At 46.4% G+C, this 72,089-nt stretch overlaps 2 protein-coding genes across 4 annotated transcripts in view; both read left to right on the top strand.

Moving 5' to 3' along the window:
* The window catches only part of LOC119371850 (ribonuclease 3), a 15,224-nt gene extending 4,047 nt beyond the window's left edge, over positions 1-11,177 (top strand). Inside the window, exons 2-7 of one of the 2 annotated variants that reach the window (XM_037642317.2) lie at positions 41-140; positions 1,108-1,149; positions 3,908-3,944; positions 6,692-6,968; positions 8,512-8,698; positions 9,515-11,177. In XM_037642317.2, the coding sequence (XP_037498245.1) occupies positions 108-140; positions 1,108-1,149; positions 3,908-3,944; positions 6,692-6,968; positions 8,512-8,698; positions 9,515-9,679 (741 nt within the window). In that variant the 5' untranslated portion in view covers positions 41-107 and the 3' untranslated portion in view covers positions 9,680-11,177. The remainder of the gene's footprint in view (positions 1-40; positions 141-1,107; positions 1,150-3,907; positions 3,945-6,691; positions 6,969-8,511; positions 8,699-9,514) is intronic. The other variant, XM_037642318.2, reaches the window with a different exon arrangement.
* A 9,186-nt stretch (positions 11,178-20,363) lies between these two features.
* LOC119371849 (uncharacterized) lies at positions 20,364-71,683 on the top strand. 2 transcript variants are annotated; one of them, XM_037642315.2, is made up of 9 exons: positions 20,364-20,724; positions 23,663-23,713; positions 33,078-33,234; positions 41,440-41,683; positions 43,486-43,573; positions 44,824-44,872; positions 50,691-50,892; positions 66,322-66,505; positions 71,308-71,683. In XM_037642315.2, the coding sequence occupies exons 1-9, from the start codon at positions 20,692-20,694 to the stop codon at positions 71,455-71,457; spliced, it is 1,158 nt and encodes a 385-aa protein (XP_037498243.1). In that variant the 5' UTR covers positions 20,364-20,691; the 3' UTR covers positions 71,458-71,683. The 2 variants fall into 2 exon arrangements, with proteins under 2 accessions (XP_037498243.1, XP_049275526.1); XM_049419569.1 differs by lacking the exon at positions 23,663-23,713 and having other exon boundaries at positions 20,366-20,724.
* The last annotated feature ends 406 nt before the right edge of the window (positions 71,684-72,089 follow it).

The following is a 72,089-nucleotide window of genomic DNA, read 5'->3' as shown; positions in this document are numbered from 1 at the left end:
AAGCGTCAATTATACAGGTTGTTCTCGCTGTATATTTTAGCAGTGATCTCTACAAGACTGACACTTCGGGATTTGTCGCGCTGTGCCCTTGAACCCATCGCGACGACATGATGGCGGTTTCCGGGAACCTGATCCTTGTGGTGAGTGCGATCCGGGGTGCTTCTTTCCTCTGAATTGCATAAAGCAGTTTGCCTTCTCGCATCGGCACGACCTGCGTAGCTGATGCGATGTGCTACGAATGCTCCGCGAACACTTCGACACGTGCGCGTGTGGTGCAGTAAAATGTGCATTTGTTATTTACCTCAACTCTTGTCAAAATACAGTTTAGACAAAGCGTGCTGGCAAGTTCGCGTTACTTCGCCTTAGCCGTATTGCAAGTCGGCGTGAGTTTCTTGACACGCCATGTTGTGCAACGCAATGTGAATGATTGGTGAAGGATACGTCTGTACGAGCATCCCATTATGAATTAGGGATGATTAACAGTCATTTCCTAACCGTAATGAATTAAAATGTACTTAGAAATACGAGGCCGTAACTTATACAAGGACTTAGGAACACAAGGACAAGCGCATGAATCATGAGACAAGAATGAGAAGTAGGAAATATGACAAGTATGAAACGCATGAGACAAGTATGAATCACAAACTCGCCCAATCAGCCATTTTGAAAATGTACGTTTATGTCGATTACTTCTCGCTACAAACAAACAGTTTTACTCAAACAAGGATATAGTTGTACCGTCTGGCAAACTTTCCTATAAATTTTCGGGTATTTTATTAATTGGTTCGTTCATTCCCATCTCTTCCACAGTTTTAGACGTCATTGTGCAAGCTTATTCACGCATATCACAAAAAAGAAAGAGACTGTGGCGTACGACACCTGCTGGCCGGTCGTTGTCTTTTCTTTCTCTTTCGGTGGTAATCTCCCAATTTCTCTGCTACTTCGTCGGGCGACTTTATTGAGCAGTGAACAAGTATTGTCGAAGTGTAAGCCGGTGGCGTCAGAGTACAATAGTTCTGTTCAAAATTTAACAAGGACGGTAGTGTGCATAGCGTTTCCATTGCTGCTGGCTGACTCGTCCCTGTAATCACTGGCCTTTCTGTGCAGGTGCTCTTCTTATTCACTTGTGGATTTGCTGCTGGACAGCAGGTGAGTTCCGCTTTCAACTCGTTGAGAATATGAGCCGTATAAAAAACCAACCTGGCCATTGCATTGAATGGATGCAATAATGTGTTTTGTTGTTTTTTAGCATTTTCCGTAGGCCCTTGCGTCCAGTTGTGTTGTGTTTGCAGACTCACACTCATGACAGGCATTATTCAGAGTTGCTCAGTAACTCTTGCTGTGTTGTAAGCTTTAACATCTCCGTCATTTCTTTTTTAATCCTAGCTACCGACTTTCACGTAACTCTTTGCATTTTGCATAATCATCACATCAAAGCATACTTGATATTGTCACGTGGTCGTGACGTCGACGAAGACAGCAGTCGTCGTTTGCAGGATGAAACTGTTTATTTGGCCGAACTTGTGGCCGGAAAATGAGAACTAGAACTACAGCAATACACGCTGTACAATGATAGCGGCGAACAGGGCGTCGTCCGTCGATCAACTGACAAGCGGTCAAGCACGTCGGCTTTTATACAGGCGCTATCGAACTTTCCAGCGATATCGCTGGTGGCGGCGTTATCTCTCGACAAAGCTGGAACATTCGCGTGCGGCGCGCAAGCTTAACAAAACGATCTACTACAATCGCGAAATTTCTCGAACACTGCTTCGCGGACAGCGTCGAGCGTTGGTAACCGTTCTTGCTGGTCAAATCCGGATACATCAAAATAAAAGAACAAGTGGGCGTGGCAATATCACCGCTTACAGGCACTAGCATCTCCTTAAACCCAGTTAATTAAATAATTTCTGAAGACACGTTGTTCGAAAGTTGCCTTTTAACTAATTTGTTGTCGCACACAGGCGTACAATATTTGCTCCTGTGTAAAATTAACAACAGAGTTATGGCGATCCAACGCATATGTTTGAGCATTGAGAATCTTTATTGAAATGGCTGGCTAAACGCTATCGAGCTTACGGTGATGCGGCCAAATGTGCAGCGGCAACGTTTCTGTGTGCCAATCAATTAATCAATCAATTTTTATTAGTCACGTCAAAAAGTTAATACATTGCAGATAAATTATCAGCGCCATATGATGAAACGAATCTGCAAAACCATTTGTTTTGTGGGCATGTGCTTTGTGGGTATGCACGTGCCCTCACCCTTTTTGGAACTTAATTCAGTCATATGGCGAAGACACACAGAAAAAATTGCCACTCGCGCACGCTAGTTAAAGATTTTGGGCGACCGTACTCACTTTCACGCGACGCAAGATGTAATATCAAGAGGTATTGGCGCTTAGTCGTAACAAAAGCAACCATTTCAATCTCATTACTTTTTTATCTTTAATCTTTATGTGCCGTCGCTCACGAGTTATACCGAAATGAGAACGTCAAACTAGGTGAATGTACAACGCAATAGGTCTACGCAGTTATGTCGTAAAGATGAAGGCAATGCGTCGTGCTTGTCGGAAATGTATGGTCAGGACGGAGCTGTGGCACAGATAGATGCTACACGTGTATAGTCACAATCAAGTATTAACTTTTTGAAAGACGATAGTCTTTCTTGGGGAACTTAAACGCAGAAATTTTGGTCTGTCTGTCTTTCTGTTTGTCTGTCTGTCACCCGATTCAGCCACCCGGCCTAAGTTTAACCACTTGCTTACCGCCCAGCCATCTTGAACTGGTACGGCTGTTCATACTTGTGAACATTGTCGATCAAAAAGCAAATATTACGCATATCTGAGGCGCAACATCAATACGTAACTATCAAGTGGTGTGTTCCTTTACTAGAAAATACGTAGAAAAGTAATTCTAAAGACCCTAATGTTTGTTAGGCTGTGCTGGAAATGCTAGTGTTTCTTAGGCTGCGCTGAAAACGCGACGCTATGAGGCAGATGCGGCGGTTCAACGTTGAGGAGGAGGTCTCGTATAGTACGACCGGCACAAGACTATCGTCTTTCGACGACATTTGCAGCGAAGCACGCAGATACGCGGCCAATTTTTTTTTCTCTCTCTCTTTCAGTGGCACACGTCGATTCTAGATTCTAGAGAGTTTGCCAAGAAAGGGCACACAAGTTGTAACACATAACGAACATCTAAACTTTAAAAAAAGTAAATGAAACAGTTCGCTTTGTCTGCGCTGTTTTGTCGAGGGATCGGTGCGCCTTAGAGATACCTATCAAACAACAATCAGGTCTCCATTTATTCTTCTGTTACGCAGAACTCAGTTGTGTTTAGTGACGACAGTTTGGCGGGTTGTCACACAACGGTTACCATAAGCTTGCTGGCTGGTATTTGCGTTAGGCCAGCTTATAACCTGTGCATATCAGCAAATATATCTGCCGAGATACCGCCCGACCCGCAACAGCGAACAGAAGTAACATGAAGCCTGGGAGGGTAGCTACAAAAAAGAAAAAAAAGTCGCTTCAAAATGAATCAAACGCACTAAACTTTGATGACTTATATGCGATCCTCTCAAGTTCAAACGTCAATAATGGCTTTTTGATGTGCATCTATATCTTGCTGAACAGCAAACAACTGTCGTTACATTTTCAGTATTCACTTGAGCGTGGTGAAGTATAAAGGCATTTTGAATAACTCGGTTGCCCCTTCACAATTGCGGCAACGAAAATGAAAACCAAAGAAAAGATAGTTTACTTTATAGTTTGCACATATATAAGCACCTGGCAGCTCTTAGAAGCTAAACATGTCATAGACAGATTTCTACAGAATAATATTCATTTGCGCAGATATGCCCAATTTTTTAAGCTTTGTGGTTGAGAAAATACTTTTTCTTTCACCTTCAGGGTGGCCGGAATGCAGCTGCTCCGTTTGCCATCGGTGGTGAGTCACGGTTTCGTTCGAAGTCAAAATCTTTTCTATATTTTTCGCCTCGGTTCACTTGTCGGTGCATTTTCCTTGATGCTGGGTTGTTTTGACGATTACACGAAAATGAGTTATTGGGTGCTATCGTGACTAAGACGTTCTGGCGGGCTTGTGTGCTCATAGGTTAGGTGTTATTAAACTGCTCGAAAAGACGAGGACACGAGTGAGGAACATAGAGAACACCACCTCACTCGTGTCCTCCTCCTTTCGCACGGTTTAATAACATCTAAGCAATGAATGTTATCGTTCTCCTTAAATCGCCTGCCACGTTCTTTACGGAGACCTTATGTCATTAGGTGTGTATGAAAAATAGTATCTGTACGTTTCATACGTCAGTAGTCGATGTAATTTTATTATATATGTACTTCATGCGTTTCACTGGGACATGCCCCCCCCCCCCCCCTTACAGGTCACGTTACGTTTTCCTCTATATAGGGTATCCTACTTCATTGAAACCTGATAATCGCTCAGTTAATTGGCGCCCTTTGGCTAGACTTGGCCCATAAGCCACTAAATCCTCCCATCATGAAGTATTGTGCAACTGGTCTAACTTGGAGCTCAACGATGGCAGAGCATTAAAAAAAAATGCTAGGCAAATGTCAAAACATACAAAGGCGTTTCTTTTGTGATCTTAGCCTCAAACGACGTTTCAGAAAAGCAATCTAGTTCTGCACAGATCAGCAGAGTAACTTAGGATCGGTTTCAAGGAGTATCACAAATATTTTATGTGAAAGAACTTTGCACTACTCAAGCACGGGCCCCTTGAACGCTGCTAAAAGAACGACTTGGTGATATGGCGGAGATAGTGCCCTTCGTTGAAACCTTGTTTCTGGCGATATGTCTTTGTTCGACCGCTCTTATTCATTCTATTCAAGCATCCATCTCCCTACGAACCTCCTGTCATGTTTGGACACCCTGATTCGAGCTAGCTATAGCGTAGCAAGAATCAGTCGATTGCAAAAGTCAACGGATCTCGCATGTATCTCTACTTGAACTCATCACATGCGACTTAATTCCCTCAACCTCAAAATAATTTTTTCGTTCAGTGGTTCCCTCCAGCTGCTATAACAAGAATTTTTGTTGATTAATGCTTTCAAACCACCGAGGCACCTCCACTAGAAAGTGCCTATCCGAAGGCGGTTTGGACACGGAGAAATCTAGAATTTATTATATATATATATATTTTTTAAATAAGACAGGGATGAGCAAAAAGAAAGATACAGACTTCAAGTCTGTCGGACAGGGCACATGTCTCTGGTGCAAACGTCCCAACGAGAGGACTTGTACTGATCCCCACAAGTGCTACACCAGTAGCGCTGACGAAGATAAGTACACTTTTTGAAACGCCTGGCTCCCAAAAACAGTCTTTGTTCCACCGCTGTCGATGGCATAGGTACGCGATTCCATATGACGATTCCAATTACTCCGTCAGCGAATATTAACATGCTACCGACAGTCCCCTATAAGCTTCCCATCTACTAAATTCTACAACTGCTAAGTCCACGTCCGGAAGGCTGCTTCTCGGTAGACGCTGATATTGAAGAGAAGGGTCGTCTCCTCCATAAATACACTGAAGTGAGATAATGTAATTCGCCGTTGTATAGACGATTGTCCACTCGAGAAATGGGCGCTGCCATCTTGGACCGTTCAACGAATGTTTTCTTAATTTTTGTGTGTCGTGACGTGAAGTTAACAAGGTTATCAAGCGTCGAATGCATCAACCCAGCCGTTTTCATGCATGTGCGTCTACCGTAGCACCAGGGGCGTAGGCAAAATTTTTTTTCGGGGGGGGGGGGGGGGGCATCTCCTTGATTTGCAGTGGGGGCCGGGCAGGCAGATGTGGTCAAGTGTCATTTTGGGCTCAGTATGCAATAGCAAAAAAAATTTCGGAGGGGGCACGGGCCCGGTGTGCCCCCCCCCCCCCCCTCCACCCCTGGCTACGCCATTGCGTAGCATGGTTGGTTTAGTTGTTCAAAAACGACGAAGTTGACAGCAAAATATGGCAGCGCCGAAACCTATCCTTAAATTGTCTCCAGGTGTAAAAAAAAAGAGATGGTCGGGCAGGGGCGTTCTGGCTAATGAGTCAATCGGATTAACTCTGCGGCTACACACGAGCGCGTCGTCACTACGTGCTGCCGTATTTTCCCACCCTTCCACTGATTTTGGGAAAGATTAAGCGCAGAACAGAATACCACAAAGCCGAAGAACACTAAGCGAAGAACAGACATTCGCAATGCCGACATACACGGGAGAGGCGCTAACATCCATCTATTTTTATTTGTATACCTGCGCCAGCAAATATCGAAACAGAGACACGCGCAGTGTGAGAAAATGCAACGTCACGGTCAAGTGACATCAAAACTTACAACAAAATGTATTCGCTGGCGCAGCCACAGTATAGACTGACGGAAGTTAGCGCCTGTCCTGTGTATGTCGGCATTGCGAATGTCTGCTTCCGAAGGAAAAAATTGTAGCGCAAAGCAACACACGGACAGACAGAGAGGACGGGACTGGCGCTATCTCTGTCTGTCCGTGTGCTGCTTTGCGCTACAATTTTTTCCTTCGGAAGTCATGAACCAACTAGCCCAACAAAACGTATTGCTAAGCCGAATGTCTGCTGTTCGCTTAACCTTTTCCAAAAGCCATGCTCCATCTCGACCAGTACCAAGTTTTGTTGAGCTATTTTCCACCCATTTTGGATACAGGGGGCAGCAACTCCGGGCCACAGGGATCCGCGGTCGGTGGCGCGGCTGGCATGGAGCACCTTCAGGTGGCGCCGGACCTGAAGCAGGCGCTGTCGCTGCGGGTGCCCCAGGACTTCTTGCGCGACCACCTGGGAGACTACCACTTCCAGAACACCAACATATTCCTCAAGGCCCTGCTGCACCCGACATTCAAGACGCGCGACCGCAAGGACCGCCACGACTCCTTCGAACCACTCGACTACATCGGATCCTTCGTCATGGACTACATCGTCTCCAAGTCAGTGTACAATATGCTAATCAGTTGCCTCACTGTTTCAGGGCGGCACACGGCATAAACAGCGGCCTAGGGGCGGTGGGGGATAATTGGCTTGTGTCTACCTGGCAAGATTACTGCGGTAGTAGTAATTAACCGCAATATGGATGAACAAGGCACAGCTGTTCTCTACTGGCTAGGCGTAACAACTGTCCAACGACATCGCGAGCCAACTGGAACATCTCCATTTCACCTTGATTGCACGAAACTCGGCATCCAACAGGCTTGTAAAAAATGTATCCCGTCAAAAATTTTCACAAATAAAACCAAGGAACCACGAGTTATTTCAGTCACGCAGGCTTTTTTTTTTTTCAGTGTCTGGCAGGCTTGGCAAAATATTAACCCGAATATGCGACTCATTTGCATAGACAAGTAACTATGCAGCGTGATCATGCTGCGCAGTAGTACTACTCGGGCGCATGATAATAAAGCAAATTTGCGCAGGTCACTTGTAAAGTAGAACAGACGCAAACATCCGCGCAGTTTTCACCATGCGGAGCACAATTAAGACATCAACTGAAAAAGAAAAAGACGAGGTGAGCGCTAAATGCCAACTGAACTTTTTGTTGCGTAGGAATTATATTTGTACCTCAGTGTCGCGCGATGAAACCTGCGCACAAGAACCCGTATCCTGCACTAAAACCTTTCTAGTCTTCATTATATGACCTAGCCCTAAAAGCCAGGAGTGATCCGCTACGTCACGCGTCCAGTATCTGAAAAGGTCACACACGTCTAACAGCAGCAGATGTCTTAATTTGATACAAGTGTCTTAGTTGGCTCTCTACTTGAGCGATCGCTACCAACTAGCGCTGCTTATTGTCCAAGTGAGCAGCTTTTCTGAAACTGGCTGTATGCGTAGTGATGGTGTTTTCTTCGCGTCTAGGAGGAGCAGGAGAGAGAGCGAAGGCAGGGGTGTTAACAAGTCTAGAAAAACAGGTATGCTACCCTACACTGAGGAATGGATATGGGAGTTTGAACGTTAGAGCTAGAAAAAAAGAGAGGGAGCATTCACTACAAAGTCACGCTCTTCAAATTCACAATATCGCCATTGGTTTATAACCGCCGGTGCAACTCGATTGTCTTCAAGAATATGAACAATGCTTTTGTCGACTTCATCCGTGATGACCACTCGGGACGACATTCGAAAGTGGTTAACTGCCGTCATCGGTCTGTGGTCTATGCGAGCTAGAGCAACTGTGAGTGAATTTCTCTGCGCATTGTAGCGAGTACCATAGCAGAAGATGCAATTAAGGTCCTCTCTACCACCACTGTAGTCCCAAAGGTGGTCGTCAGCCATTCCGATGCAAAAAAAAAATGACTTCTTCGTGAAAGCCACACTCATTCATAAACGGTAAAGCAGATTGGCCTCTTGTCGGTGAAGTCCAGTAGGTGTTCGAAGACGAAGTAAAGTTCGGGTAGCGGTGGTGCTGGTTGTTCAGTCTATACTTGCTGTATGCCAAGTGGAGAGAGTAGTTTCTTGTGCGATCATGTGTAAATCTACACGCAGGTACGTGCTGATTAATGCTCGCAACAAGTCCCAGCATCACATGGCTCAGGTGAAGGCGTCCGTGCTTCGCCAAGACTCGCTGGCCTACTTCGCCGTCAAGAACGACTTCCACAAGTACGTCTTCGTCGACCGGCCCGTCGAAAAGGCGTCGCTGAGGGAGTTTGCCGACGGTCTGCGTAATGTTCAGGTACGACACACCAACTCCGATCGAAACGAACTGAAAACATTGAAAGCACGATACAGTTGATATTTATATAGACATAGCTCAAAGTTTATGCGAACGTTCTACATGATAATAAACACAAATACTTTTCTTTCAATAAAGATTTGTAGGTTGCATATGGACTGCATAGAGACCTTACATTGCACACTTTGAATCTGCTGCCTCTGAGCCTATTCACTAACAAGCTCTTGGGAGCTTGTACCTACCATGGTAGCCTAATGGCTGAGATGTTGCGCTAAGCACGTTGGAGCGAGTTTTATTCTCAGTCGTGGTAGCTGCATTTCAATGGTGGCAAAATGCAGAAATTTACGTGTACTTAGATTCTGGTATGCGTTAAAGAACACCAGGCAGTCAAATTTGATCCGGAGTACCCAGTGTGGCATGCCTCATAAACATATCCTGCTTTTGACGCGTAAAACCAACGGGATCGTACGGTTGTCATTGAGGTGACCCAACCTTTTAAGCAATATATACCTTGTGTTTGGAGCATGATAGCCTCAGTTGTTTACGTGCCATTGAAACCATCAAACAAACAAACTGAATTCGTTCTAGTAGCTCTTCAAAAAAATGTATCATTCGACATAAACGTTTCAGCCTGGTAAAGTATCGCTGAACTCCACAAAATAAAACAAACTGTGAGCTGTATCGTCTGTCAACTTGCAGTTACTATCGGTGACAGCATCTGTTGCATGCTTTTAATATGTTTCAGGGTCGACATTCCAACTCAGTCGCAATATCTACGTTTTTCTTACAATATTCTTTGTTTTCTTTTATCCGCAGAACCTATCTGGTCTAAAGTTCGCGAAGAAGAAACGCAGCTTTGTCTACAAGTTCTTCAAGTCGGTCATGGGCGCCATCTTCGTCGACAGCGGCTACAACGTCCAGATGGTCGAGCCGATACTCCTCAAGATGATCAAGCGGGACATTGACCTCCTCCTCCTGTAGGTCAACGACCTTCTCCAGTGATCACTGAGCCCTCGTTAACTCACCGGGACTTTCCATGGACTTGCGTTCTTTTTTTATTACCTGAAGTGCCCCAGTCTGGACACAATGTATACTTTTCGTATGTTGTTCACACCACCTGGGGATTCGTGAAACGGTATCCCATGGAACCAACTGCTCAGGAGCACTGTTCAATTTAGTTCGCTGCATCGAGGAGCTCGAATCCCAAAGCTCCGAGGGCGTAATGTCAAAAGATGTTGCAAACGACTTGTCGGTACAAAAACGCAATGCGTTTGCTTTTTGGAAGGGAGGGCGTTTGGGCGTGTAGGTAGTTGATCGTGCTTCAGAAACCATAGCGCACTTAACGAACATATGCTCAGGATCTGTAATAAAACCCTAGTTGGAAGTAAGCGCTTGTCCGGTCTTCATCTTGTCTCGTGTTCCTTTCATGCGCTATGGTTTCTGAAGTTTGCTTTTAGCCCTGATTTATTGAATCACATAAGCGCTGAAGTCTGCTTATTAAGCCCATTTTAATGGGAGGGCGGGGGGTGGGGGGTGTTACTGAGGTGTTACTAGAGTGTTACGCTTAGCTACCAGATATACATTCAAACGCCTTTGTAACGAAAGTTTCTACAATGAAATGATGTGTATAACGAATGACTTCTTATATCGCAACTGTATTGGAAGCATCGCGGTGTGATACATTTACAACGAAGTGCAGTGTACAACGAAGTATTCTGGAGGTTCCGAGCACTTTGGTATAAATCACTTTGATAATAATACTCCACCGTAGCGCTGGATGCGAACTATTGAGCATCATCAGCACTGCCGATCTGCGGCTTCGAGTTATAGAACCCAGAGGTCTGAATACGAAAGTTGTTCCTTTCATTTACCAAAGTAACACGCGTACGTCGTCTTGTATTTTTAAAATACTCACATGGTGAACTGTCATGCACGGAGGTAACCTCGGCAGAATCTTACGAGGTGCCTGTCACGATATGAGGGGTGTAGTTTCGCTAACGATGACTATGTTTCAGCTCAAGCAGCAACTATCTCAATGGGACTGCAAGTGAAAGTGAAGGAGCTGTGGAAAGGGTCTGCGGAAGTCGGTTGTGGAGTGCGAACGGCAGGCATCAAACTATCTTAGGTGTTACGGCCGAAATTATTTTATCAACTCAACCTCATTACGCAGCTAGTTGAGAGATATGGTTGATATGTACCGTACTAAAAGTACACGGAAAAAAAAAGAGCCACTTTGTGTCCGGCGTACGCTGTTCACCCTTTATCCCGAGACTGCGGAAATATGGTGCATTCCCTTTCTTTGTATGTGAAGTGCGTTTTGTGAACGCAAGGCGGCGCGCCGTCAAGCTGCAGGCGTTTTGACGGTAGGAGCGCTACTGCATCGAGAAATGACACTTAATTTTTTTGGTTTTGTAATTTGCACTAGTTTCATCCTACAAGTGAAGTTTTCTTCTTGTATTAAATCGGTTCCTCGTTTTGTGTGCAAATCGGTTCTGCGTCGTATTTTAAGTTTAATACTAGCAAGGTGCTATGTGCCCGTGGTCAAACGTCACCGTCTTCGTGTCACTAACAAGTCACATCAAAAGAGGAAGGTAAGTGCACACACCCTTAGAGCCGTAGGCGTGCGCCGGGTTCTCCATTAGGGGGAGGGGGGGAGGGGCTAGTCTCACCGAAGCCCCTCCCCCAGTACCCCATTGGTTGCGTCGGCAAGAATACGAGCTCCGCAATGGATGCCAAAACGGAAATGAAGCGATGACATGCTTTTCGCAAAGGCCTGCCATTGGTACCCGGCTTTCCGGGGTAAAAGTGGGAGTCAACCAGTTTTTTGAATGCAACATCAAGGGTCCTTGATCGCCTTTATCGTCAAAAACCCTGCGCATTAAAGAAAGGTCTAACTGAGTCAATATATGGGGCAGAATTGGCGTCCCCCTTCAGATGATTCGCCCCCCCCCCTCCTCGTACGCACGCCTATGCGTAGACCAGTATAAAAGTGTAGATTGAAATCGCTCGCAAGACATCGCATCGACTGAGCACGCATGTCCTGCCACAACAACGTGCCCAGTGAGGCTAGACGTCAAGCAGAAAAGCTGTTTGTTTCTTGTCATGTCATGTTTGAGCCGACACGTTGTGAGTTGGCGTTTCTCTATGAAGGCGAACTTGTCGTTTCCTGCAATGCTGCTCACAAATACCCTAAAAAGCACGCTCGACTATTTCTCTAAACGAGCATACCACCTGTCTCACATGCTATTTTTCTTTCTTTTTTTTAGATAAACATGCTCGTAGTAATGGCATGAGGCCTACCAGCTGCCGCGTTTTGTAGTGATCGCGCTCTGCTGGGTTCAACGTGAGTCTTATCAATCAACGTTTGCGGCTGGTATATCTCACTGATGAAGTTGATGACGATAGATCTCAACGGCAACCACTGTTGTCGACTGTTAAGCTCTAAAGCCCCGTGATGGTATAAAGCTTCGAAAAGAGGCATCGCTGAGAAACTGTAGAACCTTTGATTTCCACAATTCGGACCATTCTGGCAGAAAAACGCTGGCAGGAAAAGTATTCATTGGTTTGAAAACAACCGTTTTTTTTTCCAAACGCGCTCTGTCCTAACTGCTTCTAGGATAGTCGATTATTTGGCTTGCAGTTCTTGGCTGCATTATCCACAACACTGCTCTCAATATTAAAAAAAATTATGTTTAGCTTGTTCCTAAGAACCGTAACTTACAACTACCGTTGTAACTGCGCATCAGTAGCTGACAATTACGTTTGCTCCCATTTCGGGTCAAACAAAGTTTTTAAGTAATCAAAATACACTCGGTTATCTTATTGAATGATAATAATGAGAAATAATGTATGAAGCTACAATCATTCGTGTAAGAGCAGAATGTGATGGGAGTTTCTAAGAAGTTGACAAATCTTCTTCGTTCACAAGCATTTCACTGATCTGCCTTTTGGTTGCTGATGTTAGCAGCAACTGGGGCGATGTCTCCCCTACGAATTACTAATAGTTGTGTGGCCGAATATTGATAGCATTGTGAAATAAACGAATTTTCTGTCACGAGGTGGTATTCGCAAATGTGAGTTAACATTTTGACAATCGCTCGAACGTTATAAAATACGCATTAGCACCTGTAGTGGGCGCGTTGGAACGCAGGTTACATAATGTAAAATTAATAGAAAGGTCAATAGTCAGTAACATAAGTCGATCTGTATACATAACTTGAGCGGCGCTCCGCAGCATTTTGCTGACCGACTCCGGTGTATTTGTTGCCCATTTTATATGGGAAGATATGATTCGCGAAATATTACCGAATAACAGATTAACATCTTATTTCGCTATCACTAGGGTTGAGTACATGGTTCGTATATAGATAGGCTATAGTGTGCAGAGGGCATGAGTGGCAGTTTCACTCTTCTGTAAGCGATAACGTCAAGGGTTAAACGCGAGGAAAGTGAAGAAACATGGAAGTCACTCAAGCTTTCTGATACCAACGAGAAATCAGCGAGTCATAGCGACAAGGAACGCTTGCGATGACTAACGGAGAAGAGAGCGTGACTCTCGTTTTGCAGTCATGAAATAGCGGCTGCCTAACACTCATGTTTTTTATTTTTCTGTTTTTATTCTGAAGTACGTATACGAACAATCGTGCGAACAATCGTGCCCTTTGCGAAACCATCCAAATTCCAAAACTCCAGGACCTTGTCTCCCGAGAATATGCGGGGTTACAGAGCAGCAAATCCTGGTTAATGCTATCGGGCCCTAGGCTGGTCAAATTTTTCGAAACACACAACCCGATATATTGCAGAGGCGCACATTCCCGCCGCCTCACCCTAAATTAGGCCAAAAAAAAACAGTCTGACGAATGGCGGCAGTTACAAATCCGATCCTATACCCAAGTCCAGCTTTCATGCCCGTGATACAACCCGAATTATCCACGACTAACAAGTGCAGACATTGCGACTCTTGAGCCACCCTATGGCGTATTCTATTGAAGCGTCCAAGTACAATACACAATAACTGTCATGCAAAACAGCGACAGCTTCAGCGCGCTGGGAGCCGGCGTTACTCAGCGTGGACCTGGAGCACCAAGTCTAGGCCGTTCAGAGAGACGAGGAAGCCGTCAAGGGTCAGCAACCCTTGGCCGACGCCTAAGCGGGTCCCAGGCCCATCCCACCAATTCGCAGGGCACTTAATAAAGTTGACTGAACTGAACTGAAGCTTCCCAATAGTGCCGTTGCGAAAGGCACGGGATCCCCAGCGGGCCCTGTTAGTAAAGCGTCGGTCTGGGTTGCTTGGCTACACACGACGCAATGAAAGACACACACAGCTATGAAAACGAGTTTCAGGGCCGAAGCTCCTTAAGGCGGCACCCGTTCGTCCCTCGTAGTCGTAGTCGTAGTCCGTAACCAGTCTTACGCTTTGACCTCCAAGGTGGTGCCGGTGGGAGATTTTTCCTGTGCGTTGTTGAACAATAAAAAATTCGCAGCGGTAGCTAAAAAGCCGACTTCTTCTGTCTCTCATTCCCATTAGCAGCCATTCTTTACCTCCAAGGTAGTGCCTGGTGAGATTTCTCCTGTGCGTGATTAAACAATAAAAATTTTGTTCAAAACGCCGTTTATTGATGAAATAAACCAACGAAAGACGCCATATGTATTGTAAAAGCAAAACGGAAGAACGCCAGATGTTTCTAAAGCAAAAGGAAAAGACGCCAGCTGCTTAACGAAAGACGCCAGATGTTTTCTAAAGCAATGGTTTTCTAAACAATGAAAATTCGCAGCGTACATGTAAAATTAAAGTCAGCTGCAAGTCGTCATAACTCATCGAACCTTTAGTATAAACGCGCCCTATCTCACGTTGGTGATGATGTACTGGGCAGAATTCACGGAAGATTCACGGTTTACCGATGAACCTCCGCAGCTTCGCCCACTCATCATCATTCACTCCGTGGATATGCTGTGATTTTTTTAATGGCTCTATCCTCGTACGCGATGGTGTTTTTCCTCATTTGTGGGCAAACAAAAAAGAGAGACCACGTCTGAAGAAGGTAAAGAGAGGCACTTAACGTCAATACTTTCACTTTTTTTTAAGTTAACCAACATTTTGAGCCGGCCCGATGCGAAATCAGTACGCTCGTATTCATTTATTTTCCATTTTTCCTTTATTTTTGTAATTATTAACGCTACTACACCCCGATTCATGGCCCACCCCTTAGAGTTAGTTGCAACATTTCAGTGAACACTAATAACAATAACAACAGCAGCAACAACAAGGACTGCCCTACAACAACTACCAAGCGAGAGCCGTCGGACACCACATTAAAGAGGTAAGACCACGTAGAAGACGCAAAGGAAGACAACGTTCAAGCAGGAACAGCGTCTCCGCTTACCCCGGAATGGCGTCGTGCTGTCTCTTGGGTCGACTGTCACTGATAATGCTTGTTTCTTACTGATAATAAACTTTGCAACGACACGTTGCCGGGCTGTGAGTTAGGATTCATCGCACGGAGCGGTCTTCTCTCCCTCGGTCCCTGTCGTGTGGCGCTGCTCCGTGTGGGCCTAGGGATAATTATTATTATTGTTATTGGATTTGCATACGCAAAGCATACAAGGACAAAAACGAAATGGGAAGGGAACAGGCTGACAACTGCCACCCAGTGGGGCACAGCGCTTGCCTACGTTTTCGGGAGGAAGGAAGAGATAGGGAAAAGGAAGACATGAAGAGATAAAGAGAAGATAGGAAACCAGAGAAAAAATGGCAAAGACTGGGACAAAATAAGTAAACACACGAAAAAAAATTGGCCGCGTATCTGCGTGCTTCGCTGCAAATTTCGTCGAAAGACGATAGTCTTCTGCCGGGCGTACTACACGAGTCCTCCTCCTCCATGTTGAATCGCCGCGTCTGGCTCATAGCGTCGCATTTGCAGCGCAGCCCACAAAACACTTGCATTTTCAGCGCAGCCTAAGAAACATAAGGGTCTTTAGAAATATGTATCTATATATTTTCTAGTAAAGGAACACACCACCTAATACCTATGTATTGATGTTGCGCCTCAGATATGCGCAACATTTGCTTTTTGATCGACAATGTTCACAAGTATGAACGGCGCTACCAGTTCAAGATGGCTGGGTGTTCAGGAGGTGGTTAAACTATGGGTGGCTGAATCGGGTGACAGACAGACAAACAGAAAAACAAACAGACAGACAAACCAAAATTTTTGCGTTTAAGTTCCCCAAGAAAGACTATCGTCTTTAAAATTTGATGACGCTTGAGCTTAGTCTTCAGTAGTAGAGCGGGATGGCGTAATCGGGCTCCGTGCGCATCGCCTTCTCAATCGCTAGCCTGACTTCGCTTCACGGTGGACACCTAAACAGTGCCGCATGGAACGGAACGTCTGTGCCCCTGTAAAGTGTTCCTTTCAAACTATCCTAGAACGCCTGCCGCAAGTACACTTGCGAAGTGCCCACTACGACATAATTCTTCGTTTTGCGAGTCGGCGAAGTACCCACTACGCGTCCGTAAGGCGACACGCGCATCTGCACACGTTTTTAAAGACGATAGTCTTTCTTGGGATACTTAAACGGAGAAATTTTGGTATGTCTGTCTTTTTGTTTGTCGGCACGTCACTCGATTCAGCCACTCGGCCAACGTTGAACCACTTGCCCAAGGGCCAGCCATCTTGAACGGATGACTAATTTCATACTTGTGTACATTGTCGATCAAAAAGCAAACATTACGCATATCAGAGGCACAACATCACTAGGTAAGTATTAGGTGGTGTGTTCCTTTAATAGAAAATGCATACATATGTAATTCTAAAGACCCTAGATTCTTAAGATGCGCTGAAAATGCGACTGCGCGTTAAACTTGACTTCCTCCGTGCCCTCTGCACGAGCTCATTGTTGTGTTTCGGTTTCGGTTCTGTATTGCACTGTACAAATGCCATGAGGCGCCGCTCTGGCATTCCTGTTTTAGCCAGGTGACGTGTAAATAAAAGAGTGTGTGGAGAGTACTCGTTCAGTGCGGACGTTTCTTCTGCTTCAGCGCTTCGCGCCAAACCGCGTGTTCGGGCTGGCTGGCGTCCCCGCCGGTCGTGTTGGTCACCGCCGGTCTTCGCCTGCTGCTGCGCCGGGACCGCCAGTCCGCAACACAGCACTCATGTTCCCGACGTATTGCCAGATGGCGTCCATATCTCACGCAGCGCCTCTTCTATCGTCTTTAGACGACATTTGCAGCGAAGCACGCAGATACGCGGCCAATTTTTGAGGCTGTTGTGTATAATGATAATCAATTACGCCTGTGTGCTTTGCAACTGGTGGGCCATTAAACCGACCATTCGTTGCGCAATTCACATGTATTGACGTCTGATGCGATTCTATGCTTCTGCCCCAAAACATTATATGTGTTAATGGCACTCTTCGCACTACATAACATCAATATAGTGTTTTTTTCCGAAGCAATGTCGAGCGTGGGCGTGGCTCTGTGGTGGAACACCTGCTTGCCGCACGAACGTCCTTGTTTCGATTGGCACTCGACCCGAAGATTTTTTAATTATTTCTTTATTTGCATCTGCCTCGAATTTTCGCTCACGTACAACGCTGATTTTTCGCTCACAACCAACGACGCCGACGCCGACAACGACGCCGGAATTTCTTCCAAACCAGCTCTTTAACGCTACCACGTTAAAAGGCAAGTTACAAATACAGTGCATTGTATTTGGCTCACGTAATGAATGAAGAATGCTTGAACATGCCACGTTTAGGAGTGTCTTAATTGGTAAGAACTCTTTTATTTGGCAATGAGAAAGAAAGAAAGAAAGAAAGAAAGAAAGAAAGAAAGAAAGAAAGAAAGAAAGAAAGAAAGAAAGAAAGAAAGAAAGAAAGAAAGAAAGAAAGAAAGAAAGAAAGAAAGAAAGAAAGAAAGAAAGAAAGAAAGAAAGAAAGAAAGAAAGAAAGAAAGAAAGAACACAGAATCATGCAAAGGAATTTTATCTCACAAAATTCCTTGCTATAATGCAAGAAAAGCCCGCATATAGACGCGAATAAAACTTCTACCAGGCGGGACTGAAGCCAGACCTACTTATATCTGACAGCTCTCGAATGACGGACAAGTTGCCTCATCCCTGCTGCAGTTCCTGCACAAAGTACAGCTAGAATCCTTTATTTAACCCGCTTTCTTTTCATTTTCTTTTTGCACACAAGTCCTCCGGAATGAAAATATATCATTACAACAAAAAGAACGCGAATGGCCTGCTATTAATTGCGCTAAGTGACGGACAAAAAATCGGACAATGGACGAATCAGTCCTCAAGCGAGAAACTGCAATTCAAGAGCTGAAAGTACACATGACTTTTCTTGGGTCTAATTGCCTCATACCGCGAGAAGCAGGTAGCTTGAGCAAACAGACCCAGGATGGAGATCCAGCCTTCTTTCTTTTGCGTATTTTCTTCTTTTAGGCTGCGTTTTTGATACCGTGCTTTTTGATACTGTGTGTCATCAACTACGTCCTTTTTTAACTGGACGCTTAGTACACCCGTTTTGGTATAAACTGTATTACGGATGGGTTCCGGTGCCGCCATATTGGGCTGTTAGCCTTGCTGTTTTTGATCTTGAACAACTGAACGAACAGTGAGCGCTTCGGTAAGCGCATGCTCATGAAAACAGTTGAAATGGTGCATTCTATAAGTTTCATGACCTTATTAATCACGTTGCTCTATACAAAGAAAAGAGAACATTTGTTTAACAGTTCAAGGTTGCGGCGGCCGCGCGTCTTACGTGAAATCGTGTATAGCGGGATCAGAAACGGATTTTTATTCAGCACAAGACATGTATGTGATTACAAAAAACACACTTTTGGGACCCAGCTAATTTGTTAAAGGGTCCCTACCGAAGTTATCAGTTGAAAAAAAAACACATCTATAGCAGCTGTTAATACAGACATTGTAATAAGGTCAAACAAAAGTGTGTGAAATAAGTAAAACAAACAAATACAGTACAAAAGAAAATGTCACACAAGTTACAAATTTTTCCAGCGATACTTAATACTAAAGCTTGTCTTAGGAGGAAAAAAAATGGAGACTGTGAGCAAGGATGAATAGCCATTTTCATCTATCTATCTATCTATCTATCTATCTATCTATCTATCTATCTATCTATCTATCTATCTATCTATCTATCTATCTATCTATCTATCTATCTATCTATCTATCTATCTATCTATCTATCTATCTATCTATCTATCTATCTATCTATCTATTTTTTCAGCAGCTGCATTCGGAACGTTTCTCGATGTGCAGCCTTCGTTGCCTTGAGACTCCATATATTCCGGGAATTTCTAGACACCGCTGCTCCTTTGCTTTAACTCTCCTCCTCTCCCTCTGCTGCGGTAATCGCGTTCCGCGCGACAGAAAACACGCGCCACTTCCCGCCGGCCTCCAGTTGCAGCGCCCATCGGCTCAGATAACAGAGCGGCTCCACCCCCCCTCCCCCCTCCGCTGACAGGATTGCACACAGACCCGCTTTAAGCAGGATCAACAAGACGACGGGCTTCGGGTCCGACTGTTGCCTTCGCGCTAGAAAGACAGTTGGGGGCGCGACAGATTGCTGCACCCCCGCGCACCACACAAGACCACGTGACTCAACCAAGGACCCCCCCCCCCTTTTCACGATACACACACACACACACTGGCCGTTCGTCTTGTTCGGTGCAGTGCATAGAAAAAGTGCCGCGCCCTGAAAGAGTGCACTTCTTTACCCTCTGCGCTGGCTGGCGCGTTTATAGAGAATATGATAAAACCATCGTGATCGTCGTCGAGACTCGTCGATCCTGTCTGTCTTGGATGACCGCATCCCACGCCTGCACACTTGGCCCGCGTAGTATCTACCACTTTAACGCGATCATTGTGAGCCCTCTAACCCATGCAGGGGCGTAGCCAAGGGGGGGTGTTGGGGGGGTTCAACCCTCCCCCCCCCCCCCCCGAAATGTTTCAATTTTGCTTGGGTATATATACACGCTCACATACAAACGCACGTACGAACACACATAATGTATGGTTGAACCCCGCCCCCCCCCCCTCGAAAAAGATTTCTGGCTACGCCCCTGAGCCCATGCGACTTTTGCGAACTTCATTCTACACAGGCCCCCTTCCTGTTGCTTCCACTATGGACTCCGTTTTGTTTTTAATTCATTTGCCCCTTTGGTCAAATTACTCACCTTCTCATGTGTTAACGATAAATGTGGCGTAGTTTGCTGCATCTTTGCACTGTTTACTTCGTTTGCATCGAGAACAATGTTCTTTCATTGGCTAAGCAACGAGTGAAACTCCGAAACTCGTTCCTCGTGCGCTTCGTACCACAGCATCGCGTGCGAAGCTCGCGCATCGCTGATTATTTCTGACAAGAGACGAGAAAACGAACGAGAAAGTGAGCAAAGAAAAGTTAAACTTTAATCGCGACACTTCCACCTCCCTCCCGGGCCTTTTACGCTTAATCTCACGTTCGTTCTCGCAGAGCGAGAAAAACAAGACAAGAAATGCCGTCCCACAGATAGATGCAGCAAAGGCGGTTGAAAGATGCCCTCTGTGATAAGGTTAAAATGGTCACGTGCCTAGAAAACGCCCTCTGAGAGTAAGCGGCCACACGAGCTTCAAACAGCATCGGGGCTACTGCTTGCAACAGTCCAAGCGCTGCTCGTGTTGCCTGCACCGAAGCGTCGCAAAGACGCTGGGATCCGCTGTCATTCGAGACGTCGCACGCTTGAGTAACGTGAAGTCGCTGCTGCTGCTGCTGTTTCGGAGCTCTCGAGTCACGTGGATCGAGACAACGATGACGTCACGTTCCTGACAAGACTCCAAGGGGAGAGTGAGATCGGAACGCGCCAAGTGGCCCGGTGTCCGTACGCGCTTGCGTCAACTTGAAAGTCGTCGACTGTGAAACTGGATCCATATCGAAACTTTGCTTCGGGCTGCAGAAGAGGCGACTCTCGTCTCGGGAAGAGCATCATGGCCGACATCAGGCGTGGTGTGTGTGTTTTGGTAAGTACTGCGCCGGAAATTCGTCCCATTTATTTGATGACGCTGTTGCCATTTACGCATGAACGCCTGTAAGTAAGACTGACAGTCGGGAGAGTTGGTACGGATATATTATTAAGAAAACGGCGCTCTTAATAATGATGCAAACGAAGGCTTCGTATGGTAAAGGTGTTCTCGTTTTTTTGTTTTTCTTTTGTGGCGCCACTTTCTTAATGATGAATGCGTGTATTTCGGGTGATCTTTCGCGGATAATTCTTGTGCAATACTCACGGGTTTAAACGCGGCATCGTTTATAACGACTGCTATGTCGGCTGCATTATAACGACTGCTATGACAATTTGGTCGTGAAAACCGCGTCATGTCGCTGCAAGTCTGGCCGCTAAAGGCATGCATGATGCGAAAGGCATGAGTCTAGCGCTAATGTCGGCTCTGATGCAAGTGTCCCGAGTCAAAATTACGCGAATATGGCACGAACTGTCGACGCTGGAAGTACGTTCATTACGTAGCCCAAAATTGTCGCGCTTCAGTCCGTGAGTACTACGCGTCGACAAACTATAGGCTCGATGCGAGATGAGGCTGAGTAGTTTCGCGCTGGCGTGTCGCTTCGTTTGTCATTTACAGATGTTTCGTGTCGCTGTTAGGAACGAATCTTCATTTTCTTCGGTTCGCAAGTGCTTTTAGAGGCCGTTATTTTGCTGAGTTAGACATATACGCTCAGGCGCAGTAGCGCATTTCCAAGACTAACTGCCAAACGCACAGGATGCTGGCGCCTCTCAGATTCAGCGCGTTCTTTATTTACGGGGGGAGAGGCGCTGTTAAGATGGCTCTCTTCATAAACTTTCTGACAGGCAGATACATTTCTTTCCTTTGACTAACCGACTCATTAGGTATGATATAGCGTTAAAATTTGTTTATAACAGATGGTTTCGTGTTCTTTTTTTCCTTCCGTTTTACTGTCTTGCTATATCTTGCAACGTGCACATTATTCTGTGTCTTTTCTAGAAGACATGTGGTCGCTTTGACCTGCAAACAGACTGCACGGAGAGCTAAAAAAAAAAAAAAACGCGCCGTACAATACAGCAAGGAATATTGTACAGCCAGTTTCATTCAATTATAATGACAAAGCTCGCTCGACCAGTGACCATATGCCCAGCAACGATTGCTGACACTTATTGCCTATTCGACTGTTTCTTTCCGAGCAAATCTACTGAGCTATTTTTCATAGCACTCGTTTGTACGTTAGCCGAGCCGCGTGCCAAACGCCGGTTTTCATCAAAGGTCTCACCTTTCTCATGCAAATACGCTATTCGAGACCAGGTTAAAATGAATGAGAAGATCTGAGTCTACTGATAACTTAGACAGGTGTTGAACTTGCCTTAAGCTCAACTCACCAATTAACGTGAGCATTTAGGCGAATTGGTAATTCATCGTCAAGGAAATTTCAACAGCACAGAAAAAGCACGAACGGACGGAAAGGGAGCTGACACGGGCAAATGCTGACTTCCAACTGAAATCACCACATTGAAATCGAAAGAAAAATATGCAAGGAAGGCCAGACGAAAAGGTTCATAACAGCATATACACCTGCTATTGCGTGACTGTCTCGTATTAAGGACATAATCGCAGCTTATCGTTTTCACCGCGGCGTTTGCGTACCGTTATGTTCCCGGCGTATAACTAAATTTCAACACCTCGATGTTTCGACCGCTTACGAAGGCTTCGCGTGCCTCTTGCGCGAGAGTATCAGCGAGTATTGTCGGCGTAAGCTATTCTTTTCTAGCGTGCGCAGGAACCAATATCCACGTTTTCACCAAGCAAAATCGCGTTCTATAAGGGTAGCAACTTTCCGTTAAAGCCAGTTTTCATCATTATCTTCATTAAAAGTCACTCGGTTTACTCCCCACTCCTAATTGATTGACGTAAAGCACAGCAACAAAACATTACGTGAGAGGATACGGGCAAAAAAAAAAAAAAAAACAAGTTAGGTCATTGCTCCGCCTGGATAAAGAGATTCTGATTAAACGTTTCAGACAGTTGTAGTTTCTGCGACCTGACCAATCGTGCATTAGATTGGAAGCGCCACGCGTTAACGGTGCCGAGAGAGATTCTGCGTTCGCCGTGGGTCTCGTGTTTTCAGCATGCACCTGTCGCCGGGTGTATACATCGATCCCGGCCGCGGCGGTCGCATTTGGATGGAGACGAAATGCTCGAGGCCCGTGCACGCGCTGTGCGATGTCAGTGGACGTTAATGAACAACAGATGGTCGGAATTTCCGGAGCCATCCACTACGACGTGCCTCATAATCATATCATGGTTCGGGCACGCAAAAGCCCAAATGCTAAAATTAAGGTGTCTGAACGATTTGTTTTAACAGCGAAGCTATTAAAGCTCGATGTCAAATGGATGACCACAAAAAACTATGATCATCATCACGGATGTGCCACGTAAACTGGGTTCATCCCACTAGTCACCGCTGGTCCACTAAAAATGAGGAAAGAAAGGGAAGACAGACAGAAATAGAGAGAAAGACAGAGAATTAAAGATAGAGAGAGAAAGAGCTAAAGAGAGATAGAGAAAGGAAGCAAGTAGCCGGCGTTAGCCAGAAGATTTGAGGACCGACCCCCTTCGCTTGCTCAAGCTTTGCGCGACGTAGTGCAAACTTCCCGCAATTTTTTTTTCTTGTAATGATGACTCGGATGGATAAATATATTGAAATATCAGCTTCAGAGACGTTGTTTCACCGATGGATGGGCTAAAACGCTAATACGTTAGTTGAGTTGTGTAGATGGTGGAATAAAAATGCCGACTGACGTTAAAAAAGCGGATCAAAAATAAATTTTTGATACGGGGCAGGTATTAACACCGACTAGTGAAAGTGAAATGTTGACAGACCAATGAAGTGTTCACACAACTTGATTTGTTCCACGTTCTGTTTTTTCAGCTCTGCTTTCTCGTCGCCTCTACAGTGACTGCATATGCTCGGCGTGCTCAAGTAAGTGATCAACCCGAATATTCACCCATTTCAGAATCGAAAAAGAAACAAACACACCTGAAAGCCTGTTTGTCAAACATGCTTCATTCATAATTTTAACGCGATAGCCTTAAAGGGCTCGTTTCGCAGAAATTCCGGTGTCAGTGACGGCGGCGGCGTCATTTGCTGTGAGCGAAAACTTAGCGTTGTCTGTGAGCGAAAATTTGAGGTAGATGCAATTAAGTATAGGAGCGGGAGGGTGTCCGTACTTTGGCTTTCATTGCTGCATGGTTTAGGCCTCCACCGGGAAGCGAAGGTACGCTAACAACAATTGGGAAGGCGATACTAACACGGCCCGAGATTCCGCTATCGCGTGCTACTGTTGTTGCCGCCGCCTCCGAGAGAGAGACGGGCACGTGGCGTATGAGAGGAGCTGTTGAAGAGAGCGGAAACCTATACTCTTGCTATAGGTGTGTCGTGTGTGTGTGTGTGTGTGTGTGTGTGTGTGTGTGTGTGTGTGTGTGTGTGTGTGTGTGTGTGTGTGTGTGTTTGTGTGTGTGTGTGTGTGCGTACGTGCGCGCACGCGCGGGGGGACATTAGTGTTCGTGATAACGAGGCTCAACTGTAAATATGATAACGGTATTTGCTTCTTTATGTGTTTTTTCTTCTTTCCTTGTATTCTTTTCGCACCGCTTACGCAGCTCTACATTGCAATATCTGTGGCCCGATATGGCTGATCGCGGACCGCTGTGTCGATCCCTTTTATTCTTGCACAGCACTATCTGTTTGGCGCGCATCACGTAACTATTGCCGTGGTTCATCACCGCGCCATCAGACGACGTGAGCGTCGCGTTGCCGCACCCGGATTCGTTTCCCGATATTTCGGCGAAGAGTAACCTTACGCCGACTTGAAATGTGGCCTCCGGCAGCGGCGCGCTGCCGGAGCTGATCGCGGAGGCCACGGTTGAACAAATAGAGTTGCCTACAATATTTACTAGAGGGAACTGTGGCTCTGCGATCGTTCAGCCATCATGGTAATGATGGGTAGTACATGAATTTGTCTAGTCTTCGTGTTTGTGGCTTTGAACGTGCTTGTGAGCTTGCTTACTGCTGTGTTTTGGCTTTTCTTTCGGATAAAAGAATGGCTTGTTGCGAACTTCGTGAGCTGGTTTGAAATGAACTTAAAAGGGGTCAAGGTGGTGAAGTGGGACTGTTGAACCTGTTTGATAATTACCTCATTCAAAAACTCAAAACGCCACACACAGCTGAAAGAACGAAGCTTAGGCAAATTCATCTACTGTACCCACCATAACCACGCTGGCTGAAGCGCCACGCTCCTATAGACACTAGCGCCAGATTTCCATATAGTGTAATTTTATTAAACTCTATAGTGTAATTTTACGAAACTGGCGAATACGTTTTACTTCGGTGCACGCGCATCACTTAATCTCTACGAAAAAACATTTTTTTTCTACTCTTCTTTGCGAATGAGAGAATGGAGCTACCTTTTCGCAAAAGCCATGCGTCATTCTCGAAAGGCGATAAATATCTCTAATTGGTTCCTTCGCTTCTCATTTTCTTGTCGCACTCAAACGAGGCGCCTCTTTTTAACGCAATCTTTCAGTCTAATCAATTGGCTCCTCTTGCCTTATAAACCTCCTCTGAATATACAAGGAACGAGCGCGTTATTCTGTCCTGGCGTTTCTCGTCTTTCCGGCACAATTCGTGTCGCCAGCACTCTGTTCACGTGACGTCACGAGGAAACAAACTCTCTATTGGTCTATGTACGGGGGGATATCAGTTGTGAATTGTCTCCTACGCGGCTTTGCCATGCAGTCGTGGCACGCCCGTTCTGCCCTGTCTCGCATGAGTATCGAGCGCGATCAACTAAAATCCCTTTGTTTTGCACGTTTTCGACTGTGCAAGCGGAGATAACAGCGTTCATCCGAAAAGCGCAAAATCCTGATAGGCTCAACGCTTAGTGCTGACATTTCCTGCGTTTTCTATGAAGAAATAAGTGGCGAAAATGAGATAGCGTCTTGTAGACAGGGTCGTCAAGGCGAGAAAACAACTCTCCCGTCTTTGAACTCGGAGTGGTTAAGGGTCCCTTTAAAGGGTCGGACTGGTGTATAACGAAATACGCAGTAACGAGGTGTGCTTCAGTTAGAAACGAAGATGAAGTTATCGTCGAGGTTATAGACTGTCTTCACGCGCAGCAGTATTTGGCGTGTCGATAACGCATTACCATATCCTTTCTGATTCTTCTGCATCTCCTATTTTTTTTCTTCCACCGGACCAGTACATTGAAGTTTCCGTGCTACTATATCTCGATATCTGACAAAAATAATACGAAGAAGAAAGTTCGATGAGGCCGTTCGAGCGAAGAATAGCCCTGGAGAGAATGAATTTATGCGCGAACTGAAACCAGAGGGAAAATATGCCAATTAGCGCACCGCACCATAAAGTGACCACCGCGCTCCCCGGGGAGCAGTGGGGATTACGGCGCCGGCCTCGTAAACCGATTGCCTAGTAGAGGCCGCTCAATATGATGAAGACGCTATCGCTCAGCGAAGACTGAGGGGGGCGCCGAGGATTATTAAGGGACTGCATTATGTATTGGAGAGAAAGGAATTTATTAAAAAAAATGAATGTCTTCAGCTCCGCGATATCTGCCAAAGAGCGAGTTTCAAAATGGTATAGGAAAGGAAGGCTTCTTCTGTAGCAGGCTCGAAGACGTTTTGCAAACAAAAAAGACGAGTGAATAGTTAAACGGGAACGAAAGACGGGAATAAGAATATCGTGGGTGCGATGGGAAGTCGTTAGGAGAGAGCTGTTAATCTAAGACGTCTTTAATTAATAACGCTCCTCCCGATGCATCGACGTCAATGCCCTACCCACCCCGCCTCCTCTCGCGCAGAAAACACCCGCTTCGCCCGGCCGCACTTCTCTTGTCCATCCGCGGCCACTGTTCACTCTGATCGCGGGCCTAAGCTTCGAAAGTTAATTATGTGCACCATGATTATAGTAATGTTCCACGACATGCGTCCGACTAAGTCGCATTGCCCTTGTTGTTCCATTTGATACGATTTTAAATATTTAAGTTCTAAAGTGCGAGATAAGTTTGTGCATAGAAAGCAAAACATTTTCAAGCACTCTGGCGGGTTGATTCAAGTTTGCTGCTCAAAATCTGAAGTCATGCGCCGAATTCGGCAGATGAAGTGGATTCGCCATCTGAATGAATCGTTGTAATCGATAAAAAAACGACAATGTGGTATCGAATTGTGTTGTGTGGTTGTAAATGGCTGTTTGTGACAAGCTAATACTTGTAGGTATTAATAATATTATTTGAGGTCTAACGTCCCAAAAACCATGATATGATTATAAGAGACGCCGTAGTGGAGAGCTCCGGAAATTTCGACCACCTGGGGTTCTTTAACGTGCACCTAAATCTAAGTACACGGGCCACAAACATTTTCGCCTAAACCGAAAATGCAGCCGCCGCGGCCGGGATTCGATCCCGCGACCTTCGGGTCAGCAGTCGAGCGCCATAACCACTAGACCACCGTGGCGGGGCGTACTTGTAGGTACTGGTAAATGAATAACTCAGATTTTCATCTTTCTAAAAAACGTTTTGTATTGATTTCTAATTGATTTCACTATTCTGTCACTAAGTACTTAAGTACGGAAATGTATCAAACACATTTCTGTTAAGTGTGTATGCTTTTTTGTAGAACGCTGCCTGTTTAGCGTCGATTATATACATGTTTACTTGCCATAGTGCTGACACCACTCCGAAATTTTTCTACGGGGCTGTGAACTCGCCGAGTTGTTTTAAAAACGTTTTAGGGGCGTAGCTCCTCTTAGTCTAACATTGTCACGTCTCCGTTGTCCGGCGTATCTCCCGGCAGTCGGCAGTAAACGGCAGTATCTGTCCGGTGGTGGTGTGCGGCGTGACCACCCTTACTGCGCATGTGCATACCCTCTCCACACACCTCCTCTCCACTCCCCCTCACCATTCCCCCTCTCCCCTTCCCCTCTCCACTTCCCCTCCCCCTTTTTGCTTTTTGTTTTTTGCCAGAGTTCTTCTTCCTGTTTCTTGACAGGATGAAAACTTGAAGTGATTAGTAAGTCATTGAAACGTAGTAAACGGGAAAGAGTGCCAGTAAAATTGTCTAACCGACGAACAGTCGAACACTGTGTTCAGTGAAGCTTATTAAGTGAGTATTATTTTCATAAATTATTCTGTATTCTAACTGCAAGTGGCCAAAAATATACAACAGCTGTTTTCTTCTGAGGAAGGAACAGGAGAGAAAGGAAAGGCAGGGATGTTAACCAGTCTAGAGGGACCGGTATGCTACCCTGCACTGGGGGAAGGGATGGGGAGGATATAAAGAGAGAGAGAGAGAAGGAGAGCACGCACGCACAAACAGTCACACACATCTCACAGTCATGATCAACGCCGTTAGTCTATAACCGCCGGTGCAAGTCTGATGCTTTCAAGAAGTTGAGCACTGCCTTCGTCGCAGTCACCCGCGATGACCTCTCAGGATGACATTCCAGAATGATTTCTGCCGTCATCGGTCTGGGATCTATGCGAGCAAGAGCGACTGCGATGGATTTCCTCTGCGCATTGTAGCGAGGACAGTCGCAGAAGATGTGCTGTAGTGTCTCCTCGCTACCACAGTTGTCACAATACGGGTTGTCAGCAATTTCGGTTCGAAAGGAGAATGACCTTGTGAAAGCCACTCTTAGCCATAAACGGCAAAGAAGAGTATCATCATTTTGGCGTAGTCCCGTAGATGTCTGAAGCCGTAAAGTGGTCGGGCAGTGGCGGTGGTGGTTGTGAAGTCTGCTTGTTGTGTTACAAGTGCAGGAAGTCATTTCTTGTGCGGCCACTCGAAGTTAGCTAGCAGCATCGGTCCTTGATAGAGGTATTGCCTCGAGCCTGTCACCTTGAAGGGCTGATCGATCAGCATTGTCAGCGTGTTCATTGCCTATCAGGCCGCAGTGACTTGGCAGCCGCTGAAATGTCACGTGGTGCCCTTTCTCTAACGAAGTATGTAGGAGATACCTAACCTCGATGACCAGCTGCTCGTATGGTCCGTTTCGCAGGGCTGATAGCAAAGATTGCAGGGCTGCCTTCGAATCGCAGAAGATTGACCATCCTTGAGGCTGTGCGCGGTTGACTACAGCGCGAAGAGCGGCAAGTGCAGCGCGAAGAGCGGCAAGTTCTGCTGCCGTCGATGTCGTTGGGTGGTCTGTCTTGAAACTGATGGTAATAGCTTTGGCGACGATCTTCACACACAAATGGCTGTCTAGGCAGACAAAGCGATTGGCATGAGACGTTTATGCTGGGCAGCCTCAATTTCCACAGCGGTATGCGAAGCGCGCGCCAAACCGGACTACCTCGCGTATGTAGGAGTGCATGGGCACAAGCTCCGTCCCCGTAGCTTTCCCTTCACTGCAAAGTTGTCCGTGAGCGTAGAAAATAATGTCGTTGTTGTGCGGGCCCTGGTGTAGTTCTAAAGCCCGCACTAAATCCTGTGCTCATGCTGTTCTTGTGTAGGCCTTGGTGTAGTTCTATATAGTGCACTTAATGCATCTCCACTACCGCTTTTGATGCATCGCCACTACCGCTCCCATTTTAATGCTTTCGCCATAAAATGTCAGAAGGACAGGCCATCATATATTAACACAACACAAGAAATATGGAAGGGCAACGATGGTACGGTCACACAATCTGTGTAGAGAGGGGAGATAAGGACCCGTGCAATGTATAAGCTCTACTATACCATATACTTCACCACACATGGAACCCTCATCACCACAATTACGACCGGATCCTATAACAAGTCATGACAAGCTGCTGATGCTCACTGATCACGGTGATGATGCCCTTGTTCAAGAACTGTCAAGGACGGCTTGCACACATGCACACGGGTTCGTGAAACGTGCGTGCGTTCTCGGGACACGTATAAGCACTACATATCAGCTTACCGCTTCTGGTGTTGGTAATACCCACGTTGCCGTTGGCAGCGTTACCCAACCGTAAACAACTGGTTATATTACACATATGCGGCTCTTCAACATACATATGTGTGCGTATAAAATTTATACAAATCTTTAGCGTCATTTTGTAACGTGTCGCTCAGTAAAAAAAGTTACGCCACAGTCACCTACCCGCCGCATGCTTCGCATAACATCGACTCCAACGGTACGTGGGATCTGCCGAATTTTTTTATTAGAAGTTCATATTTATACCAATGACACTATTAGAAATTATTATTATTATTATTATTATTATTATTATTATTATTATTATTATTATTATTATTATTATTATTATTATTATTATTATTATTATTATTATTATTATTATTATAAACAAGACTAAAACAAAGTTCCTAACCCGAAGGAAACAGAAAGCGATGCAGACTTCCTTTAAGCGTGAGACAGCTGGCTGAGAAATGGGTGCTCGATGCAGCATATGCGTGGACTTGTAAGGCCACCGAGAGACGATGCGAAACGAAGAAAAACGACGCTGCGAAACGAGCGACACAAGCTGTTCCGGGAACGGGCTGCAGTGATTAGTAATCGATGCCGTATTCTCCTCGTCGTCTCTCTCGACCGAAGAAAGGGCGATATAATAGCCGGCGCAAAAATAAAAATAAAGATAGCGACAAAGGTAAGAAAGCGAACGGACGTCCGTCCGTATATGTTACGCTTGCGACGACTGCGCCGTGGACACCATCTCCCGGCCCCGTCGCAAATGGAAACTCGACGACAGCATTAGCGGGGCCCTCTTTCGGTACTCCTCTTCGGTACAGCAGGCCCCTTCACAGATATGTGTAACGTTGATTGCTTGTTTCTGAGCGCACGCCTGTGTTTCGATGGCAACATTAATTTCGTGGAGAGAAATTGTTTCTTTCCTAAGTTGCACGAGTACCGAACGACATTGTTTGCCGTCTTCTGGACCACCCTCGTCAAGCGCCGGTGCGAGTTGTCCGAAAACCTTGATAAGGAAAATTCACCGACGATTACGATACTGCCTAACGCGAAATATGAGCGCAGCTTCGCGTTGGGGCAACGGCTACCAGCGGCGTAGCCAAGGGGGGGGGGGGGGTTGGGGGGTTCAAACCCCCCCCCGAAATTTTTCAGTTTTGCTTGCGTATATATACACGCACACATACAAACGCACGCACGAACATACATAAAGTATGGTTGAAACCCCCCCCCCCGAAAAAAATTTCTGGCTACGCCCCTGACGGCTACTGTGTTTGAAGTTTCGGCTATCCGCAGTTGTAGCGATGTCAGATTCATTACATATTGCCACAGAAACTGCCAGCGCTCGAGTGCTACGCCCCGCTAAGACAAGCGATGCCAGCCGCAGCGCACGTGACGGAGGAGGAAAGCGAGGTTAGAGGGCAGTGGCTTGTGATATAGACAGACTCCGCGTGCGCTCTCTTTCGTCCTCGTTCGCTCTATCGGTTACGCCAACGGCGACGCCGCTCAACGCAGGAAAGGGCGCCTAAGAGCTACGCTCTAAAATAAAAATGTATATAAAAGGGATGGAGTGGGTTAAGCTAAGAGTTATAGAGTAGACGTTAAGTTATGTCATAAACTGAAATTGGAGTCATATTAGTTAGTAGCAATTATTACAAACAGCAATTCTGGTACGGAATTGACGGTTTGGGTTCAAGTGAAGAGTTATGTTTCAAGGCAAAAAAAGCCTTACATACTTCATGTAACGAGAAAAGTGACCGTCGGAGTCGGCGTCAACACGAATGATGCAAAGTAACGTGATGATGTCAGATCTCTCCAAATTTTATGACATCATTGTGACGTCACAAAATGATGTCACGCGATGACGTCACCACACGAGATAAACGCGTGGTCTAAGATGTGCCGATCCCGGAGGCAATGCATTACCAGGTGAGGTGAGGAAAGCTTGCACGACTTCCTGTCCTGGAGTAAGAGCGAAACCACGTTAGGTGCAGAGAGCTTGCGGTGTTGCCGGGCGGCAAGGATGATAGCAAGCACAACACAACAAGCACAGTAGAAAGACAGACACGTAAACAGGATGGTCTCTTTCTTCCAGGCTTGTTCTGTTGCGCTTGCTAAGATGCACAAGTTCTACACCCAACAACTAGCCCAAATTTCTGCGTTGAAGGCAAGGATCAATTCACCGAATGAGAAGAAAAATAGGATGGCTCACAGTTAATCACAACTTTACCAACACAGTCAGTGCGAGTGCCACTCTCAGACCCATAAGTCTTGCATTAGGGTCACTTAACTTTTTTTTCTTTATTAATCCCCTCTGAGCGCTATGTAAACGGTGAGTCCTTTCGCCAGCCACGTTTCGCGCTCCAATGGCATCGCGCTTTTTTCGTCTCTCGCGTCTCCCGACTTCGGGACCTAACTGGACGTTGCTGTAGAGGCTGCTCATCCGAGCGTGCTGGTCAGCCGGTCAAGTAGGCGCTTTTCAGAAAGGAATCAGCGATGATTCGGAGATAAATCGAAGAAGACGCGTCCGGCAACTCCGTGTGATAAGCACGCGAAAGGGTTTGGGAGGAGATAAGATAGTAGTACAGAATTCGTGACGGTCCACTGCGCGCTTTTGATTAGTGCTGTCTTGTTTGTACAGTTTGTCATGCTTTGTCAAGAGTAGGACGGAGTGATCGGTCGCGACGATTTGCGACTCCCGATAACGAGTGAGTGAGTGAGTGAGTGAGTGAGTGAGTGAGTGAGTGAGTGAGTGAGTGAGTGAGTGAGTGAGTGAGTGAGTGAGTGAGTGAGTGAGTGAGTGAGTGAGTGAGTGAGTGAGTGAGTGAGTGAGTGAGTGAGTGAGCGAGCGAGTGAGTGAGTGAGTGAGTGAGTGAGTGAGTGAGTGAGTGAGTGAGTGAGTGAGTGAGTGAGTGAGTGAGTGAGTGAGTGAGTGAGTGAGTGAGTGAGTGAGTGAGTGAGTGAGTGAGTGAGTGAGTGAGTGAGTGAGTGAGTGAGTCGCCGCACAGTGCAAAATATTCTGAAGCATCTGCCCGGCCAAGGAATACTTCAGTGCGAGTCATTAACCTCGTATCTTCATGGTGTATGATATAAAAGTAGTTACTTCATGTTCAGCAAGTTGACAAGTTCAATCATGGGTATAGCTTGGTACGCATTCAATTGTTTATTATTTATGAGCTGTTCTTTTAGTATTGCGTGCGCTACTCCAAAACATCGCTCAATTGTCCATGTGCCCACGTATAGACGCTTTCAGACACCTGCCCTAAAACGGACACTCGAGAATCCGGGCAAAACACAACAGTGTGTGAACCAATACGCTCGAACTGTGCCCTTCGTTTTACTCTTCCCGAGCTCAACGTTCGCGCGTCTTTCACTCACGCAGCCGACATCGAGCCGTTCGGACGGCGTGGGAATTGCCGAACTCGTCGAAGTGCCTACGGGTGAGCCGAGGATGACGCGGACGACGTCGCTGATTCGACAGACGTTGCGCCAACCGTTCGGCGCGGCTCCCAGGGGCATCCTCGTGCTCGTCGCCGACAGTACGTATAGCCAGTGATGTTCCGTACTAGGCCTAGGATTCCCATTCCGAGTCATGGAAATTCCCTTTTCGCACATTTTTCCCTGCCTACTTCGCCGAAAATCCCAGGATATATATATATATATATATATATATATATATATATATATATATATATATATATATATATATATATATATATTGTTGTATATATTGTATTGAGCCCCGCCATGGTGGTCTAGTGGTTATGGCGCTCGACTGCTGACCCAAAGATCGCGGGATCGAATCCCGGCCGCGGCGGCTGCATTTTCGATGGAGGCGAAAAAGTTTGAGGCCCGTGTACTTAGATTTAGGTGCACGTTAAAGAACTCCAGGTGGTCGAAATTTCCGGAGCCCTCCACTACGGCGTCTCTCGTAATCATATCGTGGTTTTGGAACGTTAAACCCCAGATATTATTATTATTATTATTATTATTATTATTATTATTATTATTATTATTATTACAATATTAATGAGAACTAACAGACAATAACGCCAAGGAAAGTATAGGAGGTGTTATTTGTAGAAATTAGGATATATAAATGTGAAGAAAGTAAAGTGGACGAAAAGGTATATATATGTATGTATATATATATATATATATATATATATATATATATATATATATATATATATATATATATATATATATATATATATAATGCATGTGTGTGACAAACTTACGACTGTTTCAATCATGACTAGCGCCTGTGCTCCTGTACAACACAAAAGCGTGGCCTTCATAACTCATGTGTTGCAAAGGGGCCATGACACCAATTTTCGGTCATAATCTGTGTTACGTGCGTTAATCCTTGTGCGTTCTCAAACAAACTGGCGAAATTTTAGAGCATTTGGTCAAGCGCTTAACTTATAATTGAATATTTTTACAAACACGAAGCGGTCTGATAATCTGGCAACACTGGCGCACTCGCGAGCCGTGACGTAACAAGCGGCTCGCTGCGCTGGAACGTCTGCATGCCCGTGAACAATTCTCTTTCCTTGTTCAGCATCGCGTGCAATCGAGCTATTTAAGATAAGTTCAGCTTGGCACTGAAATCGAAAGATTTTCTACGGCTGAAACCTGATAGAAAAACACAGTTCTGCTACATGCGGCACGTGACATCACACACGCCATGGCAAAATGGCGGTCGCTGGCGGTGGGCGGGTCTTAAAGCCGGCGACTTCTAGTGCTTGTTTTGCACTGAAATATTCGTTTACAGTTCATTTTCCTTAAACGTATAGGCACAATAGACCGTTTGCTTCTGTTTTAAAGACGATAGTCTTTCTTAGGGAACTTAAACGCAGAAATTTTGGTCTGTCTGTCTTTCTGTTTGTCTGTCTGTCACCCGATTCAGCCACTCGGCCAAAGTTTGACCACTTGCGGAACGCCCAGCCATCTTGAACTGGTACGGCCGTTCATACATGTGAACATCGTCGATCAAAAAGCAAACGCTACACATATCTGAGGCGCAACCTCAATACATAAGTATTAGTTGGTGTGTTCCTTTACTAGAAGATACATAGATAAGTAATTCTAAAGACCCTAATGTTTCTTAGGCTGCGCTGAAAATGCGACGCTATGAGTCAGATGCGGCGGTTCAACATAGAGGAGGAGGGCTCGTATAGTACGGCCGGCAGAAAACTATCGGCTTTTGACGACATTTGCAGCGAAGCACGCAGATACGCGGCCAATTTTTTCACTGTAAAGCGCAAATTCTTGGGTGACCATGTCATGGCCCCTTTGAGTGGATTCTGCATATGTCGGTTTCAATCTAACACTCGTGGTGAACTAGAAATCGCTCCACATAATTATGAGAAAGAAATCTGAAGGGCTACGCTCTTACGGACTGCATACGCCACAACCGATTGGAGAAGCCGAAAGCGCACTCTGACCATTATGTATATTGGTCACCATTAGGGGAATTTCGCCATCTCCGCAAATTACCTGCAATATCGCAAACATTCCCTTTTTCCTTTTCGTTAAAAATGACGGCTGAAAATTCCCCGAAAGAAAAGGAAAATTCCCTGCATGGAACTTCACAACCCTCTTGGCACCAGCCGCCACCAGCAGGGGGCGCGCGCTGCCTTTCAACCTTGCACCGTTTGTGGGTAGTGTGGGTAGCGATGCATGCGCTCCTGTCGCGCATAGAGTTTCGGGATTCGCTCGCTGGATTTCAAGCAAGACGGACGTGCCAGCCGCGATGTCCTGGATTACTCCTCGTACCTCTCGCTGATCGGCGCCCCGTGACGGTCGCCTCGCCCGCTATGCCGTGCACCGCTCATCGTCGGGGCCTTCGCCGCTTCGTCGATGTTGTGCACCGTGCCCCTGACTGTGTTTCGTGGTCCGTCCCTGAACTCCCGTGATCGTCTCCCACATCTTTCCTGTCCTCTTTTCTCTTCGTTGGATGGATGGCTCTATCACTTCTTTCTCTATTTTTTTTCTACTATTCTTTCATTCCCTCCTTACCCCCACCCCTACAATGCACTGCGCCGTGTCGCCTGAAGGCAGACAGAAATTAGGTGCCTTTTTCCTTTCCTCAATAATCACAGAAGAAGAAGAAGTTTCCTACAATATTTACTAGAGGGAACAGCGGCGCTGCGATCGTTCCGCCAGCATGGAAATGACGGGTAGTACATGGATTTGCTTAGTCTTCGTGCCTGCGGCTTCGAACGCACTTGTGGCTTTGTTTGTTGTTGCGTTTTGGCTTTTGTTTCGGATAAAGTAACTGCTCCTTGTGAACCTTGCGAGCTGATTTGAATTGGTGAGCCTAGAAGGGTCAGGGTGCATGGTGGAGTGGGACTGCTGAACATCTGCTAACTTCGTCATGCATCAGAGCGGCTGCAGGCTGCGCGGAGCCACACGGAGCCGAAGGAACGAAGCTCCGACAAATCTGTATACTACCCATCATTCCCATGCTGGCTGAAGCGTCATAGCGGCCACTCACATAGACACTGGCACCTGATGTCCTTCTAGTATACCATTATGAAACTTTGTGGTATAGCGTATGTTCTTTGTTGAGAGTCAAATAACTGAAGTCTTTCTTTCTGTGATGTCCGATGTATAGTGGTACGTGATTGGTTACACTGAGCTACGTTGGAGGGCGTTTAGCGGTGGAAAGCTAAGGGAATGACAGAACATGTTTTCAGTTGGATGTAATGATAACCACCTGGTTGTATGTTTGCACACCACCTTATGTGAAGCCTTGGGCTTTGGGGGGAAATTAAATTTGCCCGTGATAGAGATAAGTAATACAAAGCTGCAGGAACGGTGACGGAAGACTAGGGAAGGACAAATATGAACTAGCATGAAAATCAAGGTTACTCTATCGACCAGCTTTAGCCTACCAATAGGTCCATAAATGCGGACTACAAATCTTTTCTTGCACCGTATGAGCAAATGAATGGGTAGCTTTCTTCAATGAAAGCTACCCTAGGTCTACCAACACTGAAGTCACGCCGTAAGTACTTCCACCTGTACCTATTTCACAATATCTTTTACACGAATCCAACACTTAAAAATGATATTTTCCTTCCCCCGGACTATGTATCACCACGGTTCGGCCATCATCTTAAAATTAAACTTCCCATATGCCGCACTAACACTTGCCATGCTTCTCTTTTGCCGCAAACAAGCAGCGACTGGAACCATCTTCCTGCCTCCATTGCTGCAATCGAAGAATCTGCCGCCTTCGAAATTGCAGTTATTGATGTATTGTTGTCAGACCACTCCTCTCTGTAATGCCCCCGGGCCCTGAGAGTACGAAAATAAATAAATAAATAAATAAATAAATAAATAAATAAATAAATAAATAAATAAATAAATAAATAAATTGACGTTTCAACTCGAGCTATATAAATGCATACACATTACTAAATGTGGTAAAACGTAGTTTGGAGAGGCCTTTACATTATCGCCGTCTTCCCTTTTTTTTTTATGTGCACTCCAGGACGAAGGCCTTTTCCAGGGTTCTCCTATTACCACTGGCTTGCGTCAGCTGTAATTACGCGGCATGCCTGCTCGTTGTCTAATTTCATCACGCCGTCTAATTATCTGCCGTCCTAGACTGCGCTTCACCTCACCGGGCGTCCCTTTTCAAAGTCTTAAGGAACACGAACTTTCTGTTCCCTGCACACTACGTGGCCAACCCAATTCCATTTTTTGTGCGGAGCCCTTCATGGGAAGTGAACATGGCATTCAGATGAAGTTCTTGGTTCAGCAGAAAATAGAGAAGTAATTTGAGAGATCCCATTAGGTAAAAAAAACATGTAGTTTTTTTAAAGTGGGACATGCAAATTATCGTATAAAAGTGTAATCAAGGCGAAATGTGTAGTACAACCGTAGTAAAGTTTGATAAAATTGCATAGCCTGTATTATGCCTACCGTCTTTCCTCGCGTAAATGCATGCAGTTCCCCCTTTTCTTATTCTTAAAGGGACACTAAAGAGAAAGATCATTATGGTATTAGTAAATACCACGCTTGCCGCGAGAACACGCTTGGTAAGCGAGAAAACGCGCGAAAAGAAAATGCGCTTGGGGCAACGCCACCTTGAAGTTTCCGCACCAATCGCCGTGACATCGTAGATTTTGACGGCTTCCACTAGGGCCTACGTAGTTCCTAATCGGTACGAACGAAGTAGACTGTCCTCTGAGGGGGCCATGGACTTGACATACCAAGTTTCGGGAAATTTCGTTGAGCCAATGTCGCAAAATTCGAAAAACACACTTTAAAACCCGTGACGTCACGCGCGCAGATTTTGGCGCGAGATTTAAAAAGGAAACTTTGGCCTTGATTTTCCTCCCTATTAATAAACGTATGATGGTGAAATTAACGTCGTTAGAGTTTTGCAAATACGATTTATGAATCTTAACTAAATCATTGTTTCACATTTAGTGTCCCTTTAATGACAGCTATAGTTTATCGGCTACACCCTTCTTCCCCTAATCAACACCCGTGCAGCTATTATTTTATTATCTAGGGTTTAACGTCCCAAAACCGCAGTATGATTATGAGGGACGCCGTAGTGGAGGGCTCCGGAGATTTCGACCACCTTTTGTTCTTTAACGTGCGCCTAAATCTAAGTACACGGGCCTCAAGCGCTTTCACCTCCATCGAAAATGCGGAAACCGCGGCAGCTGCATTAACACTGGTGAGCATCAAGACGCCCTAAATAATGTATACACCCAGACCTGAATGTATCAATATTACACTAATTAAATTACTTTTTGCTGTATAATGAGTAATGTAATGAATTAATTCAAGCGGGTAATTTCAAGCAAGTTACCGATTACTTTCCCATTTACTATTTAGTAAACTGGGGTGTGCCCGCTTCCCATATTTCATAAAGAATTGACCGTGAACGGGACGAAAAAATAACAATTACCAGTTCATGTGAGGGCCAAACATCAAACGTGTGAAGTTGAACAACGCTGCCTGAGATTTCAAAGCATATGCGATGTAAATAAGGTGTGTATGAGTTGTGCAGGAATGGGAAACTTTTGTTAAAGTAATTTTAAGGTAATTTCATTACTTTTGAGAAGTAATAGTAATGTAGTGTCATTACTTTCGACCAGCTGATCTTAGTAATGTAACTTAATTACAGTTAAGAAATTTTGAAAAGTCACATGTGATGTCATGTAATTACGTTTTAGGAGTAATGATACCCTCGCTGGGTGTGCCCTATCTTCTGTATACAGTAGGCAAGGTTTTGACAATGAAAGTATTTCTTCATTATCATTGTTTTCCTCGAAATTAAAAGGTGAACTTCCCAGTTCAATTGTGCTGAGTTCAATTGTACATATTTGTATACTTGTAATCTTTTATCTTTTATTGTATCCGCATTTTATCTTGCGCGTGAAAGATTGTGTCTGCCGCATATATTGTATAACATGTATATAATATATATCCATGTATTCGCCATTGTTGAAAACTAACTTTATGTACCACCCTCATAATATCACCAAATAGTGATTGCAGTATGCGTAAATAAACGAACAAATTAATGCCTATGCGTCTCTTGACGTCATGAGGCAGAAGGCGGGTGGTCACATGCCAGCAGAACATATTCTCGCGCTTATATCATCTCGATATGTCGCATGCTACGCTGCTACATCGAGCATCCCGTCCAGCTTGTGTTGGCAATATCTGACCGCATATGTAGAGACACCCACGCACTGCGAGTGACGTCGAGAACCTGGTGGCGTGTGAAGTACTGTGACCGAGATACAAGACGTGGGGAAGGGCCGACGAAGCGTCCGTGGGTAGTCACAATGCGAGCCTCTCAGCGATTCCTTTCGCAAAATAGACTAGAGGAGATCGTATTGCCAGAGATTGCTATTCACGCCTTCGGCAGTGTCTGCAGAGGTGTTTCGCAACGAAGGGAACCTCTTGTTCGAGGCACTCGCACCTGAACACATCCACATCGTTACGAAACGGTTGTATGTAACAAATACAAAGTATATGTAATTGAATAGGCGGCAGTCTATCGGATGACACGTGTACATGGAATGGTCCGGCGTCTCCTGCAGCCCGCATCTTAAATAAAGGGAAAAGACCTTAACGCGAGGTAGGTTAGGTTAAACTCCATTTCTAATTAGGATATGCTACAAGGTTACGTTTCTCCATTTAGAAGTCGCCTCCGGGAGGAATCTTGTTAAAGAACAGCAGGAAACGCAGAAAAATACCTCAGCCAGAAAAGCTAAGTCAGAGAAGACCATGGCCTAAGACGCCCGGCGACGTTGTCTTGAAGTTCCCGCAATTAGCTGGCTGTGACGTCATTGATTTCCACACAGTGCACGTGTGTCATAGTACACCGCTTGCCCCCAAACTTGCTGGTAACGACGGCAATTTCGCTTTAGGGCTTAATTAGCCCACGTGTGGTAAAGTACTTTACAGTTCTTCCCGTCACGTTGAAAACTCGGATTTCGAACAAGAGAATATGTTGAAGTCTTCGAAATAAATACGAACATTGGCACGTTCATCGGTGAATTGTTACTCACATTTAAATGTCTTTAAACAACTTCGAGCTCCAAGGCGAGATAGTGGTTTCTTATAGTAATACTTATTGAGGGCTAGTTGGTGCATGCGCACTGAAATACGAAAAGACCCTTTTCTAATGTGTTGGGGGTCGTTCTATGTAAGGACTCGGGACAGGAGATAAAAGGGCATCACTCGCAACTAACTTTATTGTTAGAAAAACAGTCAGAAGCGTAGCCGTAGTAACCATGTGCAGAGCACATCGTGACGATGATCTTGCTATAGACTATTTTACGGGTGGCTTTCGGTGCCGCCATATTGCGCTGTTAACCTTGATGCCTTGTACCTTGAACAACTAAACGAACAGCGCTACGGTGGGCGTGTAGACATGAGAACGTTTGGGTTGGTGCATTCGGTGTTTTCCTGACGTTATAAGTTCACGTCGCGAGGTGAAAAGCAAGACGACGTTCCTTTAAAAGCCCAAGGTGGCAGCGCCCACGCGTCTTACGCGAAATAATCTATAGGTGGTGTTAGCATGGCAAACCTGGCCGGCGGTTGCTCAGCCCGAGCATCTCTTTCCGGTATTATGTTTACCAAAGAGTCATTTAGGCTAGCCTCTCGCAGATAAGCTAAATGAATAAGAGCCACTTCCTTGCGAATCATCAGCGCACCTTCTGGAAACAACCGTGCCTGTCCAGCCTGTCCTGTGTTCTCGCGTGGACACCCACTTCCCACGTGATTCCGGCTTTCAGGGCAACAGCGCTTGTAGGACCGTATGTAGTGATTTCGGGGTCTATATCGCCCATTTCATTACATTCAGTGGACAATGGAAAAGCAGCGTCCTTTACTTTGAAGGTCCGAGCAGGAGTGCAGGCCGATCCCGTTCTTACCCTGTAGAGCAGAGAAAATTTTATAAAAGAAAGGGTTTCCCCGCGAATGCTTGAAGAGATTGTGTTTGTGGAAGGTGTGCGGACGATTCGCAAAGAAGTGGCTGCTATTCTTTTAGGTCTTTATACGAGAGACAGGTTTGGTGAGACATATACTACATTGAAAGAGTCGCTCTCGCAGAGCGATTGCCGGCTAGGTCTGTCAGGCTTACCCGCTAGGCTTACCGTCTGCCAGGCTTACCGACACCAGAGTTGACTCGGCGTGATTGAGTCCTCTTATAACACAAGATTGATGCGGCAAATTTCGTAAAGAACAAAACTTCACAGGGTCCATGGCGCACCAATACGAGAACTACTTCAAGACCACCTACAGGTCGCTCCTGGTTGGTCGTGCGTTGGACTCCCTGAGCCGCCACTCGCTGTCCAGAAAGAACGTCACGCTCACTACCGGCGCTGCTCTGGCTCACGCTCTGCAGAGCCACTCGCTGGAGCTGAACGAGCTGGCACTGATCGTGGCCGACGACGCCGACATCCTGTTCACCGGCGCAGCGCTGGACGCGGACGTCGTTGGGTTCGTATGCGTGCCACGCACCTTTAAGGAGGCTCAATAAGGTGGTGTGCTGGGCCAGTTGGTGCAACATATTGTAGATTGTGTGAGCGGAAAACAGCAGGAACAGAAGCGAAGAACTTGACAGGACAGACGCTCAACTTACAGACGCTCTCGTGTGAGAAAAATTTCCGATAAGCTGCAGTTGTAAGTTGAGCGTCTGTCCTGTCAAGTTCTTCGCTTCTGTTCCTGCTATTTTCCGCTCATACAACCTACAACATTAAGGAGGCTGTGTATGTTGGAAACATGGTTGTTCGGGAGATGCGATGGTCTATGAACACATACTTAACCTCCTGCAGACATTTTTTTACCTGTACAAAAGTATTTAAAATGGTTGTTATAAGTGCTTGCTTGCAAGTTACAAACATCAAGAATTATTGTCACACCCTTTTACTATACACCAGTAGACGACACCGTGGGCAGTAGATTAAAAACAAGCCAGCAGCCGCCGTCGAAACTTACGACGTTACAGCGAGCCGTTCCGGGGACGCGAAGTTAGTGTTGCGGCATTCATACGGCTCAGATATATTCATATACTTCAAGCCTGGGTGCGTAGCCTATCTCTCTCGAATAAGTACTACGAAAGAAAGGGAAAATGTTGGTGTGTAGCCTAGTGTTCCCGACATCTGCCTTCGGAGCGCGGAGGCCTGCGTTCAATCCCCAGCGCCGGTAACGAATTGTTTTCCACTCTAAAGCATTAATTTCCTCCGCCAATTCACGGAGGGCGCCAGGGGTTCCACTTTATTGCTTAAAGAAGCTTCAGTTACGATTACTTCTTCCACTGCTGCCTAGAGGGAACTCGGGGTTTTTCCGCGCGGACGCCATACAAGCCCGGATCCTAGCCACAGGCATCTTCGCTCTAAAAACATGGTTTTACGAGAAATCGCCAAGGACAATCACGGTAACGCAATTATCTAAAGGGACAAGTAATAAAGCAGGAGTAACTGCAACTTCGAGCATTCAAAACATATCTGGCACATGACCAGATTGTCTTAAAGGGACACTAAAGAGCAAAACAATTTTTCTCGCATTAGTAAAGTAGTCTTCCACGATACCAAAAACACCACGCTTGCTGCGAGAAGACGCTTATTAAGCGAGAAAACGCGCAAAAATAAAATACAGGTGGCGACGCCACCTTGTAATTCCCGCACCATTTGCCGTGACGTCACATATTTTTGACGGCGCCTGCTTGCGCCTACGTAGTTCCTAATCGGTTAAATCGAAATACATTGTCCTCTGAGGGGGCCAGAGACTTGACATAACGAGTTTGTGAAAATTTCTTCGAGCCAGTGGCGCCAAAGTACGTTAAATGCTCTTTGAAACTTTTTACGTCACGAATTACAAAGTTTGGCGCGAAATTTAATAATGAAACATTGAACTTGGTTTTCTCCTCTAACAATAAACCTATGGTGGTGAAATTTACTACACAAAAGTTCTCCGAGCACACTTTATCAATCTAAATCAATTCATTGTTTCTCTTTAGTGTCCCTTTAAGTAAAAAGGATTTCAAAATTTATATCGGCAAAGCGGACATACAAAGAAATCTGTGCCGATGACCCTGCATACGGCTGCTCTTACGGACCCGCCGTTTATTTTATTTACGAAGAAAATTCCGACAACGATTTGGTGTTAGTGATAGCATCGTCCAGTTCAGTTTCAGTTTATTTAGTTGGTCTCGTTATGCTATTGTGAGTGGGAAGAAGAATACTTAAATGTGTCCCTGATTGATTGATTGACCAATTGAGACTGATTTATTCTAACTGCAGATCTTCGCTGTCGTCCGCAACTCCGAGCTCATTAAAGATTGTAGCCTTTACAAAGCCTGGCTGGACAATGCCACAACGACGACAAAGGGTAAGGCGGTTCTATTACTTTCTTGCTTAGTATAAGCTCTGAAGAACACGAGTAATATCACGGGGGCAAAGCGTCAACAGATAACTTAATTGCCAATCATTGGAATGAGTCTAAACGAAGACGGGGTCGTTGTCATAACAGCGAATGGCCAACAATAGCTCACATTAGGCCACTCTGACCAACATAGCTATCAGTTAGCCAACGTTAGTCATTGCTTGAGCGGACAACTGTCGCTACACAAACACAATGAGAACTGCAAAGGAAGGCCAATAGCAGTATCGCACGGGCACATTTTTCGCAATCAGAACCGATCCGGATCAGTTTTTCTTGATCGCCATCAGCAATGGTCGCTGCTACGCTGTCCAAACTTATAAGAAATCAACTTTGACTTTTTTTTTGCATGAAGGATATTCATGTACAATATATTATGTGCACATTTCATTTTCCTGTTCGTTTTTTCTTTTTTTCTTTTTTCGTTCGTTACCACCTTTTACGCTGTAGCACGTGTAGGGTGGCCAGGACACCCTCAAGCTGATTGTATCACCTTTTTCCCCTGGTCTCCCACAACATTGTGTTGTAAATAAATAAATAAATAAATAAATAAATAAATAAATAAATAAATAAACATAGACTTCAGCCAAATCTCTATCTGGAAGCCAGATCGCGACACGCGGTTTGCGATTGTCTCTGTACTTATCGGTCTGATAGCGATTAAATGATAGCAGCACCACATCCGGATTGAGCCTAATCCGGATCGGCAGTGATCGCGATCAAGGTACCCGCGATACACCGGTTACACCAAGGGCGGAGACAAAAAGCAGGCGAACTGTGTACTACCTCTCGGTTATGTTTATTACCTGAGTGTTACCTATGTAGTACCTCTACATTGCCTCTTTCTCACCTGCCCTCAAGGACACTCGTATGCAACAACAAGGAAACTACATGCAGAAAAGAAGCACAAGATTTGGTACATGCGGTGCATGAAGAGAACGCGAGACTTCTTTCGTCTTTTGCGCGCTCCCCCTATCCTAAGTATTGCTCTTCTCTTTTCTGGAAGTAAAAACGAAATAGCCCAGCAAGCACTTCCTGTGGAAGTAACCACAAACTATGGTAGAATTACAGGTTCATAGAAGACTTCTTCTCCGAAAGAATCGCTACGCGAATCTCGCGCATATAAGTCTACCTGCTTGAGTGTTACAGTGAAAAAATACTGTTTTATTTTTTTAATTTCTTTTTTTTCGGTTGTGTAGGGGGAAGAACCACCGTTTTCAGCACTGTCTGCGGCTTCTACACCTTTCGGTAAACACTACTGTTTCTTATTCGTTATTTTTCATTGATTGATTGATTGATTGATTGATTGATTGATTGATTGATTGATTGATTGATTGATTGATTGATTGATTGATTGATTGATTGATTGATTGATTGATTGATTTTTGTGGCCGCTAGGAGAGAAGCCATTGTGAACGGCACCGCACGAATATCTATCTGTCCGGAATTCTCTAAAGGCAAATAAATCTTAGTTCACACGTGTTTCTTCATTTCGCCCTCATTCAAATTTGCCCGTCACTGTCAGGAATTGTGCCCGCGTCTTGTTTTCAGCAATTTTTCGGCATAGCAACTGAGGCACTATGGCTGAGGTATTATTATTATTATTATTATTATTATTATTATTATTACTATTATTATTATTATTATTATTATTATTATTATTATTATTATTATTATTATTATTATTATTATTATTATTATTATTATTATTATTACTAAATGCGAAGCATTTCTTAGCGAACATTTGGAACTTTGAGCGTTTCTATCTATCTATCTATCTATCTATCTATCTATCTATCTATCTATCTATCTATCTATCTATCTATCTATCTATCTATCTATCTATCTATCTAGCCGCCTACGTCTGGGTGCTCTCATGATCGCCTCCTTTACTTGGTGTAGACCTAAATTGGCATGGGAGGGTAAGAGGATTTGACGAATATGACTGTCGGATCATGACATAAATAGCGTGAAAATAATGTCGCGTACGTCGTCAAACCCTTTCCTACAGACACGTGTGGCACATACCCGTTTACCAAGGGCCGCGGTGTACGGGTATGCGCCACAGGTGATTGAGGGTTTATATCTACACACGAACGGCGAGAACAGACATTGGTAATTTAAATGCGAGAGCGTTAAGAAAAGCGCATCCGCAGCGTTGGCCCGACGAATGGAAGGAATAAACATTAGGATCCAGCAGGAATCGAACCCAAGCATTCTGCGTGGCAATCAGGTATTCTACCACAATGCCACGCGAGGTCTATAAACTGGTTTGGGAAAACAGCCTATGCAGACATAATGTCGGTGCAACGTCAATTGTGGTTGTGGTGCTGGCTATCTGATTTTACAAGAAAGCAATAAGCACTACATATGTACTCCTACGATACAGACCTCATAGCAGATTAACGTCTGTGGCTCAGGTGTTAGTTGCGCTATTACAGCAGTCCAATAAACATTGCATTTGTATTCCTATGATTCAGCAAGCTATACTGAAGCATTACTCGACCCCAGATGAATACATTAACGAAAGTTGCGCATGATATTCACTTGATTGCACCACAAAGTGCACTTAGTTTCGATAATAGTGACGTATGTTCTCTAACGTGAGGGCTGATCGGTGTATGACGAACACGATACACTGGTCATGACATTAATAACTCAAAATGTCTGTCGCGTACGTCATGAAACCCTTTCCATCAGTCACGTGGGGCACATATCCGTTTACCAGAGTTCATGTTATACGGCTATGCGCCACAGGTGATTCATAGTCTCAATGAACAAAGTAACAGTGTGACGCGTGTGTGCGCTAAACATCATCACGGAAGAATACATTTCAGCCTACCACTACTGGTGCTGGTAGTGCCCAGGTTAGTCGTGGCGTCGTTACGCAACTATGAAAAATACTTCTATACCCTTGCGCCGTTTCTAGATACGTCAGTGCGTATAAAATTTGTAAATATATCTACTGAGTACTACACCCGTCCGCCTGATGCTAAGTGGTTAAATACATGATGATAAGTGGCTGATGTGGTGATGCTGATATTAAAAGAGCAACATAGAAAACTTCCTTATGCATGCTTCGGATATCATTGATTCCCACGGTACGTGGGATCTGCCAATTTTTTTCTAGTTTTTTGCATGCCATCTGTAAGTCTTTATATTTTACAATGTCATATCCGTAACGGAAATACGTCAGTGGAGTGGTGGTGGGCCCCAGCATAAAACACTTTCGTGTTAAAGAAGTCAAGCTAACCACGAAACAGGCGAAACGCTGCGTTTCGCCCATTTAAGACATGGAAGCACCACATGTGGTGTAATCCAACATCCGCAAATAGACACTACGTCAAAGCCAATGCCTAGCAACGCAGCCATAAAATAAATAAAAACGTGACACTCGTACATGAATGTCGTGATGCCTATGTTGTTTGAAACGGCATAAACGCCTGTAGCGCTCATGCTGTTTTCTTCCAAAAACAACATCGTGTAACGTGGCCTCCGCGATTAGTTCCGCCAATTCGCCGTTGCTACGGTGTGTTGCCGGCGTTAATCGCGGAGGCCACGGTGCGAACTTCATGTTACCGTGCACTTCCACTTGGTTTCCTTTGCCGCGTAACCATGGCCTCTGTACACTCGGCAAAGTGTGTGCGTCTCCTAATGTGGCATCACAGGTTTTGCATGAGGAGGCGTTGTGCATGCAAACTTAAACGCTCATAGCGCCTCTGAGGCTGCATCTGCAGTGGTAGGATGAGTCTCTCTCTCGCGCGCCGCTATGCATCAGATTCAAAGACCGATTCAAGACTGCTCGCCTCCAGTCTTGAGGCGGTGACAAGTCAAGGAGCGTTTCTGAATACAGGGGTTACAATACCATTCGCATCCTACTATGGGGCAGTAGTTGGCTGTCCTGGAAAACACACTCATCAGACAAACGCACAAGAAGCACTGTCCTGGGAGCCGAACGTTAACAACCGCATGTTTCATTCTCATCTAGAGAAATCACCGCTAGTGTCCTGGTTAAGTGCGGCACATGTGTTGACATTGCCCAAGGGATTTTTAACGAAGATATAAATAGATTAATAACAGGCGAGAACTGCCGATCTTGAGCATGCCTTCTAACAAAATGGCGATATGTCCTCGTATAATGAAAGCCTTCCGTAACACACACATAGGCAGCACGAAACACTTACTTGAAGCCAAGGTACAGCTACGCCCGCTGGATATATATATATAAAAAAAGCTGCGGCCTGTTGCGCTGCGCTGAAACAAACGTGCACAAGTGGGAACGCTGTGTTGATAGTTCTGCCCGCGTTGGCGCTAGTAGTCATACAGCCAGGAGCAGTTAGCACAAAAAAAAATTACACCATCTCCCGCTAAAGGGAACCAAGGAGGTTGTTTTAACCTCCTTGAAGGGAACCATGTCTGGATGCGAAGCAGCGGGGAGATGGTGTAATTTATTATTATTATTATTATTATTATTATTATTATTATTATTATTATTATTATTATTATTATTATTATTATTATTATTATTATTATTATTATTATTATCATCATCATCATCATCTCTTTCTGCGGTCGGGCTTGGCCTGACTGTCCCAACGTGGGAGCGGCCAGCTGCGCGCTGAGTTGTGCACCTCAGGACATTCAATAAAGTTTATTCATCCATCCATCAATTCTGCCCCAGAGTGTATGCGCGTGAATACTGTTAGTACACGTCGTATGTGGTGTTTACGCTAGCGTAGATGCTTGAGTGTCTTCTGGGTAAACAACAATACTACAAGGGGATAATGTATTCGAGGAATATGATAGACTGAATTAAACGCTAGTGCGCGAATTTTCGTGCTAGACAAAAGGTTATGGCTACTGAAACTCAAAAGTGCGGTCATGTCTACTGAAACCACACAAAACCGTCCGTCTCAGTGGTAAAGCAGTTACGGTTCTCGGCCGTTGACCCGAAGGTCGCAGATTGGATCCCGGTGACTGCTGTAGCTTCGCCGATTACCAAATCTGTATTGTGTTTACCTTCATTGCAAATTCAGAGATGGGGTGTAAAAGGGACAGGACAGAACAAACATGAAGAGAACTGTATGTCGCAAGCGTTTCACACGCTCGTGCTACTTTGAATCTGCTCTAGTTAACATTGTTTTCGAACAAGGTCGGCTTAGTTCGTACTTTACGACATAGAGACAAGGAAGCCATATCGAGTAGCCTGACGTACGATGGCTTTTATGTTTAAACGAACTTTTTTTCGTCAATGTCGCGCTCTGTACATATCTTGTACTTCTAGCGATAGTTCTGCTTAGAAAATAAGGATTCCCTGCACGCCGCGGATGCCTGAGCAAGTCGACATACCTATCCTCGCTATTACATTCGCAGATTTTCTTTTTTTCCTCTTTTTATGTTTGAATCGCCCATGCAGTGGATTCACGAGAAAGAAAGAAAGAAAGAAAGAAAGAAAGAAAGAAAGAAAGAAAGAAAGAAAGAAAGAAAGAAAGAAAGAACGAAAGAACGAAAGAACGAAAGAAAGAAAGAAAGAAAGAAAGAAAGAAAGAAAGAAAGAAAGAAAGAAAGAAAGAAAGAAAGAAAGAAAGAAAGAAAGAAAGAAAGAAAGAAAGAAAGAAAGAAAGAAAGAAAGAAAGAAAGAAAGAAAGAAAGAAAGAAAGAAAGAAAGAAAGAAACGTCAACTTCGGCCACGTGGCCAGGAGTACACCAGCCGTAGCACGCTATGCACATCACTTGCGCGCGCACATTTGAGTGCGTGTGCTCATTCGTGGTTAGACTACGTCACTGGCATGTGCGTTTGGGGGGTGACGTCGCAATGGGAGCTGTGTCGTCTGCCCATACGAATCCCAGTCGCGCCATAATAAGAATTTAGGCAGTTTAACGTCCCAAAACCACGATACGATTATGAGGGACGCCGCAGTAGAGGGCAGCGTCTCATAATTCAGACCGCCTAGGATTCCGACCACCATGGGGGTCCGACCACCTGGGGTTCTTTACGTGCACCTAAATATAAGTACACGAACCTCAAGCATTTTCGCCTCTATCGCAAATTCGGCCGCCGCGGCCGGGATTCGATCCCGCGATCTTCGGATCGAAAATCGAGTACCATAACCACTAGACCACTCGACTAGAGGGCGCTATAGTGACTGCGCCGGCGCCTCCACCAATTATGAGGAACCACTTTATATTATTCGAGTCGAGCTCGAGCAGACCCATGCTGATGATGATAGATATAGATGAGGAATTTGTACGAATGATGTTGACGTGTCCAGTTGACAAAGAAGAGTCGGTGACTGCGCTCACACTATTTATATCTTAAAACAAATCTTGTTATTAATAACCCTCGAGTCGCTGACGACTCCTGGTGCGAGTACGCCAGTAGTACACCAGGAGTGCACCAACGGTACACCAGGTGATACCGTGAGCACATATGTACGGCAGTGAGGTAGTAAGGTAGAGAGGTGGGCGAGTTGGAACTGATGCAGAGAGAGAGAGAGAGAAAGAGAATGAAAAAAGGAAGGCCGGGAGGTTAACCAGATATTAGCATCTGGTTTACTACCCAGCACTGGGGAGGGGAAATAGGGGCAAGAAAGAGGGTCTAGAGAGAGAGAGAGGGGGGGGGGGGGGGAAAGAGGAGGAAAAAAAACGCACGTACACACACAAGATAAAAAACAACACACACAGGGACGAAGTTCTTCTTACAAAAAGGCCGGTCGATCGCAAGAAGCGCAGTAGCGCTTGCATGGCCTTCTTCTGTGACGTTGCGTCTTGTCGATGGCATAGAATTCTTTCCTCCGACAAAGGTCGGTCGTCCAACTTGTTCAGCGCGTTGCAAAGAGATAGTCGCTATGCACTGTACAGTGGGCAGTCGCAAAAGATATGTCTAATTGTTTCTGCGTTTCCACAGTGGTCACAGGCTGCGGTGTCGGCCATCCCAATGCGGAAAGCATAGGCGTTGGTAAACGCAGGAACTGATGCATATTGTAAAAAAGGCAGTGAGGTATATTTATATAGCAAGTTCTAATGCAAGTTCTAAAACATTGAATGTCTCGTCTGCGTGATTCAGGTTTGGATGCAGCTGCCAAGTCGTCCCTTCGCTTCCCCCAGCGGCTGGTCGACGAGAAGCTGTCGTCGTACTCGTTCCGTGATCGCGACCTCCTCCTGCGCGCCCTGCTTCACCCGTCCAAATCACGCCGTATCGGCTCCAGCGTCTCTTACCGGCCGCTGGACTACGTGGGACAGTTCGCACTCGAGTTTGTCCTCTTACGGTAAGCACGCGCCCCAGGGGTGAACAAACAACGCGTCATTCATTCATTCATTCATTCATTCATTCATTCATTCATTCATTCATTCATTCATTGGGTCGTTACTTCGTTCGTTCATCAATCGCTGATTTTTACGTTGAAGCTGTAAAACAAACGAACGAACAGAAACGTACATGACGCAGAAATTTGGGCATATGCCACTACATACTCACCACTGATCCACTAAAAATGAAGCCAATACACGGGCGTCCAAGACTAACGCGTTTGTGCCTAAAAAAAGACAAGACGACGCATGTCGCTGCAAAAATACGCATGCTGCTCAAATGGGGAAACTTTTAAAAGGGTACTGAGAGGAAAATTTTCAGTTGTCTGTTTTTGCATCAAATGAAAGGTGAAGCCCTCAGTAACTTAGAAAATGTACCGCTAAGCCTAAGTGGACCGTGAAAAAGTACAGTATGTTTTAAAAAGCTAGTTTTGGTTCCTACTATACCCTGACGTCCCAACGTGGTATGAGCTTCTCACGTGCTCGCGCAAGATGCCGGGACGTTTCCACGGCCGCTCCGTACCGTGGCTCCGTTAGTGACGCACTAGCGGCCATTTTGAAAGTTTTGGCACCTGACGTCATCACAACGAGCTAGACTACTGCGTTAAGTCACCAGAATTAGGGCTGTAGCCTGACGCTAAGTTAGTGTCGATGCCGGTAGGTGCGCCATGAGAAAACTGACTTTAATGTCAAAATAAAATACCTTACGAGCATTTGCTGAGCTTCACACTTGCTTAGAGCTGTCTCTGTGTAAAGGAGGTTTGTATGGCGGAGTAAAAAGCTTGGAAAATCGAGGTCGGTAGCCCTTTAAAGGAGTATGCGCTCATTTAAAATGCTATTTCTGCACAGGCATATAGGATTCAGTTGCAGGGTGTGCGATCGGCTACGGTTCGAAATTATGTGTCACCTCAGTGTCGTGCGGCCAAACAGCTTCACTGGTCACCCACCTTCAAAACGTGGAACTACTCCTTAATTTTTTTTCGCTATATTGTTCATTCGTTCAGAAATGCATTCATATCTTCTTCGATTGCTTCGTTCATTCGTATTCCCAAGCATGCATCTCCTTGCTTCTTCTGCAATAGCCGCTGCAAGAACGCACACAGGACGAGCGCGAACTAATGCGTCACAGCTCGACACTTGAAGCGCACTGCTCAAACATAAAGCAGGACGCACGAAACAAACGAACAGGTACACACAAGACGAGCGCGAACTAATTGTCACAATGGTTACTTATTTCTGTTTGAACAGCGCGCTCCTTTCGCAAACGCGGCCGCTGCAGCGAGCGAAGCGAAGCACTCCACCGGCCGCCCCTTCTTGAGATAAGCGCACGAAAGCGACGACGCCCTGTAGAGCGAACAGCAACGGCGTTCGCAGGGGCGGGGCGACGATCTTTAAAGCGCGCAACACGCGCGCATGTCGCGCCATCTATGTGGCCACTAAGAAAGCATGCTGAATTACATGGTGTATATAAATAGCTCGCCGTTAGCAGGCTGAGAGACGGTGCTGTCGTGGCCTAACGTCTAACGCGGCGGGCTGAAAAGCGAGAGGTCGCCCGTTCGATTCCGCGCGTCGGAAAAAATTTCTTAATTATTTTCCTTTGTGGCCTTTCTATATATATATATACACACTTATAAGTGTAGATATGCTTCAATGGGCCAGTTCTTCTCGGGTAATGGGTGTAATACAACGGAGGCGTTGTCAACAGTGATATAAACATTTAATTCCCAACTCATCCCCCGAAGAAGGGAGGACCCCTCCCGAAACTGTTGGGAATTAAATATTTATATCACTGTTGACAACGCCTCCGTTGTATTACACATACTTATACATATACGGTGAATGACGGCGGCGGGGACGGACATTTTCCAGCCGAGACGGTCCATATAATTGCTATCGCAATAAAAATAATCAAGAAGTAATCGCAATAATTAGCTTAACATCGCTAAAAATGCTTCGGACACATGCGGTTGGCTCCTTCGCCGCGCAAGAGAGGGCGCCACCGCCTCGCCGAACGAGCGATTGCTCCTCCCACAGGCACTTCGCCGGCGCTTAGTCGCTACATCCGAAAGGGGGAACAACCTGACGGGACTCGCTGCAGACGACGCGTATCTCAACTGGCGTAACAAGCAGGAAGTTGATAAAGCGCATCAAAAAGCAGCGCTCATGTCGCACACCGAGTTTTCGAACCTCCCTAACAATATCCTACTCGTGCCGGAAAAACCGACATGCTTACCTCAAACGTCAAAGTAATCAAGAAAAACAGTTAAAGTAATCGACGGTTTGGTAAATGAAGCATGCAGTGGGCGCTCTACGAACGGGAATCACTGGGTGCCCGTGCTACGCACTTCGTCAGGTTTCACAGTAATGGAGCTGCATTTGGTTTTTAAATGCGAATGCATTTCTTAGTCGGGCTATGTAAGGCATCCGGCGTTGTCCGCGGGGCGCTCTCCCATAGCAACAGCTGCGGGCGCGCGCGCTTATCCTCGCCCCTAGCAACCGGAGCATGTGGTGCGAGAAAGTGTAGGAGAGGGTAGGTGCTGTGCTTCGCCGCTCCTTCTCTCGCCGTTCGCTCTCTCTCCTCCCTGCGCCCCACTCTCCCGTCCGCTCGCGCCTCACTCTCGACCGTTCGCTGGCTGGGCGCCGCTCAAGAACATCCGGAAATGTGTGCTCGAGACGCCGCTGTGAAACGCCAACGCCGAGCCGAGAACGCTGGCGCCCCACTCTCCCGTCTGCTCGCGCCTCACTCTGGACCATTCGCTAACTGGGTGCCTCTCAAGGCGATGGCAGAAGTCGGTGAAGGTGAATGTCTGACGGCAACGGTACCCTCTCTCGGCGCAAGAAATGCATTCGCTTTTCCTCAGGATTCCCTTCGGGAGGTGGGGGCATTCTTTTTTTTTCGTCTCCTTTCTGTTCAGACGTGTCTGTGTCGTTTCTACGTTACCGTTTTTATGTGTTTCCTGCCCTTTGCTTACTTCTTTCCTCCTTAGTTCTTACCTTCCTATCTTATACTTACATATCCCGTACTCCCTAAACAGTATACACAGGCGTTGTGTCCCCTCCCTGTGGCAGTTGGCAAAGATTAAAACGGCAAACCAATCGTCCCCCCCCCCCCCACCCTCGGTAAAAGATAATCGGACAAGATTTGGAGGGGGGCTTTTGTTTCATCACGGAGCTAAATTCAAGATGGCGTGGGAAGAGCCTCCAAGAAGAATGCATGCCTGTACTCCTAATGAAATGATTTAATGGATACGCATGCATTTACTGTTTTCACTGAAACCGACGGTAATCTCGTGTGAAATTTTATGTGGTTTGACAAGGGGGAGAAGATGTTCTTCACGTGCTCCGACAATGTGACAACTAAGAATGCAACTCCGAGGCACCACACCATAAAAGTACTAAGAAATCGTGCACGTATCTAAAAACCATAAGAAATTTGGTTCTTATAGGAACCACTGCTGCAGGAGTCTGTAGCACAGAGCAGGTTGAGAAAAACGGCGGGAGGGGGGGGGGGGGGGCGTGCTCGGTAATTGGCGTATACTTGAAGTCCCCGAAAAGAGGAGGGGGGGGGGTGCAAGTTTGACCGCAGCGCCTCCTGGTCCCCCTGGTCGAGTCCAAAAGAAACACGAGCTCCGCAATTGGTGAAAAAACGATACTGAACTGATGACGTGCTTCTCACAAAGGCCTGCCATTGGTCTTTGGCTTTCCTGGGTAAAAATGGGAAGTAAACAGTTTTTTTTATGCATCATCAATGGTCCTTTGACGCCATTATAGAAAAAAAAAAGCCGTCGTATCCATAATAACCCTGCGCATTAAAAAATGACGTGAGAGGTTCGATTGAGTAAAATTATGGGGTAGAATGGCCCCCCTTTTAGATGATTAGGACACCGAAAAGATCAATTATTTTCAAACACAACGACATTACGAAGTCGTTAGGTACTTTTAGTGAGGAGTCAGGGCATGTCTAATGTCGGCTAGTTGTATATGTCGGCCTAATGGTGCCTAGTGCTGGGTCCTATTTGTTTAATGACGTATTTTGTTGACCATTGGCGTAGCCAGGGAGGTGGAATTGGGGGCTTTAATCACTCCCCCCCCTCGAAATATTTCGAGAAAACCCGGAAGCCACTTCTGGAACCTCAGCTCAGTTCCCACAGAAATGCTTCGCGTTAAAATCCTTCAAAATTTATCCGGTGCTGTGCGGCGTCAAATCCGCTTCGTGCATATTCAAACAATCTTGTCCTACACTGAATACGTAATATAGAAGAGACTGCCGATTCTAGAATTCTTCTAACCACTTTTTTGTTCGTTTTTTTTTATTTATATAGAAAAACACCGATGGGACGTTAGGCTACGTTAGAGCAGGCTATTCCATCAACATGATGCTAATCTTGAAAAACACAGAAAAATAAGAAAAAACCGTGGCTGATCCCTCTGTCATAGGAATCGGTATAACACGAAAGTAAAATGTGTCTTCACAGGCGTAGTTGAGAGTTTGTTGTGCATTCTTTCGCCCCGAGGGCGAAAGAATGAATGCTATAGCAACAAGTTGTAATCTCACGCGAAGAACGGCAAGCAGCTCAAAACTTGCAACGCACTGCTAAAGCAGAAAGGGCGCACGGAACGAACATGCACAGGATGAGCGCGAACTAACAACTGTCACAGCTCGACAGTTAAAACGCGCTGGTCATATACGAATTAGGACGCACAAAACGAACGCACAAGTATACACATGATGAGCGCGAACTGTCACAGTTGTGACTTATTTGTTTGTGAGTAGCGCGCTCCTTTCGCAAAAGCGACCGCTGCAGTGAGCGAAGTGACCTTCGTGCTCTCTGTATATTCAACGTAAACTTGCGGTGAGAGCGCAAGACGTACAAGTTAAGCCCGCGCGCACGACCACCACGCCCTGTAGAGGCGCACGCTCATCTCAACGCGTGGGACGACGACTTAAAAGAGCGCCCTTCGCGCCATCTCGCTAGTGATAACAAAAACACGCTGATGTACCACCGATCTCTGAGTACCGCCACCGGCAAATGGAATATATAAATAGCACGCCGTTAGTATGATGAACAACGTGCCGTCTGTGGCGGAGTCGTTTCGCGCTGCGCGCTGGGGATCGAGGGGTCGTAAGTTCGATTACCGGTGACAGAACTTTTAAATGCAGAGCATTTCTTAGTCGCACCTGCGGCGTCGGCGGTGCCGTCCACACTCCCACTGCGCATGCTCGGCTCGTCTCGTGCCGGCAGCAAGCCTCTCCTCTCCGTCCCTCCCTCCTCTCCCTCGAACGCGGGCGGTGTGTATATAAGTGGCGGAGCGCGCGTTCGGAATTTAGTCAAGGGCGTCTTTACTTGGCTTTCGCTTGACTTGACGCTTTGCTTGACTCGAGTAGATGCGATGGAAGCAACAGTACCTTCAATCAGCGTCCCACCACTCGTTGAAGGCAACGTTACTTCACGCTCACCGTCGTCGGCGTCAACAACAGCAAGCAAGGCAGAAGACAAGGCGGCGAAGAGACGAGCATACGACGCTGAACGCAAGCGTTTCAAGCGAGCTGCGGACCCGGAACTTCGTGCATGCTGTAGCCGTTCAAGTCGTACTTGGTGTGCGCATCGTGTAACAATTAAGCATTACCAAACCATACCCAATTACGCAACATTCACGCGGTACCCCCACCACTCTGCGACCCATTTACTCGAGTTCCCCCCGTGGGAAGATGCAGGCGACTTTTTTTTTCTTCTAGTTTTTTCTTTGCCATGTGTTAGTCTTTATATTTTACAACGCCATATCCGTGACGGAAATGCGTCAGTGGAGCCGTGGTGGACCCCGGCATAAAATACTTTCGTGTTAAAAAAAAACAAAACCAGTTCTTCTACTGTGAAACCTGAGGAAGTGCGTAGCACGGGCACCCAGCTATTCCCGTTCATAGAGTTCCTACTGTTCCGTTTACCAAACCACCGATGACGTCAACGTTTGAGGCAGGCCCGTAGCCAGGAATTTTTTTTTTGGGCGGGGGCCCACTTGCTGAAAGCCTTGACTATTTAAGAAAAACGCCTATTTTCATCATTTATTTTCGGTAAAACCCCATGTATCATGAAAATTTCGGAGGGGCCCGGGCCCCCCGACACCTCCCCCCCCCCTGACTACGGGCCTGGTTTGAGGTAAGCATGCAGGGTTTCCCCGCGACGAGTAGTATCTTGTTAGCGAGATTCGCGAACTCAGTATGCGACTTGCGCGCTATACTTTTTGCTGCGTTTTGATACGTGTAGTCTGCAGCGAGTTTCGTCATGTTGTTTTCCCTGCAAAGATGTAGCGACGAATGCGCCGGAAAAGCAGAAGAATGAGTGCCAGTAGGGGGGTCGTTCGTGCTTTTGACCAGGCGGTGGCGCCATTTCTTGCTCGGCAAAACAGCCACGAGCATGTTTTCGGGGCGTTTTTAGCGATTATAAGTTAATTATTTCGGTCCCTTCTTGGTTATTTCGGTTAATTATATCATTTTTGACAGCATTCGTTGATTTCAATCCGGTTTTCAGCATTGCTAGACTTGTTTTAGGCCTGTCTTGATTCAACACTTGATCACGAGCGTGACGACGCCACATGAGATGTATGGATGGAATACAAGCCGGGCCCCTGGAGTGTCACACACTTAAAACAAGACAGAATGAGAAAATAACGAAAACCAATCAGAAGTAATATGTACACATAGGATCTATGACGTATAAAGAACACTTCGAAGTCATAGTCCTATACACGCAGTGTCACACAGGTTACCGAGGCTAGATTCCGCACAGATATTTTTACATCCATTTACATGTAACATGACTTGACTTTCTGTAACCAGGTACGATGGCGACAATTGCGATCACTGACTTTACCGCCGCATTTACTCGCATACGAGCACAGATTAGCACTATTTATTGTTGGTTAGTGTTGCCTGATTTCTGTTGATGGTTTGTGTCTGCTAATATTGGCTAAAGGATGCAAATGTTGCCCACCTGTTGGCTTACGTGCACTAACGTCGGCTACGAGCTGTTATAACAGCCGCGTTGCCTTAACTCAATGCCGTTCTGATCATTGAGTCGTCCCCACAATTTGTCTTTTCTGCGGACGCGCGCCACGGGAGTGGACATCGTACTGGTGCCGCTAGATGGCGCAGCGTGTCCGGAGAGGAAAACGCGGCTTCATTCGCGCCTCGTACAATACGGCAGAGGGAATCAGATAACAAACAGGGCAGCCGTTATCCTAGTAGATATTGAAAGGGAAAAAAATGACCCAGGGCAGGCTACGTCGTGACGGCAGATAGCAGAACATCGGAATGAATACTAAGAGGTGAGATGCGCGGCAGTGGACAGCAAAGGGCTCGGTGGAGCGAAGAAACGAAGGAATTTGCAGGCATTAAGTGAATTCATCAGCTCGCACAGGAAAAGCTGGGTTGCAGCCTTCGAACGCAGGCCGCTGCTTCTGCTGCTGCTGATAATGATAATGACGAAGATGAAGAAGCAGAAGAAGAAGATGATGATCGTATTTTATTTATAGTGAAAAACGGCGCGATGTAGACATAGACTAGGAAGTACACAGGACCAACACTGACTGCCAACTGAAATGTTTATTTAACACGCGCTTAAATATACAAAGAACAGATAAATACAATATAATAATATCTGGGGTTTAACGTCCCAAAACCACGATATGATTATGAGAGACGCCGTAGTGAAGGGCTCCGGAAACTTTGACCACCTCGGGTTCTTTAACATGCACCTAAATCTAAGCACAAGGGCCTCAAACATTTTCGCCTCCATCGAAAATGCAGCCGCCGCGGCCGGGATTCGATCCCGCGACCTTCGGGCCAACAGCCGAGCGCCATATCCACTAGACCACCGTGGCGGGGTAACAGATATACCGGGAAAGGGGAACATATTAATGCAGTATTCACCATGAATTTGTACCAACTAGCTCGCATCAATTCGCTCATAAGTATTTTATTTATTTATTAATATTATTTAGACATACACTATGTAAGTTGAAAGGACTAAACGCAGATTAATTCTTCCCGACCATGCTCTATTCACCCATACATAAGCTCAGGAGCAAAGTCAGAATAGCAAAATTAGCAATGAGAATAGTAAACAATAATGCAGAACAATAACAAGAACAATAGTAAAACAGCGAAAATAGTTCGAGAACAGAGACCATATAGCCAACAGGCTTCTTAAATCATGTCAAGTACACAGTAGTGCAACAGCAATAACCTATTACGAGAACAAAGCACAAAAGGAGAAAATTCGGCAGATCCCACGTACTGGGGGAGTCGATGTTATGCGAAGCACGCGGCGGGAAGGTGACCGTGGCGTAATTTTTTTTACTGGCGAAACGTTACAAAATGACGCTAAAGATTTATATAAATTTTATACGCGCACATATACGTTGAATAGCCGCATATGTGTTATATAATGAGTTGTTTACAGTTGGGTAACGCTGCCAACGGCAACGTGGGTATTACCAACACCAGAAGCGGTAAGCTGATATGAAGTGCTTATACTTGTCCCTTAGATGGAGAACACACGCACGTTTCACAAACCTGTGTGAAAGGTGCGAGAAACAAGGTCATCAACACCGGGATCAGTGCGCACGAGCTGTTGGTCATGACTTGTTATCGGATCCGGTCGTGATCGCGGTGACGAGGGGTCTATATGTAGTGAAGTATGAGGCATAGTACAGTTGTTCGAAATCGTGGATGCCTCGATCATTTCGTCGACAAATTGCCTGTAGATAGAGCCGGCGACATATTGAAATCTGAAGTCACCCTTCGCGTTGGTGAGGTAGAGGCCGTCGAGGCTGGTAGGCCTGGATAGTGCAACGTAGACCAACATAGTGGATGGCGCTTGTCGTATTCGTAGACTACCTGGGCGTATGTGGCCTACGTAGCCTAGTCTACAAAGCGGCTGTCAAACAATCTGGCATCATGCTCGGTCATCATGAGGCCATCGCCCAGCTTTGCAAGAAATGAAGAGGACACTGCGTCGTTCTGGCGGACTAAGTGCAGTTTACAGTGCGTTGATGTGAATATCTACGTAACTTTCGTTAATGTATTCCTCCGGGGTCGAGCAATGCTTCGATATAGCTTGCTGAATCGTAAGAATACAAATGTAATGTTTATTAGACTGCTATAAAAGCGGAGCCAACACTGGAAACACAGATGTTAAATTGATATAACGCCTGTATCGTAAGAGTACAGATCGTAGGAATATCATGTAGTGTTTATTGCTTGCTTGTAAAATTAGATAGCAAGCATCACAACCACAATTGACGTTGCACCGATATTACGCCTGCATACGCTGTTTTTCCAAAGCAGTTTAGAGAGCTGGCGTGGCTCGGTGGTAGAATACCTGATTGCCACGCAGAATGCTTGGGTTCGATTCCTGCTGGGATCCCAATTTTCATTCTTTCCATTCGTCGGGTCAACGCTACCGATGTCGGTTTTTATTAACGCTCTCGCATTTAAGTTACCAATGTCTGTTCTCGCCGTTCCCGGTTAGATATAAACTGTCAATCACCTGTGGCGCATACCCGTACACCGGGGCCCGTCGTAAACGGGTATGTAACACACGTGTCTGTAGGAAATGGTTTGACGACGTACGCGACAGGATTTTCACGTTATTCATGTCATGACACGACAGTCATATTCACCAAATCCTCTTACCCTCCCATGCCAATTTTGGTCTACACCAAGTTAAAGAGGCGATCGTGAGAGCACCGAGACGTAGGCGGATAGATAGATAGATAGATAGATAGATAGATAGATAGATAGATAGATAGATAGATAGGTAGATAGAAGCGCTCAAAGTGCCAAAGGTTCGCTAAGAAATGCTTCGCATTTAAAAAATAGTCATATAACATTTTAAGTCTGCTGACAGGCGTGAAAGCACCGGACAAAGCAGGTGCTATACAGAATTTAACAAAGATGATGATTATGATCGCACACTGCGATGCATTTCGGCTGTTGGAGTACGGTGTGATCGCTACCGCTCGTCAGTATTATTCTCATTAAAATAAATATTTAGTTGTTATTTTTTAGAAAACAAATGTGTGTAAACACACGTTGGCGGCTCGTAGAGGCACCGGCTTGTTTTTAGGCTCCTGGATGCGCAATAAACATCGGAACACCCTGGGAATAACACGTTTATTGCATCACTAACTAAACAATACCTGCCAGTAATTAGCAGCGCACTATACAAAATTTACAAGTCAGAGCACTAAAGTTATGTGCAGTTAACGCAGAGGGAAGAAATGAATGGAAAGATCAGTACAATATCCAATGCTATAGAGACGTACAATGAACGCCTCTTAATGAAGATGCCCGTGATCATGGCCAGTATATTTGAAAAAAAAAATTATATAGGCTAATGCTTACGTCTGCAAAAAAAGTCACTGGGTCGTTTATGCATTCGCCTCAGATCAGTCGAAGGCGGCAGCCACGTTTTTCTTCTTGATGTCAACCCCCTCCCCCCCTCCCCCCCCCCTCCCTAACCGAAGCTTTCTGTACCTCACGTGGGCGTGTACTTTCTCCGGGATTGGCCGCCTTTGACCAAGCCACAATACCATGTGATGACGTCATCAGGTGATGTCATGCTACATGACGTCAGAGCGACGTCCCAAGGACGTCAAATGTGGGAGATTGGTGACGTGATCATGAAGTCGCAGATGATGTCATCATGTGACACTTTTTGGACCGTTCGTGTTGACACCGACGACGCCGACGGTTACTTTTGGGGTTTCATAAGGGATCTAAGGCTTTCACCTTAATATGAAAACTCTAGTAATTTTCTGCGAGAGTGGTTTCTTTGATCAATGGTTTCTTTGACTGATCCTTCGCGCTGGCTTACGCGAAAGAAATTCTCGAGGAAACATCAACGTTGTGGGAAACGCATCAAGAGTCCAAGCGCACTTGCTCACACGCGGGGCTTTGTAAAAGCGCTCTATTCCTCCTGAAGGGGCCAGAAAGCCTGTGGTGTTGTTGTCGCTAGAGCCAAGGGCTTCGCTACTATACTCCGAACAATTTTTCTCGCTAATAAAGCGAAAGCTACGGAGCCAAATTGTGTAATTACTATCAGAAATGAATGTAGTTCCACAATTCGGTTCCTGCTTTCTACGCTACAAATAGAAAGGAAAGAGCATTACTTCATTATCTGCAGCAAGCTGTTTGAAAGTGGACGCAACACACACTACTGATATATTCACATTCGTTTCATTTTATACGTTGTCGTTTCACGGTTTTGCGAGCGTAAGAATGTCTGACTTTTTTTTTTTTTTTCGAGCATCTCACAGGCTAATTGGTGCCTGCGTCTTCACCAGGTCAGCGTTTGTCATCTTCTGGTTCTTGCGTCTACTTGCCTCAGAAACTTGCGACGAATTTCACCCACAAATGGCTGTCTTAGCCGACAAAGCAAATTGTACGCAACGTTTATGGCGCACAGCCTTCTGTTTTTCGCCAGCGGTACTAAATGCGCAACAAATCGGACTACTTCGCGTTAAGAGTTCACGGGCACAAGCTCTGCGCCCGCAACTTTCCTTTCATCTACGTCCGCCTCGGTGGTACGCTGGTTACGGGTCGCGACAGCTGACCCGAAGGTCGCGGGGTCGAATCCCGGCCGCGACGTCCCCATTTTGATGCAGGCGAAACGCTAGAGGTCCGTGTATTGTTCGACATCAGAGCATATTAAAGAACATCCCATGGTAAAAAATTTCCGGAGCCCTCCATTACGGCGTGGCTCAATCATATCATGGTTTTTGCACGTAAAACCAAATCCTTTCTTTAAATCCCTAGATCCTTGTTATCCTTTATTCGCCAAAAAAGGGTTACTGCGATGTTAGAGGCCTACCGTTTAAATACCACCGCAGGAACATTGTCAAGATCTTTATCTGTGCTTATCCGGTGAACATAATCGCTGCGCGGACGTCACTCGCAATTCGATGACGTCAGCCGCTCGCGGGCGTGTGTGTATGACGTCACTGGCCAAGACCCGTGCGGTTTATCGCTGTAGCTAAATAAATGCTATTTGCGATTTTGTAAAGTGTGTACCTCTACGGCAGGCGACCGCCAGGGTAAGTTTCTTGAAACGCTCCTCAAAATCCGCCTTTTTGCATTGCTAAAACTCGTTCACAAGCTCTAGCTTCTCCCCCATAAGAGGCTTTTAGAGGGAAAACCCACTTCGCGGTTTTTCCTTTTAATAGCTGCTGCAAGCCTCTTTATTGGAGCTACTAAATAATAATGATAATTACCATTATTTTTCTTTGGTATTGTGCCGCGTTGCAACCCAGGCGAATAAAAAAAATAATGTTAATGAAGCAGTGTTTACTTAGTGTGCATCATCAAACTGGTCAGTGGCATACCATTTACACTATGTTATAGCTTCCGATTTGTAATAGCGGTATATCATAATGTGTTTCATTTGCTTATAAGCGCTAACGGTACAGCGGAATGAGCGAAATAATAGCCCCTCAAGGTGATTTAAAATCATGGTGTAGAAATTGGCCGCATACTCCGCTTGTATGGACAGCTTAGCGCTCTCCGATAGTAGAGCCCAACGTGCTTCAAAATTGTCCCAACTTTCTCTAAACACACAAGCGTTCGAAATGCCGTGAGGTTGGCCATGTTGGTATTCCTTTTCAGCTTTTCAGCGCAAGTAACAACGCAGGGACAGCGTGTCAAATGATACAGGCCTTGCCTGTGATTTGTAGGGATTGGCACTGACCTCGGGGTGTTGTATGGGGGGCGTGGTTGTGCAGTACCAGGCATAGGCGTGCGCAGGGTTCCCCATAAGGGGGGGGGGCGAAGGTTCATCGCAGCGCCCCCCCCCCCCGATGAAGTCAATGTACGAGGCAGATTTTGCGCGCCCCCCCTTTCTAAGGTGACTAGGGGGGGGAATGTACGAGGCAGATTTTGCGCCCCCCTCTTAGGTGATTAGGGGGGGCGCCTCCCCTGCCCCCCCTATGCGCACGCCTATGGTACCAGGGATGGCTTGTGGTCCGCCGGCGTATCAACTGTTACGCCGCGCTGTGCCCGCTGTCTTTATTGTCTGTTGGAGCTGCGTTTTCGAATGGTGCTAGTTGTTTCCCAAATTTTATTGCGATCGCAACTATATAGACACTCCAGGCGCATTTTTTTAACACGAAAGTGTTTTATGCCGGGGTCCACCACGGCTCCACTGACGTATTTCCGTCACGGATATGATGTAAAATATAAAGACTAACAGATGGCAAAGAAAAAAACTATTCCGTCACCGGGAGTCGAACTTACGACCTCTCGCTCCGCAGCCCGCGGCGCGAAACGATTCGGCCACAGACGGCACGTTCTTCGCTGTGCCAACAGCGAGCTGTTTATACACCATTTGCCGGACGCGCTCCAGCGCCGCCATCTTGGTGCAGTTTTGTACCCGTATCAAATAAACAAACAGTGCTACAGTGAACTACCACCCACGAAAACGCTTGGGCCGGCACATTCAACGTTTCATGACCATGATCATTTCATATTACGACGTAGAAAACCGGCAAAACAATTGCTTATGAGACCAACATGGCCGTGCCCATGAATCGAAAATAAAATCCTGTATATACACCATTTTCCGGTGGCGGTACTCAGAGATCGGTGGTACATCAGCGTGTTTTCGTTATTACTAGCGAGATGGCGCGAAGGGCTCGAAGAGCGCGCTTTAAAGATCGACGCCCCATGCGTCGCGACGAGTGCGCGCCTCTACAGGGCGTGGTCGCTCGTGCGCGCGCTTATCTCTTGATGGCGGTGGTTTGTACGTCTTTCGCTCTCACCGCATGTTTGCGTTGAGAGCATGAAGGTCGCTTCGCTCATTGCAGCGGCCGCTCTTGCGAAAGGAGCGTGCTGCTCACGCAGAAATAAGTTACAACTGTGACAGTTCGCGCTCATCCTGTGTATGTTCGTTCCGTGCGTCCTTTCTGCTTGAGCAGCGCGTTGCAAGTTTCGAGCTGCTTGCCGTTCTTCGCGTGACATTACAATTTGTTGCTATAGCATTCATTCCTTCGCCGTTGGGGCTAAAGAATGCCCAACAAACGCTCAATTACGTCTGTGAAGACACGTTGTACTTTCGTGTTATACCGATTCCTGTGACAGAGGGATCAGTCATGTTTTGTTCTGTCGCCGTGACGTTCCGTATAAAGTCCAAGGGCCATAATATCGCTCCGCGCGTCGTGTGTTCTGTGCGCGAGTGAAAGCTTGCGAGGGCCCCCGATGATCACTGCTCAACCGGAGAGGAAACGCGCCTACCGCTTTCGGGGGTCCCAAAGGGGGGCTGCGTAGCTCTGGCAGAAAATGCGTACTTTGAGCGGCCGCGCGCGGTCGCGTGCGCCCTGTCTTGACAGGGATCAGCAGATGGCTCATACCTTTGTACCTTCTGTGCTCTCACCGCTCAGACTGCGTTGAAACGATCGACAGCGCGAAGTTCGCCTCGCTTGTTGCAGCGGCCGCGTTTCCATAAGCCAGCGTTCCCAGAAGCTAGCGTTTCGTTGAGATTACGCCAAGTCAGACGCCATAGGAGTTAGCTGCTAGCCTTACTTCTTATAAAAATTCAACTTCTTGCTATCACATTCATTGCTTCGCCCTGGCGGTGAAGCTGTAACTTCTTCAAATTAAGGCGACTGGGTGGGTAAATCTGTGCATATATTGCGAGGCTGGATTCGCCTGCCACAGCATCCTCCTCCTACGATGAAAACAGGCACTTTCTCCCAAAATTCATTTTCGGTAGCGACATACATACATACATACATACATACATACATACATACATACATACATACATACATACATACATACATACATACATACATACATACATACATACATACATACATACATACATACATACATACATACATACATACATACATACATACATACATACATACATACATACATACATACATACATACATACATACATACATACATACATACATACACGCCCCGCCACGGTGGTCTAGTGGTTATGGCGCTCGACTGCTGACCCGAAGGTCGCGGGATCGAATCCTGGCCGCGGCGGCTGCATTTTCGATGGAGGCGAAAATGTTTGAGGCCCGTGTACTTAGATTTAGGTGCACGTTAAAGAACCCCAGGTGGTCGAAATCTCCGGAGCCCTCCACTACGGCGTCTCTCATAATCATATCTTGGTTTTGGGACGTTAAACCCCAGATATTAATTATTATTATTACATACATACATACATACATACATACATACATACATACATACATACATACATACATACATAGGTGAGCGAGCAAACGCTAGCGACGCATTTATCTCGCCTTTGCCGCTGAATCGACGCTGACCTTTTTTTATTTCGTTCTTTCGGTTTTACTTTCTCTTCAAAGTGACATGGTGAAGAACGGCACACTCAAGAGCAACCAGGAGCTGCACGACGCCAAGGTGCGGCTACTCCGACACGAGACGCTGGCACGTGTGGCCGCTCTCAACGGTCTCGACCAGTACGTCTTCCTGGACGAAGGGCCCGAGAAGACGTCCATGACGGAGTACGCCCAGGGTGCGAGATTATGGGTGAGACGGTTATACATACTCGAAAGACGACCTTTCACAGTGAGCAGAGCTCTTGGACGGTGGTCGTGCCTATGGTGTCTCGATGCTATAGCATTCCTTCGTACAGGGCAATGCCTCCTTGTTACAGGGTGGTGAGACGCGCCGCCACACTGTGCCGAAGCACGTAGGAAAGCCTGGCAACGCCGCCCAACGCGACGTGTCCCCCGGTCCGACACAATAGGCAGTTTTAGAATAGGGATACGCAAATCCTTGCGTTAGCGTTTGTAGCCCCTGCGCATGCGTCATACGCCATCCTCTTGGGTACGCGCGTAAAGTGAAGGAACTAGCGTATACGTACAGTCGCGCTCAATATGACTTGCAACACGGGAGCGCGTGGCCTCACGAGATCAAAGACTGCCCATGGCTTCAACGTCACCTATTTCAAAAACCAAATGATATTTTCTGTAATGGGGATCATCCCCAGTCACGAGAACGGCGTTTATTTCATGAAGTAAGGACAAGTTGATGCCATGCGCAGTCTTTGAGCTCGAGAGGCCACGCGCTCCCGCGTTGCAAGTCATATTGAGCGCGACTGTACGTAAGGAACGCTATCTTTGGGTACCGTATCCTAAAACTCTCTATTGTGCTGGCGGCGCGGTCAATGGGTGTCACCCAAAAATGTTTAAAAACCGCCTTGGTGTCACCACCTTTAAAACTAGAGGCGGCAGTGGCATCGAGGAACCCTAGTCATGCCCCGATATGCAGAGGCGTGTCACGGCCGTTTAATGCAAACGCAGGTGCATTTGCATTGTGTGGAACAAACCGAGGGTATTCCACACTCGTCGCCACGGCTGCGATCGGCGTTGACCAATACTTTTAGGTTTAAATGCACATATATACCCCATAAAGTTAGACGGGAGGATGACCGCCGCCATAGCTCAGTGGTAGAGCATCAGACGCCTTATTCGAAGGTCGCAGATTCGGTTCCTGCCGGCGGCAAGTCATCTTTTCGTGCACTTTACTTTCCTAATATGTATATCCTAATTACTACAAATACCATCCCCTATACTTTCCTTGGCATTACTGCGGCGACTGGATGATCAGCCAATTTCCGTGCAGGTGCTACTACAGCACCGTCCACATCTCTCGACGGCCCAGAAGGCAGTGAAAGCACTCTTGTGTTTTTAACGCGACAGCGTTAAAGAGCTTGTATCGCAGAAATTCCGCCGTCGGCGTCGGCGCCGTTGGTTGTGAGCGAAAAATCATCATCTTGTCCGTGACCGAAAAATCGAAAAAGCTGCAAAATAATAAAAACGTTGGGTCCGAGTGTGAATCGAACCTAGGCCGTCTGGGTGGCAAGCAGGTGTTCTACCACGCAGCCACGTCTCTGCTTGGAGCTGCCCTGAAAGTAACTTTCATGCTTCCATAGAATACGCATCCTGTATACAGTTGTCATAGTACGAGATGTAATATCGCAGTAATATTGCGTGGTACAAGCGTACATTGCCATCGGGCGTCACACCATGCCAATATCCTAACGACTTGGTGGTTTAAAGACAGCCACCCATTACAAAAGGCACACACATTACTGCGCGTATTCCCTTAAAGGGGCCCTGCAACACTTTTCGAGCATGCTCAAAAAGCGCTGCCGATCGGTAGTCGAGGCTCCCGAGAACACGCGAGCCAAATATTATAGCGATGCGCACAGCCTGGAATTTACAATAAATTCTCAAAGTCAGCTGAAAATCGCTCCCTCTTCTCTCGACAAATGATGTATTAGTCCGCAAAATATGACGCGATTGTCGGCAGTTCCACCATTGGCTGATGTTATAATCACGATAACACCCTCATTATTACTTTCGTTGTTAATTTTGAGTTCAATAAGTAGATAATATGTATGTTTATGTTCTGTTATCGCGTTAAAAACACCGAACAAACATTACTATTAGCACTTCCGGTCTCACCGACAGCTCGTCTGCTCGTAGTTGCGTTGTTCCGTTTTCTTCGGCATGCGCAGTGCCGAAAACGTGAATATTTCTGTGCTTTTGACCATCGCCGGTTGCTGTTGAGAGTGGCAGCCGTTCGAGTGTTGCCTCGTCAGCTGGGAACTGCATCGTCGGCACGTTCTCACGACCGACCGAGGCAGCCGTGCAGCATGTCTCCGATAACAATGCTGGCGTCCGGTAATGGCGGCGCTTTGGAGTCGTCTGCCAGTGCCGTCTTACGAGGCGGTGTATCGGAGTATGGGCCGAAACCGATCTCAGCTGTCATTCATTCCAAACGAGCGCGCAGGTTTGCTTCCATGGTTGGCAAAGCGATGAAAACACTACGGCGTTCGAGGTGCACACCCAACATTACCAAACCGACGCGCAGTTTTCAAGCACGCGCGATACGGCTCCGCTCGACGAGAATGACGCAAGCCGACCGGAAGTGGCGGCACAGACCACGTGGTTGCGCCCAGACGTCAGAGAGAAAAAAATGAAGAAAAAATTTCCGCCGGCGCTCTTGGGCGGAGCCTCGCTCGTCTGCGCTCCCTCCCTCGACTCGCTGCCTAGCTCTCCGCGCGCTCGCTGCGTTGAGTTGAGGGAGAAAGCTGCGGAACGTGATCTCTATAATTTGGTAACACCACTTACCCCCGTATTCAGAAACGCTCCTTGACTTGAGCTTGACTTGCCACCGCCTTCAACGCGTTTCGAACGCGCTGCCTTTAGGCTGTGCCAAGGCAGCACAAACGCGTTTCGAACGCGCTGCCCAAGGCGGTGGCAAGTCAACTTCAAGTCGAGGAGCGTTTCTGAATACGGGGGTTAGACTTGACGGATTCGAAAAATTTTTGCGGCATATGACTCGTGAAGAGTCATACGTCAATAATGAGACTATTCCAATTTAACTAAGAAAGGTGTTGCAGGGCCCCTTTAAGGCCACGTAGTGGGTGCATCGCAACTTCGAAAACGTTTCTGGTTTAAAGCATGCTACCCATTACATAAATCACATACCTTAGCGCGCGCATTCTGTTAAAACTCGCAGTGGTCGAAGTGCTCACTAGGGGCAGTATAACGCTATCGCGTTCAACTCTTATGGCGCGTTCACACTGAGACATTCGGCGGCGAGAGCGCGCGGAATCCGCTTCGGCGGCAGCGAGATCCGCCGGAAGCGCTCGTTCACACTGAGACATTCGGCGGCGAGAGCGCGCGGAATCCGCTTCGGCGGCAGCGAGATCCGCCGGAAAATCCCTTTCCGCGTCGATCGGTTCTGGACCGATTTTTGCGGCAGCTGCCGCCGGATTCCCTCACCGCGAACCAATCGGAACGCGAGTAGAACATTCGAAAAATGGCGGCGTGCTTGTGATATTGCAGTCGTCGCAGCCCGCAGCAATAGCGAAGTCTTTCGTAGTCATCCTGTAGCTCTGGACAAGTGCCAAGTGTTGTCGCGATTATCATCTTTGCAATACACCATCGCGATCTCGCAAAACGGGTACCATTATCTCGGCTCGACCAAGCTTCTCACGTCTTGCAAATCAGGGCGAACCAACCACGACTGCTTGCGTCGTTTGTTGTTCGGCGAACGCATGTTTGTCCTCGTCAGACATCGCCAGAAAGTTGCTTTCCAGCAGGCCCAGCAGTTCCACGACCCTGCTCCTGTTTATGCGCTTCGCCATAACGAAACGCGTACACAACGCAGAGCGCGTCGATGCCAGCGTTCCTTCACGCGAAGGGACGATGACAACTACGCGCCCTAGTTTCGGCGGTGCGGTTGCTAAGCAGTGTGAACAATGTTGAATTTCGGCGGCGCGCGAATTCCGGTCGCTGTGGCCGGCGGATTCCCCAGTGTGAATGAGCCAGAAAAGCCCATTCCGCGCCGATCGGTCCTGGACCGATTTTTGCGGCAGCTGCCGCCGGATTCCCTCACCGCGAACCAATCGGAACGCGAGTCGAACATTCGAAAAATGGCGGCGCGCTTGTGATATCGCAGTCGTCGAAGCCCGCAGCAACGGTGAAGACTTTTGTAAGCATCCCGTAGCTCTCGATAACTGTCAAGTGTTGTCGCGATTAGCATCTTTGCAATACATCATCGCGATCTTGCAAAACGGGTAGCATTATCTCGGCTCGACCAAGCGTCTCGCGTCTTGCAAATCAGAACGAACCAACCACAACTGCTTGCGTCGTTTCTTGTTCGGCGAATGCACGTTTCTCCTCGTCAGACATCCCCAGAAAGTTGCTTTCCAGCAGGCCCAGCAGTTCGACAACCCTGCTCCTGTTTATGCGCTTCGCCGTAACGAAACGCGTACACAACGCAGAGCGCGTCGATGCCAGCGTTCCTTCGCGCGAAGGGACGATGACAACTAGGCGCCCTAGTTTCGGCGGTGCGGTTACTAAGCAGTGTGAACAATGTTGAATTTCGGCGGCGCGCAAATTTCGGTCGCTGTGGCCGGCGGAATCCCCAGTGTGAATGAGCCATTAAAGGCGAAGCTTAGGCGGCCCCCAATTTTTTGAGAACGACGGGCTTGTGCGAACGCCTCCGACTTGTGGTGCAATCCCGCACGCTGTAGTGAATGCACTGCATCTCTTCTCTCTCTCTCTCTTTTCTCTTCCCTCCTCTCTATTTCTCGTCTTTCTATCCCCCTTCCCCGATCCCCAGTGTAGGGTAGCCAACCGGAAGTGTTTCTGGTTAACCTCCCTGCCTTCTCCTTTTTCTGTTTTCTTGTCTGTTAGTTCTCATTAATATTGTGTCAACAAAGAAAGACGAGCCCTTAAAAGCCATCTTCTTTCCCTCAGATGGTATAAGTTACGTGCCTGCACTTTCTACGACTTTCTCACTTCTTGCAGGCGTCATTACCCGGAGCGGCAGGTGAGAGACAGGGCAGCTTCCTGCACAACTTTCTCCAGTCTGTGGTTGGTGCAGTGTACATCGACAGCGGCTACGACGTCGACACGATCGAACGCATCTTCTTGAAGTTTTTCAAGCCGCACTTCTAGAAGGACCATCTACCTCATTACGTCGACTGGCGCTGCGGGCATATAGACTTTCCCGAAACTCCGAAAGAACGAAAGTGCTGGACTTCGTTCAAACCTCCGCAGCACGCTGTGCAATCACTTGTTGCATTTGTCGAGTAATTTACATGTACCGCGTTTTCACGGAGACAAGGCGCACGAGACCGGCGTTAAACGCTGCTTTTCTCCTACGCTAATAAACGAAAACAAAAACTTCGGCTCGACGAGAGTTCGTTGACGGCGAAAAAAAAAAAAGAATTCTGGAGGCGACCATCATCACGCATAAAGAATTCTTGCTCTATGAACCATACATAATCCTTGAAAAAATTCACCATCTCCCACTAAAGCGAACCATGTGGGGATGCGAAGGAACTTAAAGTTTTGTTCATTACGGGCACCTTGCCCGATGTTAACGCGTCCTTGAATGTGGAGCACACCATGAATTCGCTGTAGTTGCTGTTACTCGTCTCGAACTCTTGTTGGAGCACGTCACGCGGGTTCATCGCGCGTCTGCAGAATCTTGTTCGCCGACACCATCACGTGATTGCGGAGAGAGTGTAAGGGGGAGAGGCCACGGCGTCTTATCCAGCCCCTTACACAGACCCGAACGCGCTAGC

The sequence above is a fragment of the Rhipicephalus sanguineus genome, chromosome 10, assembly GCF_013339695.2.
Source record: "Rhipicephalus sanguineus isolate Rsan-2018 chromosome 10, BIME_Rsan_1.4, whole genome shotgun sequence".
Classification (NCBI taxonomy): Eukaryota; Metazoa; Arthropoda; class Arachnida; order Ixodida; family Ixodidae; genus Rhipicephalus; species Rhipicephalus sanguineus.
Note: the sequence above shows the minus strand (reverse complement) of the source record. Positions and strands in the feature narration are given on the sequence as shown.

Coding starts and splice junctions, on each gene's coding strand:
- LOC119371849 (XM_037642315.2), top strand. CDS start 20,692: ATGGCCGACATCAGGCGTGGTGTGTGTGTTTTG. Junction 43,574..44,823: donor TGCCACAACGACGACAAAGG/GTAAGGCGGTTC, acceptor TCGGTTGTGTAG/GGGGAAGAACCACCGTTTTC. Junction 44,873..50,690: donor TGCGGCTTCTACACCTTTCG/GTAAACACTACT, acceptor TGCGTGATTCAG/GTTTGGATGCAGCTGCCAAG.